Raw genomic sequence first — 61756 nt, 5'->3', positions numbered from 1 at the left:
TTTTCCTATTATCTACCTCCTTGGTCCGGCAAGTAGCATTAAGGCGAGTTCTAACGTTGGCCATCCGTTAAAAAGACTTCTAAGCGAAAGAATTATTAATACATGCAAGACACTATTCTAGAATTGTTATTTTCGTTAGGTTTTATCTCATTATTTGCCTATCGTTCCCAAAACCCTAGTTATGGAGTTTAGTTTCCCATAGTCATAATCACAATATTAAAATATATCATATAAGAATTCATGTACTTACTTCAATGAGAAAGAGTAATATCCGAAAGTTTTCTTGATTAATCACCAACAATCACTTTCAAGAATCTCAAAGTAATAAAGAATCTCACAAAAAGTCTAATGATAATCCAAAGTCTAACACTAATACACAGAGTCTAATAATGATCCAGAGTCTAACAATACGGAGTCTAACTAATAATACCGAGTCTCACCAATACTACAGAGTCTAACTAATAATCCACCGTCCAACAATACGGAGTCTAACAATGGTCTCGAGTCTAACCTCAAAAACGAGGTTTTTCGAACTATTTATAGAAAATAAAAACCTAATTAAACAAGGACTCTATTTGCTGGAAATCTGTCAAAACGTGGCTGGGTCGACGGACCTCGCGACGAATCGTCGTGGTCACGACGGACCGCCATGGACTCCATCGTCCCATACTTGATGAAATTTCTTCTGCTGCTCTCTTCATTACCCTCGACGGCAAGTATGACGGACCGTCATAGGCACAACGGTCCGTCGAGGGTCTTCGTTCCAAAATACTTAAACTCTTGGAATATGGGTACTGGGATTACTTCTCTGAACTTCATGACGAACCTGCAGGATGGACCGTCGTAGGCACGACGGACCGTCATGGACTCCGTAACCCCACACTTGGTCAGACTTCCCCATCTTCCTTCAGCAGCTGCACTACGCTGCCACCTACGGACCGTCACAAGCATGACGGACCGTCACAAGCTCCGTAGGTGGTCTCTTCTGCATTTCTTCGCTCAAAAACCTCCGCTTTCATCTTTGGACAAATTTCCTGCAAATAAAGAGAAACTTATATAAAAATTAGCACAAAAAGGCTTTTGGACACACTAAACTTAAGGAAAAGTATTAATAATACCGTGAAACCACGGTATATCACTATACCCATTCAATATGATGTAATTAGAAGGCTAATCTGGGTAGAAGGTTAGACGCTCAAGAAACCATGACCATATATACTATCAACCCTATGGCTCAACAAGTTAGTAGATATCTTAAATCAATTTAACAATGATGAACAAATATGATGACCAAAAGCACCATAGACCTAGGATTTAATAACTTTGTGAACAACTTCTATAATTTCATTCTCATTTACTCTATTACTTTAGTTATAGTTAGTACTTTAAACAAACAAATAACTCTTTCTTGAACTACATAACACTGGTTATCATAACAATAATATTAAATTAGTACCTTGTTAACAACTAAGTCCTTGTGGGATCGATAATATGATTGTTTACACAATCACTTTTGAGACCACATATACTTACATGTACGGATGATCACATCTACCTTATGAGATATCCTACCACATTAACTCAATACCTCTTTCAGATTGATATGCTATGTGTTACAACAAATGAAAATATTTTGATAGTGTAAAAATCATCTTTACTATGATACACATTACTTTGAACTTTTTTTTGTAAGTTCTGTGGGGTCCATCCCCATGTACCAAACTTTGAATAACTTTGTGCCAATTTCAAAGTTTGGTAGAGTTGGTAAGGTATGAAGAAGAAAAAATTATTTTCTGCCAATTTCAAAAAGTTTGGCAGAGTAGGTAAGCTATGAAGAAGAAAAAATTGGTTTTCTTCTGTAGCACATTTGGAGGGTAGTGTATTTGTTCTCTATAAAAGGGAGGACAATTCTTCATTCTATATGCACCAAAAAGAATTACAAAGGAGAGAAAGAAGAGTGAGGCATCACAGAGGAAAATAATCTGTGAGGAAAAAATAGAGAGTGTGAGCGATATTGTAGTGAGGTGGAAAATTCAAAAGAGTGTTATTTCTTTTGAATGTGTAGAGGTCTTTGGAGTTTTACTCAGACATACAAGTGTAAAATCCTTACTATAGTGATATTCGTTGCTCCTCTTAGGTCGTGGTTTTTCCCTTATTTAGGAGGGTTTCCACGTAAAATCTTGGTGTCATTATTTCTCTTTTGTTCTCGTTGATTAACCGTATTGTTGTGTTCCGCATTTATTGCCTTTATTACCGCAAATATTATTTCTATTACGGATTTATTCCCAACAATTGGTATCAAAGCACAGGTTTTTCTCATTTACAGAAATATTTTTTGCAGCTTATTGTACTATACTCAATAAAAAAATGTCTGGAGTAAAGTACGAGGTAGCAAAATTTAACGGTGATAGCGGTTTCTCAACGTGGCGGAGAAGGATGAAAGACTTGCTCATCCAACAGGGTTTGCACAAGGCACTAGGCGGCAAATCCAAAAAGCCCAAATCCATGAAACTTGAGGATTGGAAAGAAATGGATGAAAAGGCTGCTAGTGCAATCAGATTGCACTTAACAGATGATGTAGTTAATAACATCATCGATGAAGAGAGTGCATGTGGCATTTGGACAAAGTTAGAAAATCTATACATGTCCAAAACGCTGACAAATAAATTGTACCTAAAGAAGCAGTTATGTGCTACATATGGGTGAAGGTACAATTTTTTGTCTCATTTAAATGTACTTAATGGACTAATCAGCAGCTAGCAAACCTCGGAGTAAAGATCGAGGATGAAGATAAAGCCATAGTGCTCCTAAACTCGCTGCCATCTTCCTACGATACTTTAGCAACAACTATTTTACATGGTAAGGACTCTATTGAGTTGAAGGATGTCACATCAGCCCTTTTGCTTAATGAGAAGATGAGAAAAAGGCCTGAAAATCACGGACAGGCTCTCATCACGGAAAGTAGAGGCAGAAGTTACCAATGGAGCTCAAGTAACTATGGTAGATCCGGAGCTCGTGGAAAGTCCAAGGTCCGATCAAAATCGAAGGCCAGAAATTGCTACAATTGCGATCAACCAGGGCATTTCAAAAGAGATTGTCCAAATCTAAAAAGGGGCAAAGGGGAAAGCAGCGGCCAAAAGAATGATGACGACACAGCTGCCATGGTGCAAATCAATGACAATGTTGTTCTCCTCATAAATGAGGAAGAAGAATGCATGCACTTGGCAGGTATAGAGTCAGAATGGGTGGTCGACACAGCAGCATCTTATCATGCCACACCGGTAAGAGATCTTTTTTGCAGAGATGTAGCCGGTGATTATGACAATGTGAAAATGGGTAACACAAGTTACTCAAAGATTGCGGGGATCGGAGATATTTGCTTAAAAATAAATGTTGGATGCACATTAGTGTTGAAAGATGTGTGCCACGTACCTGATTTGCGGATGAACTTGATCTCGGGAGTTGCTTTGGACCGAGATAGATATGAGAACTACTTTGCAAATAAAAAATGGAGACTCACCAAAGGGGCATTGGTGATTGCAAAAGGAGTTGCTCGTGGCACGTTATACAGGACAAATGCAGAAATATGCCAAGGTGAATTAAATGCGGCTCACGAAGAAAATTCTGCAGATTTATGGCATAAAAGAATGGGTCATATGAGCGAGAAAAGATTGCAAATTCTTTCCAAAAAGTCACTCATCTCTTTTGCCAAAGGTACAACAATAAAATCGTGTAACTACTACTTATTTGGTAATTAACATAGAGTCTCATTTAAGACATCATCCGAAAGAAAGTCGAATATACTTGATTTGGTATATTTTGATGTTTGTGGTCCAATGGAGATAGAATCGATAGGTGGTAATAAATACTTTGTTACCTTTATTGATGACGCTTCTCGAAAACTGTGGGTTTATATCTTGAGAACCAAAGATCAGGTGTTTCAAGTATTTCAAAAGTTTCACGCTTTTGATAGGAAGAGAGACAGGTCGAAAGCTAAAACGTCTCCGAACTGACAATGGAGGTCAGTACACTTCAAGAGAATTTGAAGAGTACTGTTCAAACCATGGAATCAGACATGAAAAGACAGTTCCTGGAACCCCACAACACAATGGTGTAGCTGAGAGAATGAATCGCACCATTGTTGAGAAGGTGAGAAGCATGATCAGAATGGCTAAATTACCCAAGACATTCTGGGGTGAAGCAGTTCGGACAGAGTGTTATCTTATCAATCGCAGTCCATCAGTTCCGTTGGAGTTTGACATTCCGGAGAGAGTTTGGACCAACAAAGAGATGTCTTACTCACACCTAAAGGTGTTCGGTTGGAAAGCTTTTGCACATGTACCGAAGGAGCAAAGAACTAAGCTAGATGATAAATCAGTTCCTTGCATATTCATCGGATATGGAGATGAAGAGTTCGGGTACAGACTATGGATCTTGTAAAGAAGAAGGTTATCAGAAGTAGAGATGTAATCTTTCGAGAAAGTGAAGTTGGAACTGCTGATGATCTATCCAAGAAGGCCAAGAAAAAGAATGGTATAGTCCCTAATCTTGTTACCATTCCTTCTTATTCTAACCATCCCATAAGTGCAGAAAGTATGATTGATGAAGTTGCTGAGCATGAAGAGCAACCTGATGAGATTGTTGAGCAGAGGGAGAAACTTGGTGATAATACCGAGCAAATGGAGTACCCAGAAGAAGAACAATCTCAACCTCTGAGGAGATCAGAAAGACAAAGGGTGAAATCAACCAAATACCCTTCCTCAGAGTATGTCCTTATCAATGATGAAGGTGAGCCAGAAAGTCTTAAGGAGGTGTTGTCTCATCCAGAAAAGAGCCAATGAATGAAAGCCATGCACGAAGAGATGAGATCTCTACAGAAAAATGGCACATACCAGCTAGTTGAACTTCCAAAAGGAAAAAGACCACTTAAGTGAAAGTGGGTATTTAAACTCAAGAAAGATGGAAATGGCAAGTTGGTGAGGTACAAAGCTCGATTGGTTGTAAAAGGCTTCGAACAAAAGAAAGGTATTGATTTTGATGAAATTTTTTCACCTGTTGTCAAAATGACTTCTATTCGAACTATTTTGAGCATAGCAGCTAGTCTAGATCTTGAAGTGGAGCAATTGGACGTGAAAACTACATTTCTTCACGGAGATTTGGAAGAAGAGATTTATATGGAGCAACCAGAGGGATTTGAAGTATCTGGAAAGAAATACATGGTGTGCAAATTGAATAAGAGTCTTTATGGGTTGAAACAGGCCCCAAGGCAATGGTACAAAAAGTTTGACTCTTTCATGAAAAGTCAAAAGTACACAAAGACCAATTCTGATCCATGTGTATACTTCAAAAGATTTTCTGACAACAATTTTATTATTTTATTGTTATATGTGGATGACATGTTAATTGTAGGACAAGACAAAGAGCTGATTGCAAAGTTGAAGAAAGATTTGTCCAAGTCATTTGACATGAAAGACTTGGGCCCAACACAACAAATTCTAGGAATGAAGATTGTTCGAGAGTGAACAAAAAGAAAGTTGTGGCTATCTCAAGAGAAGTACATTGAACGTGTACTAGAATGCTTCAACATGAAAAGTGCTAAACCTGTTAGCACGCCTCTTGCGAGTCATCTGAAGTTGAGCAAACAAATGTGTCCTACAACAAAAGAGGAGAAAAAGGGAATGGCTAAAGTTCCTTATTCTTCAGCAGTGGGGAGTTTGATGTATGCGATGGTGTGTACAAGACCTGATATTGCTCATGCAGTTGGTGTTGTTAGCAGATTCCTTGAAAATCCTGGAAAAGAACACTGGGAGGCAGTTAAGTGGACACTCAGATATCTAAGAGGTACCACAAGAGATTGCTTGTGTTTTAAAGGATCTGATCCAGTCTTGAAGGGCTATACTGATGCTGATATGGCAGGTGATCTCGATAATAGAAAATCCACTACTAGATATTTGTTTACATTTTCAGGGGGAGCTATATCATGGCAGTCAAAGTTGCAGAAGTGTGTCGCACTCTCTACAATTGAGGCAGAATATATTGCAGCTACTGAAGTTGGCAAAGAGATGGTATGGCTGAAACGATTTCTTCAAGAACTTGGATTGCATCAGAAGGAGTATGTCGTCTATTGTGATAGTCAGAATGCAATAGACTTGAGCAAGAACACCATGTATCATGCAAGGACGAAGCATATCGACGTGAGATATCACTGGATTCATGAAAAGATAGAGGACGGATCTATGCAAGTCATGAAGATCCCTACTACTGAAAACCCTTCAGATATGCTGACCAAGGTGGTATCAAAAGACAAGTTTGAGCTATGCAAAGAACTTGTCGACATGCACTCAAGCTAGAAACCTAGAGCTACCTCCTTCAGGTGAATGGGTCTGGAGGGGGGAGATTGTGGGATCCATCCCCATGTACCAAACTTTGAATAACTTTGTGCCAATTTCAAAGTTTGGTAGAGTTGGTAAGGTATGAAGAAGAAAAAATTGTTTTCTGCCAATTTCAAAGTTTGGCAGAGTAGGTAAGCTATGAAGAAGAAAAAATTGGTTTTCTTCTATAGCACATTTGGAGGGTAGTGTATTTGTTCTCTATAAAAGGGAGGACAATTCTTCATTCTATATGCACCAAAAAGAATTACAAAGGAGAGAAAGAAGAGTGAGGCATCACAGAGGAAAATAATCTGTGAGGAAAAAATAGAGAGTGTGAGCGGTATTGTAGTAAGGTGGAAAATTCAAAAGAGTGTTATTTCTTTTGAATGTGTAGAGGTCTTTGGAGTTTTACTCAGACATACAAGTGTAAAATCCTTACTATAGTGATATTCGTTGCTCCTCTCGGGTCATGGTTTTTCCCTTATTTTTGAGGGTTTCCACGTAAAATCTTGGTGTCATTATTTCTCTTTTGTTCTCGTTTTTGATTAACCGTATTGTTGTGTTCCGCATTTAGTGCCTTTATTACCGCAAATATTATTTCTGTTACGGATTTATTCCCATCAAGTTCCCGTTTAGCCATTAATATTTTTCACTTTTTCTTGAATATTATTTTGGAAAGGTTTTGCTTAAATAAAGTCCTAAAACTATCTAGAAATTGCTTTTTCTTTTTCAAAAACTAACTTCAATGTTGAAAAATATAACTCTAATTTATAGTATTATATATATATATATATATATATATATATATATATGTCTTGTATAAACTTAAGTGAAAAAACAAAGTAAAGGTTTAGAAATATGAGAATAAATAAGATGGTGCCACGGTGAGTGTGAGTAGTAGCAGCAAGTTAAGACTGGGAATGCTATAGTAGTACGTATACTTGAGCATAGTGCAAATAACATTGCTGGTCGTGCCATATTTGATTCACCTATTCATATCCCCTCTCTCTCTCTCCAGACTCTCTCTCCCCCTTTTCATATATACACATAAATGTACATGCATATGCATCTGTATGAAAAATTAGCTATTTTTTAACAATGAGAAACAAGAAGAGTGTTGAATGCTTGCAGATTAAAAGGTGTGTGAGCCTTTTTTTTTTTTTTTTTTGTGGTGGTGGTTTCCCATCTTGTTTACATTATAGCATGAATTATTTGAGAAATTATTTTGATGGTTGCTTCTACGATTGCAAAATTTTGCTTCTATTAAGCTATCTAAGCTTGTTGGGGGGTCTTTTTCTTCTGTTTTTGTCCCACCTCTTGCTTTGATGTTTCATTGTCTCAGTGTTCTGCAAATGGCTTATAGACACTAATTAGAAAATCTCTTCTTTTTCGGTTATTTAGCATTTTACTCTTATTTTTTTTAATCATTGATGTCTGAGGAAGAAAAACTACATTATACTGGAAGTGCTCTAGAATTGGGATTAAGGGTTTTTCTTGCTTGTAAATGTGATGTTTTTTGCTGTTCTATTGTCAGAAAAAAAATGATAGTGGAAGTGCTACTAAATTGGGCCTTGAGGTTTGGTTTACATAGTTCTGTGATGTGATTCTGTAGCTTTCTTGTATGGGTATATCTTAGTCTTGCATTTTGGTGAAGTTACAAAATGTGTGTATGGGTGTTGTGTATTCAGGGATATTTTTGTTTAGACTTGAATGCAAGTAAGGTTTGTTTTTCATAATTTTGTAAGAAACTACTCCTAATGTTTGTTTGGGGGATTTTGTCACTTGTTTAAAGGGTTTTGATTTTCTTGTTCTCTAAACCACTCCATATGTGTTATTTGAATAAAAATCGTAAGTTATCATATTAGAAAGTTCTAATTCTTGTTTCTCTGTAGTTCACTGAAAATGGAAAGTGACAACTCAAAAGGAATAAGACCTGGCGCTATGGATATGTACAGTCTGGTAAAGTTTGGGTTAACTTCCTTGAGAAAAGAAGAATCAAATGATATATTTGTCATTGGAGACCTTGTTTGGGGAAAGGTAATGTCTCATCCCTGGTGGCCAGGACAAATATACGACGAGAGTCTAATACCTTCTCCAGTATGCGATGCCAAGAGAGATGGTTCAGTTCTCGTTGCCTTTTATGGTGATTATAGTTACGCATGGCTTGATCATAATCAAATTATCCCTTTTGAACCTCATTTTGAGGAGAAGTCAAACAATTCAAAAATTCAAACTTTCTTTGTGGCTGTTGAAGAAGCTATTGATGAGCTGAAAAAGAGAGCCGTACTTGGCTTGACTTGCTCTTGCCTGGGTAATTTTCAGCCTACAAGAAATGAAGGACTTTATAAAGTTGATTTGAGCGGGTATACACCTGGGACCATTTATTCATCAAAGCAAATTAAAAAATGTAGAGATGGTTTTCATCCACATGGGATGTTTTCATTTGTAAAGAAGTTGGCCATGTCTCCAAGATCTTTGCCAAATAATGTTCATGGGATAATTAACATTGCAAAGGTTACTTCTTACAGAAAAGCGATTTTTGAAGAGAATGATTACACTTATGATCAGGCATTTGATGAATTTGAAAAAGGTGTTGACACCTATGTTCAAACATTTGGAGTGAAAGCCTCAAGCTCAGTGGATCCTGTAGAATTTTCGAAAAAAGAGGGGAATCAATGTACAGGTAATATTTCATAATGCATGATTTGTCTTCTAGACCATTGTAGTTCTGTGCTTTTTTTTTGTTTATGCCAGGAACAAATCCTCTTTTTAGTTGCATCACCTGAGAAGATTCAGATGACTAAGTAGGTCACCTACAGGCTGCATCTAGAGTATATAGTTGTATAGATTTAATCAAGCTTGGGTGGGCGTTGCACTTTGTTGTCCTTACAAACAGAATTATTCTAAAGTATAATGTGAATGTTAAAAGGAGGAGACCTATGTATAACAGCGATTGCATTTTACCGTCCTTACACTTAGAACTTTTTTGAAGCATAAAGTGGATGTTAAAAGGAGTCGACCTACGTATGATGGCGAGCTATAAACTTTGATGTGCTTGTTCTGCCAGTCATTTAAAAGTAAGACCAATATCTAGCCATAAACCAACAAATGTTGCAGCCATTCTGTCACGAATAATAATCTAATTGTGGATTAACATGTCTTTCCTAGCCCTTAGGTGTCTTGAATACAATACTTCACAAGGTAAAATAGTGTGCATACGCCATACCTGTTTGTGCTCTCAGCTTTTCCATTAGTGCATCGTCCAAATTTTATTCTCATGGTCAGTTTCTTTTGGTTGTCTCCTCCTAAGTGCTTTCTCAATTGGACAAATGTTTGTTTCTACAGATTTATCATGCATTCTATTGCCTATTTCTTATCCTAGATAAACACTAGTATTTCATTTTTAAATAGAGAAAACACTGATTTATTTGTTTGTTGTACCTTTCCTTTTAATACATTTGTATCAAAAGATGGGGACAAATCGTTTGAATATCAAGGGGATTGCTCCAAGAAGTCATGTAAAAGAGAAACTAAAAGGAAGAGGAGGGAAGAGTCTCCACCAGATGACCAGGATCGTAAAGGCAAGTTCCAAACGGATGCACTCTTTGACCATCTAGTAGCAAAATCAGGTGAAGAAACTGAGAAACATAACGAGCTTAATGACTATGGAGCAGAACTAGGAAATGTTACTGATGCATTCAAGCATTTAAAGCAATCCCCATTAACTTTTTACAAAGAGAGTCATTGTCCAGATGAACATGAGAAGACTAACAAAAAGCTGACACTCTTGAATTGCCAAGACGAAGAAGAGTTGAGGGGCTTCAAGTCCTTGCATATCCAATCAACATTGTCAGTGGAGTCTGAAAAGAAGTTCACTGAGGAGCTTGAATGGAAAGCTGAACCAACAATGCTGGTAATAAAGTTCTCTCCTCAAACTATGCTTCCAACTGCTTCAGAATTAAAAGCCAAGTTTGGATTTTTTGGGCCATTCGATGAATCAGCACTCCGTATTTCGTGGGGTTCAGCAACATGTCAGATTGTATTTTTGAACAAGTGTAATGCTCAGGCTGCATATGACTATGCAGTCCAAAGTAGAACCTTGTTCAACTCTGATGTGAACTACCACTTAGTAGACTTTGATGGTTCAGAAAAGTTAATGGGAGAATGTTTTGATGACATTCAATCGTTTAAAAGTGAACCACCTCATATGTCATTCCAAGAGTTGCCTTTGCAGTTCGATACTGAGATGAAGCCATTACCCAAGGAAACTCCAAAGTGGAGGTCTGATGTAGAAGAAAAGGCATTTCTCAAAGGTATCAAAGATACTAAATCCAGAGTTTGTGACTATCCAGAGGTTGATGTAAAAGTCAATATTGATTCTGAAAGCTGTCCACTGGTCCTTTCTGATATCTTGTGTCCTTCAAGTCCTGTTTCTTCTAGCATTCAGTATAAACACAAAGTTGGTTGTCTGGATGAGACTGTTGTGTCTATTAATTCGAAATATTCCATAGATGAGGGATGGAAGAGTCATTATCAACAAAATCTCAGTGCCATTAGCACTTCAGATTTGTCACTTCAACTGGCTGACCTTTTCCAAAAGTGCAATGAAATTTTGGGTGGAATTGATGAGTCACAGAACCAGTTCAGCAACCAGAGTGAACTTAAATGAATGATAAGATATATTGTATGTATGCTGATGGGAAGGATGAATGCGGAGAAGAAGAAAAGAAAACTTATTATATAAAGCATTATATATACTATGTTTATGGCTAGTTCTTATTTACCTTTATCTGTAAGTGATTTTCCCCAGACGTTATTATATAAAGCATTATATATACTATGTTTATGGCTAGTTTTTTTACCTTAATCTGTAAGTGATTTTCCCCAGACCTTTTAGTAGTTTATGCTGATTTCAGATTCTTGAACCAGGCTTCTTGACCCCCTATTATTTGCGATATCTTCATTACTTATGTTCTCTCCTTATAAATCTACTTTGGTATGTGTTGTCTAAGCCTTTTGGAAACATCTCCTCTACTTTCATGATGTAGGATAAAGTCTGCGTACACTCTACACTCCCGACCCCACCTATGATTTCACTAGTTGAAACTAGGCTTCTTCTTGACAGAAAATTGTGTGAAGAGAAGTGTTTTTGCTCTTCTATGCTTGAAAATGGGTTAGAGCTAGTTGTGGCTTCTATAAGGGCATCTCCAACCCTACACTCTATTTTACTCTCCAAATATAGAGTTCCCTATTTTTTTAGGCAACCAACTCCAACTCAATTCTCTATTTTACTTTTTTTAAAAAAATATTTTTCTCTCTCCTTAATATTGTATTATTATTTCTATTTCATTCTTATTTTCTTATTTCATATAAATCATTTATTTCTTTTTTCTAATGATTAATTTATATGATTCTCATGTGATAAAAATATTTATTTATTCAATTTTTTTACTCAATATAAATTATATTTTATTCTAAATTTTTAAATATCATAAAACGAAAATATTATATAATATATAAATTAATGAACAAATTCAAATAAACGTAAAATACGAATACATAAACATTACATAGACACTCAATTTTTGAAATTATTATGTTGTGAGCATTTTTGTCCTTAATTTTATTATGTCTAGCTAAAAATTGTTCAAATCGGAGATTTTCATCTACCAACATTTCTGTCATTGCAGTTGGAGCCTCTACGACATCTTAAATTGGTGCATTAAGATTACGCCCTCAATTATCATGTTGTGTAGTATAATACATGTAGTCATTATATAATGTAGCACTTCCTTTCTCCAAAAACGTGACGGTCTTGCAATAATTGCAAAACTCCGAATGCACGTTCCACATCTTTCCGACATGATTCTTGTTTCATTGCGAATTAATTATTATGTTATATATTGTATTTTTATCTTGTATTAAAATTATTATGTTATGTTTGTATTGTTATTTGTATTCAAATTAATTTTTTCATCTTACCATTTTAATTTTGTGTATTCTTTATAAGGAAAATTAATAATAAAATAAAGGTGAAAATTATTTAAAATATATTAATTGAAATTAAAGTAGTATATATTAGATAATATATTTTTAAAAATAGTATATTACATTTAAAAAGAATCATGAATATTAAATATTTAATTAATGGAATTATTTACAAAATAATATGTTAGAAAAGTAATGAAAATAATAATAAAATATTGAAAAAGTGAAATAGAGAGTGTGAATAGTCAATGGGGTATACAGAATAATATGGAGAGGAGTTGAAGAGGACCTTCTCTATTTTACTATCCAAATATAGAGAACGGAGAATAAAATAAAGGTGAGTTGGGGATGGTCTAAGCAATTTAAACTCTATTGATTGCTGAGAAAATCTAGTATTCATCAAACATTTTACAGTACTTGTTTTCTTCAACTTTGATTTTTTGATTTGGTTCTCAATTTTTGGTATCCTACAATTAAAATACTTTAAGAACTTAAACGATTAACTAAAATAACAAAAAAGAAAAAAAAACGTAACCAATTCTAGCTAGGAAAGGATTCAACTTAGTTTTTTCTTATTTCCAATTCTAGCTAAGACAGGATTACAATATTTGCATTCTATAAATAGAATAGAATTCCATAGAATCTGTATCAGATTGCATTGTCTGTGTGCGTCATTCACAAAATACTCTCTTATCTTAATTTTCAAGAAGCTTCCAAGTTGAGCCTTGTCTCGAAAACATGGCTACACGCTTGGTTAGCTCATCCCAACTTGGAATTCGCCTTCCCTTATGGTCTAGGCCATGATAAAATAGTGGATCAAGTCATGAAGAGATATTCCCATACAAAAACCTCTATTGAGAAGTTTCAACTTTCTATTTCAATTCCAGTGTTTCATCGTCGTATTGTTTTCCCTCATATAGATAAGTGGCTCCGCGTTCCTCTTCAGAATGGTGTAAAAGATTTAAGTGAGGTTTATGAACCCTCATACCCCTTCCCTATTTTCACATTCTTGACAACAAATTCTTTAACACAATTGGTTCTCTTGGGATGTAATCTCATGGTTCATTCATTATCTACTCTTACTACTACTCAACTTGCAAGCTCTCGTTCTTTGAGAAAGCTTTCTCTAACTCAGGTTCAATTAGACGACAACATGCTTCGAGCTCTGCTCAACCGCTGTCCTTTGATTGATGATTTCATCATTGAGCATTGTCATTCATTGACAAATGTTGAGCTGCAGAATCTTCCAAATATCAAGTCAGTCTCTATTAGTTGCAACGAGAACCAGAGTAATAAAATCGAAGCACCAACTCTACAATACTTGTTTTATTTTGGGTGTTCTTGGAAAAAATCCCCTGTATTGAATATTGTTGAATTTCGAAATCTAAAATTTTTATAGCTAACAGATTTGTGGATATCTGAAGAATTTCTCCAACACCTTATTTCTACATCTCATTTCCTTGAGAGTTAGATACTAGCTAACCTTTCTACAAAGTTGGAAAGGTTCAAAATTTGTGGGAGTCAGTCCCTAAAGCTCTTGACTATTGACAATTGTAATGGATTACGGGATATTGGTGCTCCGAATTTGGTATCACTCGAGTATGACGGAGATCTGATTCCTCAGCTTAAACTTGCAAAAGAGTCTCACCAATTGAAAAATTCACGAATAAGTCTTGATAGGTTGAAAAATCTGAATGCTGCATGGTTTGGTGAGTTGAGGGAAATGCTATCAAAGTCGAGCTCTTGGTCTCGAGTTTCCCTTTAGATTTTGGGAATGCAATGAGATCAATATGAACGATTGGTACTGCAGCATACAGTTGCAACCCCCAAAGTGAAGGATTTAACTGTATATATAGAGTTGTCCAGCGGGAAATACCCAACACTTGTGGATTGCTTTGCTATGGAGTTGTCATCCTAAGAGACTCACCTTAAAATCAAATATTGAAACAGTATCTTGTTTCATGGATCGTTTAATGTATATGAAAAATTCGAGGCATTCTGGAAGCAAGTGTTTCAATAATCCATTAGAAGAAGTAAAAGCCTATAAATATGACTAGGAACATCAGTATGTGGAACTCAAAAGCAAAGAGCTGGCAATGAGGACCCTTAAAGAAAAGGAGACAGTTTCGTTTGAATTATATTGGTGAAGTAGATTATTCTAGTGCAAACTGAATGCACTTATTCATTCACTTCAATTGGCATTCTGGGTGAAATTGAAGAGTCACATAACCAGTTCAGCAAGCACAGTGAACTCAAATGAATGATAAGATATACTGAATGCTGAGAAGAAGAAAAGAGTGTAAAACTTATTTTTGTTTCTGGCTAGTTCTTATTTACCTTTATCTGCAACTGATTTTAGCCGGACCTTTTAGAGCCTGTTTGGCTAAGCTTAAAAGCTGGTCAAACTGACTTAAAAGCTGGTTTTTGACTTATTTAGCTGTTTGACAATCCTCAAAAAAACTTATTTTAAGTTAAAAAAAACTTATGTTAAGCCAAAAGTTAAAAGCTGGGGTAGGGGTGCTTTTTTTTTTCCAGCTTATAAGCTGTTTTAAGTTGACCACATTTTTACCTTTTTGCCCTTAATATTTTTATACAATCTCCAAATTACCCACATAACCCTAACATCTCTTTCTTCTATTTTTCCCTTTTCACGTGTGGATGATAGACAATTACTATTACTAATGAATGAAAATAAAATAAATCTTAAATCTTTCAAGTGATCTATTCAAATTATATATTATTAAAATGTAAAATAAGTTGCACATATAACTTAAATAAAAATTTATATTCCTCTTATAAATAATTTGTGATAATAAAGAATTATGTGAATGATAGGCTATTATTATTATCTATGGATGAAACTAAAATAAAATCTTAAATCGTTCTTTGATCTATTCAAATTATATATCTTTAAAATCTATAATAAGTTTATATTCCTCTTATAAATAATTTGTGATGAGAAAGAAATATGTGAATGATAACAAAATATAATTATTTATGGCTGTAAAATATAAATTAACTTTTATTATGTTAACAGCTTTTAAGGGTATTTCAGACATTTTGATTTAAAAAGCTGTTTATCAGCACTTATTTGCCAAACACATCAACAATTTTTTTTTTAACTTCAACACTTTTATCCAAACGCATAAGTGCTTATTTTAAAAATAAATTTCAGCACTTTCAAAAGTATTTTTTTAAAGCTGCTTTTATTAAGCCCATCCAAACGGGCCCTTAGTAGACTTTTGAACCAGGCTTCTTGACTCTTATTATTTGCGATATCTTCATGTATCTACTTTTGATATGTGTTGTCTGAGCCTTTCGGAACCATCTCCCCTCTATCTCCATGAGGTAGGTAAAGTTTGCGTACACTTTTCACTCCCTGACCCCTCGTGTGGAATTTCACTGATTATGTTGTTGAAACTAGACTTCTTGACAGAAAATTGTATGAAGAGAAGTTTGTTCTTGCTCTTCTATGCTTGATAATGGATTAGAGCTAGCTGGCTTCTATAAGCAATTTGAACTCTTTTGATTGCTGATGCAAAAATTAGGAAAAATTACATAAATTAGTACATTTTAATAAATAATTACTGATCTTAGTAATACGTTTTATTTATTACCATTTATAACAATACTATGTTAAATCTGCAATATGAATTAAAAGTGAATTATGTATACAATATATATGAATTATAATTGTTTTTTGAAATATATTATGTTTGTTTGGTAAAAATTTGACACATTGTTTATAAGTGTATTAAAATGTGTGATAAATGTATTATCCATCATTAAAACTTGTATTATATATGAATAATAAATTGTTCTTTGTAATATGCATTATAAATGAATTAAAAGTGATCAAGTGAAAAAAAGATATTATTGCTATAAATGGTAAATATTTTTTTATTTTAGTATATTTATGTAAGTTTTCCTAAAAATTACTCTTTCTTTTAGAGCCGTCAACACGGGCTTAGCCCAAGGGACCGGCCGAACCCAACCCGTTATTAGGGTAGATTGAGATAATTTTTTCAAGACAATTTAAAATAAGCAACTTTCACATATAACAAACATAAAATCATATTTGTATGCTATAACAAAGTTTGCATATTACGCTCCATATCAAACATAAATATGTATATTTCGCTATACGTATACAAAAAAAAACAGTTGTATAATTCGCTATACATATACAAAGAGACCAATTGTATAATTCGCTATACATATACAAAAGAAAGCAATTGTATACAAATCAATTGTCTAATTTGTGTATGTATAAAACGAGAAAGAGAGAAAGACAAAAAAAAGTTGGGATGGGGAATATTTATATTGTATAATTATAAGTGTATAGGACGAAGATATATGTATTTGCATTTGTATATACAATTTTTGATCGTTTTATACAAACAGAAACACAACTTATACATTTCGTTTTTGTTTGTATAAGCGAAAGGAGCGAGGATGGCGAGTGAGATCGGGGAGAGTAGCGAGCAAGATCGATGAGAGAGGGGAACGAAAATATATGTATATATACAATTTTTTCTCGTTTATACAAACACAAACACATTTTATACATTTGTGTTTGTATAAAAGTGAAAGGGAGCGAGCGAGAGAGGGAGATTGGCGAGCGAGAGAGGGAGATTGACGAGCGAGAGTTTGAGAGAGAGAGGCGACTGACAAACAGTTTGCTACAGAGCACAATTAAATCAAAGTGTGGTTTTAACATTTAATTTGATTTATTAGTTTGTCATTATATATAATTTTTCCAATTTAAAATTAAGGCTTATAAGCCAGAACATATAAGCCATTGTCCCTTCAGACTTGATTGGGGTCGGGCCAAGGTCAATCCGTGGGCCAAACTTTTTATATAATGGCAACTTACAATTGTCTCACTAATATATAATCAAATTATTTAATTAAATACATACTATGTTGAAATATTATGAATTTTATTAGATTTTGGTTCGTCCAGATACAAGTATCTCGAAATATATGGACTCAAAATTAAGTTAGCTTGTTTTAGATACACCCTATCCAAGTAAATTTGCATGTATTTAGGATACATAGGCAAATCTCGCACCCTCACTTCACTCACATTTTGTTTGTCACTCTTTTATCGCGCTCGCGTATCTGTTATTTGAGATACATGCTAATTATACTAGATTTTTTGCGACTGTTATTGAAACAATACCTTTGTCATATTTGATTTGAAAATCATTTCATTTTCTTGATGTTATCGAATTATTAGTTTGAAAAGAAAAAAAAACTTAAAAAAGAAGGGTTTGCCCGGCCCAACCCTCGGCCCTTCTAGGGTTGGACTAAGTTGAGAATTTTCAAGGTTTTCCAAAATGAAGGGTCGACCCGCCCTAGCCCTTTAAATTCCTTGGAGCTCGAGGCTTAAGCCGGGTAGGAATAGGCTGGGCCAGCCTGACCCCTTTTTGATAGCTCTATTTGCTTTATTTCTTGAGCCGGGTGGGACTGGGCTGAACCGACCTTTTTTGACAGTTCTATCTGCTTTATTTGGACTTTACTCAATTGGAGAAAATATAATTTTTACCAAAGATTTTTCAATAATTGTTTTCTTCAACTTTGAATTTTTGATTTGATTCTCAATTTTAAAATCCTAATATTTCGATGCACCGAAGAACTGAAGTTCAATAACATACATACAGAAAAACAATTTCACCTTTATTTGTGTAGCCATTGCAAATTTTTAGCTATTGTCAATAATTTTAGCTGAAGAAAAGAATAAATTATAGTATATGTTTCACTTCGTACCAGTAATCCATGAAATTAAAACAGATCACCTAATATGGTATCTTTACTAAAAATTGAAAACCTAAAACCCTGTCTCACTTCATTGAAAGGGTTAAAGCTCAGGCTCAGCTAAAACCTCTCTTTCTTACCGGGCAACAACATCAATGGCGCATGAATCAGAATTAGTGTCACTTCTTCCTCCAGAAATTATATCTGAAATACTGGTAAGGCTACCCGTCAAATCCTTGTTGAGAATGAGGTCCGTTTCTAAATCTTGGCTTTCTCTAATCTCAACTCGTCAATTCATCAAAACCCATCTAAAATTTTCAACCAACAAACAAGACTTTGCCATGCTTCTTCTTAGTACCTCTTATTATGAGTATAGCCTAAAATTTTACACTTGCTCTCTTAATGCAATTATGTATCAAGAATCTCCCCATGTACCTGATGACCTTAATTTTCCTTATAAAGACCCACTTGTTGATTATAACTTTGTGGGTTCTTGTGATGGGTTGCTCTGTTTTTCTAGTGGTGTTCGCGATTTATTTCTATGGAATCCGTCTATAAGAAAGTCGAAGAAACTTCCAATTTTAGGAAGTAACGTGGATTGTAGTTCGTATCTGGCTTATGGTATTGGTTATAATGAGTGTCAAGATGATTACAAAGTTGTACAAGTTGTGGGTAGTTCACATAGTGAGTATGGGTTTCAGAATGAGTTTAGGGTTTATAGTCTAAGAACTAATTCTTGGAAAATGATTCAAGAGTACCCCGGTGTTATATTTTGCAACGATCCTGCTAAATTTGTGAATGGAAGACTTCATTGGATCGCTACCCGTGTTAGTGATAAGAACGACTCATGGTTTGTTTTTTCATTAAATCTGGTCGATGAGACGTATGAAAATGTAGCATTGCCTGATCTTGTTTATGGTAATTTTGATTGGGAATTAGGGATTTTAGGTGGTAATCTATGTGTATTTTGTGACTATTATAAGGTTCGGATGGATGTGTGGGTAATGAAGGCATATGGACTTGTGGAGTCGTGGACTAAGGTGGCTTCAATCCCTTATTTTAGAGCTATTGTGCACTCGCCTTTTCCAGTTTTCATCTCCCATAATGATGAAATTTTGCTGCAAGATGGTTCAAGTTTATTGATATATAATTCAACAGACAACACTTTTAAGCATCCTCACGTTCAGATCCATCGTGGTTATGAAATTCAATTTAGTTTGTACACGAGAAGTCTTGTTTCGCCACATTTTGTAGAGGAAGGTTGAAAAGCTATGGATCGATGAATGACTGATGAATATTTGTGCTATTGTTTCTTTTGTGGTCTTGTGCATAATGATAAATCTTACTCGATGATTCCAGATTTTGGCAAAAAGAAGTAAGAGCGAAATTTTGGCTCTTAGGCAGACAATTGTATCATCAAAGGGAATAAAGTCCTTTGTATGATACTTATGGCTGGAATTGGTTCTTTCAAAATTTCATTCTTTACAAAAGTAGGTGACACGAACAAAATTGGCTTTTTTGAATCTTAAAGTCATCTTAGAAGTTCCTCCAAAGTTTATTTATCCTCCACTTTCTCTGACTCAATGGTTCGAATGTAGTGCAACCGCAGTTTGCAACATACCCCCAGGGTGGACGAGTTGGTTGAGCAAGGGATATTTCAAATAGGTGGTCACAAGTTTGCAACCCCCTGCATGGTTTTTCGGTTGCACGGGGCTTGTCTAGTGTAGTTTACCTCTCCTGTGTGCACCCAAAGGGTACGACTGGGGGTTCCTTTGTCATCAAAAAAGACAAAGCACAGTGCCAACATGTTATTGTGGGAAAGGAACTACTGGTTTTTGAATACTACCTTCTGCAGGGCAACACAAGATTGAGAGTTGGAGTTCCATATCATTTTGCCTATTAACTCAAGCTGACAAAATCAGACAGGGATGAGTTTATACAGTAATGCTACCCGGAATCAATCTTTTATCCGTTCTAAGCACCATCATAGTCGATCTGTTACGAAGTGAGTTACATTACATTCTGCTGATGAGTAAAAGCTCTAAGAACTAAGAAGGGGGTACTGTTTTAAGTTGACAATATATATGGGAGGCGAAAAGCTGCACTCTCGGCATGAAATCAGAGGAGACTCTCAACCATAGTGCATTAGCTCTTTTTTTTTTTTTTTTAAAGATCTTAGATTCTTTGCTTTTGTTGTTTGTTTGTTTAATTCTTGGTTGCTTCAGCTTGATAAAGTTTCAAATAAAGTTTTCTATATTTTTGTATAATCCTTGAATTTACAGATGCATCAAAAGGAAAGGTGTACAACAAGCAAATAAATCAGTGTGTTCCTCTACTTAAATATGGAATACTGGTGTTTATCTATGATAAGAAATAGGCAAGAATGCACGATAAATATGTAGAAACAAACATTTGTCCAATTGAGTGAACACTAGTGGTGACAAGTGGGCGGGTTGGGTTAAATTTGGGCGGGTTGAAAATGGGTAATAATTCAAGGGAAAATTGTATATAATGGTAAATTAATAAATCAAATTAAATGCTATAACTACACTTTGATTTAATTGTGCCCTGTAGCAAACTGTTTGTCAGTTACATCTCTCTCTTAAACTCTCGCTCGCCACTCTCCCTATCTCGTTCGCTCCCTCTCACTTTATACAAAACAAATGTATAAAATGTGTTTGTGTTTTGTATAAAGCGAGAAAAAATTGTATATATACATATATTTTTGTTCTGCTCTCGCCACTCTCCCATATGTCGCTCGCCATCCTTGCGTCTATCGCTTATACAAATAGAAATGAAATGTATAACTTGTGTTTCTGTTTATATAAAGCGAGAGAAAATAGTATATACACCTGCAAATACATATATCTTCGTCCTATACACTTATAATTATATAATATAAATATTCCCCTGCCCAATTTTCTTTTGTCTTTCTCTCTTTCTCGTTTTTTACATACACAAATTATACAATTGATTTGTATACAACTGCTTTCTTTTGTATATGTATAGTGAATTATACAATTGATTTCTTTGTATATGTATAGCGAATTATGCATATTCATGTTTGCTATAGAATGCAATTATGCAAAATTTGCTTTAACATACAAATATGAATTTTATGTTTGTTATATGTGAAAGTTGTCATGATTCAATCCGTCCATATTTGATATGGGTAGGTTGGATAAAATACTAGTTTAACCATATTTTCATGAGTAAATAATACTCTACTTAATAATTCAACATAGAGAAAATAAAGTTTTTTAAGAAGAAATATATGGAAAATGCTTCATTTAGTTTTATTGTATCATAAAAGTAAAAAATAACTTAATTTTTTTTCAAGGTTGCCTTAACCCTAAACCCTCATTTTCTTATTATCTTCTCTCACATAGAGTTATTATTTCTACTAAATATATAAAAAGACAATTGTATATTCCTTACATAAAAATTCTGGACAAAATTAATGCTAAAAAATAGGCAAAATTTTGGGGGAGGACTAAAAGTGCACCAATATTGAAAACATGAAGGACTATTTGTACTCTATATGAAAACTCAAGGATGACTTTAAGCCTTAATCCAAAGATATGGGACTATTTTGAGTCTTTCCTCAATTTAAAAAGGAGGGAGTACTAGATGATTCATCGTTTCCAATGCAGTTAATTATTAGGCTTTTTAGGAAAGGTTCCCTCTCCATGCAGTTAGCTTGACTCCATACATTGTTTCTTGACGTTCTTTGGGATTCTTTCAAATATTCATTTATTATTTATCAAACTAAATTTAGAGGTTTTTTGTGTATATGTTTTTGATACGTTTTTCTTTTTAAATATTTGTTAATTTTCTTTTAAAAAGAATCTTCTTATTTTCTTTATCTCGTATATTTAATCTAAGTGGATATATATATATATATATATATATATATATATATTTTAAAAATCATTTACCTAATATGTAAACCTTTTTTTTCTTCATTTTTTACCTTCATACATTGTTTTATCCCTCTTTTTTTTCCATTGATTTTATTTAATATTTTTTATTTTCTTTGCCTTTCCTTTTATTTTGATTACAATTTAGTATTTTATTTGTATTTATATTTATTATTCCTTAAACATAGACTAATTTTATACATTAAAATGTTGAAAAATAGATAATTTTAACTATTTAATGTTTAGATCTTAATACAACATTTTAAATATTCAAATGCGCATTTAGATTTAAAGCTAAATCTTGAAACACATCTAAATATTTAGATGTGCATTCTGATTCAAAGATGTCATCTTTATGAAAACAAAAGCACAACTTTAGTGAAAAAGGTGTAGTTAAAGAATGTATATCAAACTAAGGGGTCGTTTGGTAGGCCGTATTAAAATAAATAATTCATGTATTATGTATGATATTATTTAATACTATATTTGGTAGAATTTGAGCCCATGGATTAGTTATACATTCTACATGGTATTATAGGATGTATTACTAATACCTTCCATTTGGAGGTATTAGTAATCCATAGCCATGGAATAAGTCTATGTAAAGATAAAAATATCCCTCAAATCATTTTAATTATTTTGTTTATTTTCTTGATTTTATATTTATATTTGCGTTAGTAAATTTATTTAAATAAATTAGCTTACAAATTATTTAGAGAGACTTGTTTGTTACTAAATAAATTCAATACAAATTAATACAAATTTGGAATGTGAGCTATTTAACATTTACTAATTAAAAAGACAAATATATCACTACATGACGTTTGAGATCTTAAATTTGTGCTGTGTATGTGTGTGGTTTTTTTTTTCTAATTATTTGTATTTTGAACAATTTTAAAAATTACATACATATATTAGAACTATAATTTGCAATTTTTATGTGTAACTTTAAATTATTTATTCAATTTTACCATATTTGACCATCTTTTCAATTTTAAAAGTAGATGATTTATCTTTTTTAAATTGAAAATTGACATTTTGTCAATGATCAATTTATTAAGATGAGAGTTATTTATCCTCAAATAATGCAAGTGAAAGAAAATAGGAAACATGACAACAAAATAATTTCTCTGGCCATAAAAAAATAATATCATCCGATAATTATCTAGCTTGACCCAATTACATAATAATTTTAGGGTATAATTGAAAAGAAGATTTTTAAAGAGTTTTAATCCATACACAAGATGGGGTTGAAAACAATGAATCAAAATACTTGATAAAAATAAGCTCTGCATTTTCAGTCCCTGAATTACTAATCCCTACAATACTAATCTCTACGTTATTAATTTTTTATACCAAACGATCCCAATTGTATAAACGAAATAACTATAAATTAAATGACATGAAAACATGTAAACCAAGTAGATAAATCAATATAAAATTTTTTGCTTTAGATGAAAAAGAAAAAAACAGTTATACCTAAAAAAAAAAAAACAAGTTACTATTTATTTCTTGGACCCTTTTAGAGGAAATTTGTTTCCAATTTATTTTTGCTATACTGTTACTTATTTTCTGTTTAATTTTGTTAATTCATTAACCAGCCACTTATCGGCTGGTCAGACCTTTTTTTTTGTTTTTGAACAATTTTAGTAGTTTACATATTTGGGTCCAAATTCAATTAAAAAAAGGAAAAACTTTAAGTTATAATACGCACATAAAATAAACCCTCTCAAAGCATAAACCCAAAAAAAAAAAAAACTATTTTTGGAAACCACAATTTTCTTAATTATAAGATACTTAACGAAAAAGGAAAAACTTAACCAACTTTGTCTAGGAAAAGGTTTCTCAAGACTTACACAATTTGCATTCTATAAATACTACTCAAGAATTCCATACACTCTCTATGAAATTCCATTCATGACTAGTATGGACGTATTGTCTGAATGCCTTATTCACAAAATACTCTCTTACCTTAGTTTTGAAGAAGCAGCCAAGTTGAGCCTCGTCTCGAAAACATGGCTACACGCTTGGTTAGCTCATCCCAACTTGGAATTCACCTTAGTGTCTTCAGAACATGGCCACAATATTCATGATAGGAACATTGTGGATCAAATAATGGAGCGATATAGGCAAACAAAAATCCCTATTGAAAATTTTCACCTTTCGTTTACAATTTTTGCTCATCCTTTTGCGTTCCCTCAGATGGATAAGTGGCTCGACATTGCTCTTCAGAATGGTGTAAAATATTTGTCTTGTGAGGTTTCTCTCCCTTCATACCCTTTCCCTATTTTCAAATTCTTGGCACCAAATTCCTTAAGAGAATTGGTTCTGTCCGGATGTAATCTCATGGATCATTCATTATCTATTACCAAAATCTGTGTTTCTTTGAGAAAGCTTTCTCTAAGTGAGGTTGGATTAGACGATAACATGCTTCGAGCTCTGCTCAATTGCTGTCCTTTGATTGATGATTTCATCATTCAGCATTGTCGTTTATTGAGAAAGATTGAGCTGCGGAATCTTCAAAATATCAAGTCAGTGTCTATTAGTTGCTGCAGGAACCAGAGTGTTAAAATCCAGACGCCGACTCTACAACACTTGTCTTATATTGGGTGTTTTCGAGAAGATTCCCCTGTATTTGATATTGTTGAATGTCGAAATCTAAAATCTTTAGAGCTAACAGATATGAGGATATCTGAAGGATTTCTGCAGCGCCTTATTTCTACATCTCAATTCCTTGAGAGTTTGGCATTAGATAACGTTTCTACAAGGTTGGAAAGGTTCAAAATCAGCGGGAGTCCATCTCTAAGGTTCGTGGCGATTGAGAATTGTAAGGGATTACAGGAGATTGATGCACCAAATTTGGTATCACTCGAGTATGATGGCGATCAGATTCCTGAGCTTAAAATTGCAAAAATGTCTCGCCAGTTGAAGAAATCAGAAATATATCTTGATAACTTGAAAAAATTGAATGCTGCATGGTTTGGTGAGTTGAGGAAATTTCTATCAAAGTCGAGCTCTTGGTCTCTAGTTTCCCTTAGTTTTGAGGAATGCAGTGAGATCAACATGAAAGATTTGGTACTGAATTCTATAGTTGCAACACCCAAAGTGCACGATTTAGTTGTACGTATAGAATCGTCTAACAAGTACCCGACATTACTTGTGGATGCTTTGCTATGGAGTTGTCATCCTACGAGACTTGTCCTAAAATCAACCATTCAAATGATATCTTGTTTCATGGATCGTTTAATGTATATGAGGAGTTCGAGGCGTTCTACTTGTCAGGAAAGCAAGCGTCGCAAATCTAGTCAATTAAAAGACGTAAAAGTCTGTAAATTTGAGACGGAGCATCCGTGTGTGGAACTCGAAAGTGGAGAGCTGGCAATGAGGGACCTTACAGAGATGGAAACAGTTTCGTTTGAATTATATTGGTGATGTAGTTTAGCTTGTACTGAACGTATTAGACGTAGTTGTAGATTTATCACAACTCTTTTTTTTTTTTTTTGAATTATATATATATGAGACCTCTCTTTTCAACACAGTTTCGTTTCATGATTTACAACTCATTTTGTTGAATGTACTTTTGAAACTATATATTCCATTAAAACAAGAGAGTGAAAGGAAGGAAAATACGAATTTAGTGAACAGAAAAAAACTAATTGGATGTGAAACAAAATAATGTTTCTGATTCGCTGGCTGGACAAATTCCAGTCTTTCAATAAACATATATTCTATGAAAAAATAATTGATTTATATTTATTAAATTAATATATTTTAATTGAATTGATCATAAAAATTATAAGTATGAAATTTCTATGAACATCATGAGATGTCTGCGTGAAAGATAATCTATCGAGTCTAATTCAAAATAACGTGTAATGTAAATTTAAAATTACTAAAATAAATGAAACTGGAAATATTACATAAGTTATAAATTCAAAACAAAAAATTTAACATAATACTCTTATAGCAAATTTCAACAATAGCATACATAAATATGATTTTAACTTTTTTTTAAAAAAGAAACATAAGTCTATAGCCTTACTTAACATAAATTCTATTTTAATTTTAAAAATCAGAATACTAATAAAATTATGCTAATGAGAAAATGCGAGTGACATAAAGAAATAGATAATACGAAAAAATTGCATAAAAATAGATAATACGAAAAAATTGCATAGAAACATGTAAAGTAAGGTTAAGAATAAGAAGAAATTTAAATATAATAATATAAAATAAGAAAATGAACTTTTAGAATAAAAAAAACTTTAAAAAATAATAGTGGTAAAAATTAAAACAAAAAAATCAAAATAGAAATTAAAAATTAAAATTAAAAATAATCCATTGGTAATTAAATCATGTAATTACACAATGTAATTACCAGCAATTCACAATTTTTCTGTCTCTCTCTCTCNTCTCCCCGGTATCGTCCCACACAGAAAGAAAGAGCGCAGAGCCCCGGCCCGACCTGTAGGTCCGCTAACGTAAAGCGAGGAGTTGAGCCTGAACTGGCGAACCGAAGTCACTTTCGGAACCATACTTCCTACAGCTAACATGTGTCCAGTCCAGCGGGAACGCGCAGCGCAAACGAACCTGAGCTGCTATACCGAATCCCCGCTGGCCATCGGGGACCGAGTGGTAAGGCCATGATCCGCAGGGGAACAGATCACTCATTCTTCCATTGGGGACAGGTGCACGAACGACAACTCCAAACGTCACACATCCGCCGCCTACCTACCGTTTAGGTGGCCACCAGCGAGATCCAGTAAGGAAGTGTCGCGGCTGCTCCACTCCGCTGCGCTGCGGTCTCATGAACTGAACTTCGTTGCCTTCCCGCGCGCGAAGCGAATGGGCGCTGTGCCGTGGGTCAGTTTCGGGGTGGGACAAATCAATAAGCTTTTTGATTGATTCAGGGCGCAGCGAAGCCAAATTCAATCAAGGAAAGGGGGCTTACTTTTCCTGAGGCTGATTCATCCTATTCAAATTTAGCTATGCTAATGGAAGAGGAAAAGTTTTCAGATGAGATGGACCCCCAAGAGATGAGCGAGAACCCCCAATTGCTTAGGGGTCGCACTCTGTCCCGCTTGGTGGACGAAATCTTCTCTCCTTTTTGAATTCTTTCTCCCACACACCCTTTTTGCCCTCTTTCGCCGAGGAGGAAAGAATAATCTTCCAAGCGGACAGAGACCTAAATTTCCATTAGATTCATTCCTAAGCTTGCTTTGTTGCAGCAAGATGATCAGTCCGAGAGTGCTGGAGAGAAGAGAAAGCGGTAAAAACCTCTCTTATTCGGTCACCGAGAAGTCGGACGACTCTTCAGTAACCCAGGGTGATCCGACCCCTTCGACGCTTTTTTCGCTGTATACCCCCTCCATCCTTCGGAGGTGGAAGAAAGGGTACTCACATTTTAATACATAGTAGGGCCCCAGAACGCTAAAAGGTGGGGGAACAAGAGTTGTCACGATAGAAAAGAGAAAAAAAGAAATGACTATAAGGAACCAACGGCTCTCTCTTCTTAAACAACCTATATCCTCCACACTTAATCAGCATTTGATAGATTATCCAACCCCGAGCAATCTTAGTTATTGGTGGGGGTTCGGTTCGTTAGCGGGTATTTGTTTAGTCATTCAGATAGTGACTGGCGTTTTTTTAGCTATGCATTACACACCTCATGTGGATCTAGCTTTCAACAGCGTAGAACACATTATGAGAGATGTTGAAGGGGGCTGGTTGCTCCGTTATATGCATGCTAATGGGGCAAGTATGTTTTTCATTGTGGTTCACCTGCATATTTTTCGTGGTCTATATCATGCCAGTTATAGCAGTCCTAGGGAATTTGTTCGGTGTCTCGGAGTTGTAATCTTCCTATTAATGATTGTGACAGCTTTTATAGGATATGTACTACCTTGGGGGCAGATGAGCTTTTGGGGAGCTACAGTAATCACAAGCTTAGCTAGCGCCATACCTGTAGTAGGAGATACCATAGTGACTTGGCTTTGGGGTGGGTTCTCCGTGGACAATGCCACCTTAAATCGTTTTTTTAGTCTTCATCATTTACTCCCCTTTATTTTAGTAGGCGCCAGTCTTCTTCATCTGGCCGCATTGCATCAATATGGATCCAATAATCCATTGGGTGTACATTCAGAGATGGATAAAATTGCTTCTTACCCTTATTTTTATGTAAAGGATCTAGTAGGTTGGGTAGCTTTTGCTATCTTTTTTTCCATTTGGATTTTTTATGCTCCTAATGTTTTGGGGCATCCCGACAATTATATACCTGCTAATCCGATGTCCACCCCGCCTCATATTGTGCCAGAATGGTATTTCCTACCGATCCATGCCATTCTTCGTAGTATACCTGACAAATCGGGAGGTGTAGCCGCAATAGCACCAGTTTTTATATGTCTGTTGGCTTTACCCTTTTTTAAAAGTATGTATGTACGTAGTTCAAGTTTTCGCCCGATTCACCAAGGAATATTTTGGTTGCTTTTGGCGGATTGCTTACTACTAGGTTGGATCGGATGTCAACCTGTGGAGGCACCCTTTGTTACTATTGGACAAATTTCTCCTTTAGTTTTCTTCTTGTTCTTTGCCATAACGCCCATTCTGGGACGAGTTGGAAGAGGAATTCCTAATTCTTACACGGATGAGACTGATCACACCTGATTAGTGAGAAATTCTTACACCAATCATTTACGAGTGGGTATTACACCAAGAATTTACAAGCGGATCGAGGAATGAAGGGAGAGGAATTTGAATAGAAAGAAAGAGACGTATTTCGAATTAGAGTAAGGGCANATTACTGTAATTACTCGTGCCAATTACACCAATTACTTACTAACTAAGTAATTACTTATCCAATCGGACAAAATAGACAACGTAATTACACCCAATTACATAAATTCAATTTTCAACTTCGAAACAACCCTTATTTGATTTGGGGTTTTGGACATAATTATTAGAAAAGAAAATTGAAAAAAAGTTGTTAATTAAGGTAAAAGAATTAGGTTATATTATTAGGTGGATCGAATCGAGTTAAAATTGTTAAGTAAAATCAGATTATTATTTTTGATTTAGGATTTTTCATCCAGTTGAGAGATATGGATCACAAGTTCGTAGACGGCGATGCTAATAACAACTTTATTTTAACCTTTTTTATGTTTTGTAAGTTTAAAATAATTAGTTAATATTATTATTATTATTATTATTATTATTATTATTATTATAATTTTTATATATAATTAATTATAAAAAAAGAAATTAAACTTTAACTCTCCACTCCCCACACCCACTACCCTTATCCCACTACCCCAACCATTTTCCACTCCACGTACAGCCCCCTTACATTATATACATACTACTCATACATACACAACACAGAGCAACACACTTTCAACGCATACAAACGTTTATTACAAAGAAAAAGCAAAAAAAAAAACACTGCAAATTATAATCGAGGTTCGATCAAAATTTTACGATATTTATTCTCTTTATTTCAGATTAAACTTTATCTCAGTACTTTAATTTATTCAGGGAATTTGATGTAATTAGTATGATACATTTCTTATACTTTTGTTTTATTCATAATTTGAATGAAATGAAAGAATATTTTAAGTGTTATATCTCTTTTTAAATATTTTTTTGGTGAAAAGAGATTGTTGTTGTTTGTTTTATCCAATAAAGATTGAGATTTATTTTTAACAATTCGTTATTATTTTGTTTGAATAGAAAATGTATACTTAATTATGTTGACGTTAGTTTTAAGAGTAATAAAATATAAAATATTGAAATATAAAATGAAAAGATATAGAAATGATGACAAAATTATATGTTGTATCATCAACATTTAGCTTTGTTTTATTTTATTTGGTTTTATGTATAAAACAAAAAATTTAATTTTTAATAACTAAATGAGTTTGAGGCATGCTAAAAAAATATTTGTTTCAATTAAGAATGTGGTTAATATCTTTTTGAGACACTAAAAGACACTCAAGGTGCGGTTATGCACCTTGGCCAAATTTTTTTAATAATTAACTTTCATTAATTTAAATCAAGAGGTGTAAATAAAAATTATTAGGTGTGAGATACTCGAGAGGAAAGACAATCGAGATGCATCCGACTTAAGATCAATAAGATTCAACAATAAAAATGCGAACAAGTCATGATCTGAAAATAATATTAAAAAAATAGTAAAAAATAAGTATAAGTCAATAAAAGCGACCGTGGTAGAATTACGAGACTCAAGGGATGCGTAATACTTTTTCTTCGTTTAACAAAATTCCTTATTCGAATTTCTGATTCACAAATCAAAATAAGAATCATTTCCTCTTGGACTCAATTTTAAAATGACGACTCTAAAAAAATAAAATTATCCCTAATTTAATAACGTCATTTATATTGGAGAAAATCCTTTTATCGCTGTTGTGATGTAATCTCATTCATTGTCTATTACAAAAAAAAAAAAAGCTGTCATCTTTGAGAAAGCTTTCTCTAACTGAGGTTGGATTAGACGATAACATGCTTCGAGATCTGCTCAATTACTGTATGATTTCATCATTCAGCATTGTCCGTTATTGACAAAGATTGAGCTGCGAAATCTTCAAAATATATGAAGATTGAGTCCGTTAATGTATATGAAGAATTCGAGGCATTCTCCTTGTCACGTGGAACTCGAAAATGGAGAGCAGGCAATGAAGGACCTTACAGAGATGGAGGCAGTTTTGGTTTCAATTGTACGTAGTTTATTCATTTAACTTATTACACCTAGTTGTAGACTTCTTTTCGATATGGATTTTTGTCACAACTCTGTTTTCTTTTTTGAATTATATACACAGATTAGTTTCATAATTCTTTACATACTCTTTTCATTACAACTCATTTTGTTCTTCTTTTGAATTATTGCTTCCTCCTTTTCTTTCAATTTGTTTGTCCTACTTTTTCACTCTAGAATGTTTCTTTTCTTTTTTAACGTCTCTAATTTCCACATAGCATATTTAAGACCAAATAACTTTTATACTATTGAAGTAGGTTCTAATATTATAGAGGACTAATATGACTCCACTAAACAACTTGTAACTAACTAAAAAACTCTAAACTTTTAAACTGGACCAATATTAATATTATTAGCAATGCAAAAGCTCTGGCATGTGTAGTTTCAATAGAAACACAACTCACTAATTTGTCTATATACACAAACACAACAAGCCTCATTTAGGATCTCTCTGTAATTTACAAAATATAATTATAGAATCAATGTGTAGTAAATCATTGAATTCCTTAACTGAATACTTCAATTTAATTCTCTCTACTTGTTCACCAGCTTTTAGTAATCTTCAAACTATTTTGGGAATATCTCCACCAAATATGACTTATCGACAGGCTACAATATTATTTATAATACTCGCACGGAAAATTTTTTTAGAAAAAGAGAAATAATTTTATAATATATTTATGGACAAAACAGAAGATAATAGTAGTAAGAAAAAGATTTCTTTTAATAATATATTTATGACAAGATAATATATTTTTATGATTGTGGTATTATTATTTTTTATGAAATATTAATTATCTAAATTATAATTAAAATCTTATTTTTATTCAATTAAATCTTAACCATTAGTTTTTACCTATGTCATGTGTCTCACATTGAAGCAAGAACTTGGAAAAAATGAAGGAAAAAAAAATCAAGAACTTGAAAAAAATGAAGAAAAGGAAAATGGAGAGGAGCCGAATCCGTAATTTTCATAGTAAGTTTTCTTTAACTTCTCGAAAACCAATTTGAAATTCAAACTCATACCTAAGTTTCGAACTCCAAGTTGACATCAACTTTTTATACCATGACTTTGCCATTTAACACCTAAAATACTTTCAAATACTAATAAATAACACCCAAAAATGAAAATTCCTTGTAATCCCACAAAGCTTGAACAAGTCCAAACTGACGACTTCATAAAGTAGACGCCATTGACTTAAATAATCAATGGTCATTTTCCTATTGATGAATTTCTGTTATTAATCCACACAACAAAAAAAAATTAGACTTAGCAACACATCCACACTACCAAACCACAAAACAAAAAATGTCTTCTACTCATTTTATTTCATTCCTTTTCCTTTCTCTTTTAATTTCCGGTATCTTTTCGGACCTTAACGCGGATAGAGCCGCTCTACTCCACCTGAGTGCGGCCTTCAGAGGCCGCACTCTTAGGTGGAACGCAACCAATTCAACCCCATGCTCATGGGAAGGTGTCAAATGTGATACTACAATCAACCGTGTTATTGAACTCCGTCTCCCCGGATATGGTCTATCCGGTGAGATGCCCTTAAATTCCATCGGAAACTTAACTGAACTCCGTACTCTCAGCCTTCGGAGTAACTCTTTATCCGGTCTTCTTCCTCCTGACATAGGTTCATGCACCGAGCTACGCATACTTAATTTGGAAAACAACAACTTCTCTGGTTCAATTCCAACTACTTTTTTCAATCTGAACAATCTCATACGCGTGAGTCTTTCAGGGAACAGATTCTCCGGTGAGATATCAGACGCGTTTAACAATCTGACTAGGATGAGAACTCTGTATTTGGAGAATAACAACTTCTCTGGCTCACTTCCTGATTTGAAAAACCTCTCACAGCTCAATGAATTCAATGTGTCTTTCAATAGATTAACCGGTTCAATCCCTTCGAGTTTAAATCAATTCTTAGCTTCTTCATTTCTCGGAAATTCACTCTGTTGCTCTCTTAGTCCTTGTCCTGAAAACAATAACATCACCAATCAATCAGATAAACTTTCAAGTGTAGCAATAGCTGGAATAGTAATTGGCTCGATTATCGGATTCTGCATACTACTATTAGTTTTGTTTATGTCAGTGAGATCATTTTATAGGAGCAAAAAAAGTTTCCGTCAAGTGAACGTGTCTCCTACACCGAATCAAGTAGTTTCGAGTCCTCATGATTCAATAGTGACAGAGAATCATGATATCGAAACTGTTTATTCGGATAGAAAAGATAGCAAGAGTAGAGTTTGTGATGATAGGACAAAAGGTATGGTATATTTTGGGGAAAGTTTTGAGCTTTTTGGTTTGGAGGATTTATTGATGGCGTCCGCGGAGGTATTGGGGAAAGGGTTAACTGGAACTACTTATAAAGCATATTTGGATAGAGATGTTGAAGTTGTTGTGAAGAGGTTGAGAAATGTTTGTGTTTCAGAGGAGGAATTTAGGGCGAAAATGGAGGTATGTGGAGGAATTGGTCATGGGAATTTGGTGCCTCTTAGAGCATATTATTATGGAAGAGAGGAAAAGCTTGTTGTTTATGATTCTATGCCTACAAGCTTGTATGCTGTTTTGCATGGTAAGTATCTTATTATTTCTAATTAACTTTGCCTTGTTGTTGTTTTAATAATAATATTTGCTACTTACTTCTTTATGATAGTTCTAATTAGTTTGTTTTCTCTTAATTAAATTTCTTAGATAAGATTAAATTATGAGCAACTTTCACATATAGTAAATATAAAATTTATATTTATATGTTATAGTAAAGTTTGCATAATTTCGTTTCATAGCAAATATAAATATATATAATTCCTTATGCATATACAAAAGAAACCAATTGTATAATTCGCTATACATATACAAAAGAAAGCAGTTGTATACAAATCAATTGTATAATTTGTGTATGTATAAAATGAGAAAAAGAGAAAGAAAAAGAAAATTGGACAGAGAAATATTTGTATTGTATAATAATAAGTGTATAGGACGAAGATATAATATTGCAGGTGTATATACAATTTCCTCTTGCTTTATACAAACAGAAACACAATTTATACATTTCGTTTCTGTTTGTATAAGTGACAGAGGCGAGGGTGGCAAGCTAGATCTAGGAGAGTGGCGAGCGAGATCTGGGAGAGGGGAACGAAAATCTATGTATATATACAATTGTTTCTCGTTTTATACAAATACAAACACATTTTATACATTTTGTGTTTGTATAAAAGCGAGAGGGAGCGGGCGAGAGATGGAGCGAGAAAGGGAGAGCAGCGAGCGAAAGTTTGAGGGAGAGAGGCGACTGACAAAGAGTTTGTTACAGGGCACAATTAAATCAAAATGTGATTATAACATTTAATTTGATTTATTAATTTGTCAGTATATACAATTTCCCCTTAAATTATCTTCTACTTAATTGATTTTTAGCTTTAGCTATGAAAACTGAATTTATGCGGAAGAGATGGTATGAAAACAGGGGAAAGGAAGAAGACCATTTGGTAGTTCTCTTTTACATTAGTTACTTATCATCAAATCCACTGTCGCTATAGGCTAAGCGGCATTTACAAAGAGTGTTAAAATGTAATTATTATTGGTAATTGCCTCTAAAAAGTATACTTAGCGGCAATTAAGCTATTACGACTAAAGATCATTTGTGATATACTTAGCAACAATTAAACTCATGTTCACATCAGAACTAATGAAGGACCCATGTAATATTATACTATAGAGAAAGGAACATACAACAAGAACTTTACAGCCATTTCTGTGTAGAGGGACAACCTCTTTAATCAGTTGATAGGTTTCATATCAACTTACATTCTATTAAATGTTTGGAAAACGAACTATCATTTTTACTATAGTATTATTTGGTATTCTTGCCGATTACTATTACTATTTTAACCTTTTCGATTTTGTTAGGCGGCGGAGTTTCAAAAGAAGCATTGACATGGGTGATACGGAGCAGAATTGCTTTAGGAGTTGCCAATGGTATGGAATATCTCCATTCATTAGGCCCTAAAGTCACTCATGGCAACATCAAGTCATCTAACATCCTCCTCACACACTACTACGATGCATATGTATCCGAATTTGGCATAACACAGTTGATTTCCTCCACATCGAACTCCAAAATGACTGGATACTACGCGCCTGAGGTGACAAATATTCGAAATGTTTCTCAGAAAGCTGATGTCTATAGCTTTGGCACTGTTCTGTTGGAGCTCTTAACGGGTAAAAATCCTAGTAGTGTCATCAACGACGAGGGAATTGACCTGCCTAAATGGGTGAAATGTATAGTTCAAGAGAGGGGGACAACACAAGTGTTTGATCCTGAGTTGATTAGATTTCAGAATTGTGATGAAGAGCAAATGGTTTCATTGCTGCATCTTGCTATTTCTTGTACATCCCAGCACCCGGAAAGGCGGCCGCCTATGGCTGACACTACCAGGAGGATTAAAGAAATTGTTATGTGAGTTTTGTTAATGTTTGATCTTTTTTGTCCAAATAAAGGTTAAGATCATAGTTTTATTCATATCTCGATTCAGCGGCAGGGCGAATTTATAGCTTAAAAATGAGCACCTGAATCGATAGTCTCTCTGTAAAACTAGATATTTTATGTAAATATATATTTTTAAGTAGTTATCGCCATGTTCTCGAAATCCTAAATTTGCCTCATGAAACCCATTACTTTATTGAAAAAACAAAGTAATGGGTTTCACTTGGCAAAATAAGATGTCTGATTTGAAATCTTGAAGTTGTTGTTTGAAAATGAAAAGAAAGGGCTTTAAAGAGCATCTGTATATATCAAGAGCCTCTTTTAAGCCCTTCCTTTTCATTTTGAAACAACAGCTTCAAGATTTCAAATCATATATCTTATTTTTCAACTATGGTTAGATAATTTGAATCCCATAAGTGAAAACAAACAGAGTAACTGCCAGTAGTTTCTTTCTTTGTTTTTTCCTAGCGATTATTCATGTTTTCAAAGCTCATGGTTGTATTATTGTGCGTCTGTGTGGTAACTTTGTCGATTGGAATGTCGTGATAATTAGTCGATTTGTACAATGTATGATCACCATTTCTAAAATAGCCCAAGAGTCGAGTACAACTCACTTAGGCCCAATTGCCATTTTTGTCTAAAACAACTTCGACAGCTCAATTTCACATATAAGATGATGAACCCGGATCCTTAACCACCTGATCCACCACGTGTAACACTCGGGCATGTCGACCCACACCTTGTACATAGATATTCACATTTCAAACCATTGCAGTCACACACACCCGGTGTACACAGAGATGCACATCTCTCTGCGTGCACGCATGCAAGGTTGATCATGCTTGAGGGCAAGTGTGTTCAACAAACAACATAATGATGCATAACCCTAGTTCCTGGCAGAGTCGAATCAAATCTATTAAGGCTCGTGGAGGCACCATGCCACATGCAAGCTTCCACGATACTCTTATGTATATATATATACAACATGTATAAACATAACAAACGGGCCACCCAAAGAACCAAAGTGTAATCATTTAAAATTTATTAAATATAAATTTATAAAATGATTCGGATTATATTGAATTCATAAATATATTAATCCAAATAAATATTGAGGATTGATATAATTGACTTAAATACTTAAATCCAATAAATATGGATTTAATTAAAGTCTAAATTAATTGATTTGGGTTACATTGAATGAACCCAATCTCATCTCATTTGAGAGCCCATCTTGGCGCCACGTGTCCAGATGATGTGGCATGCCAAGTCAAATAAGAAAACCAATAGAATCATGACATGTGTCAAAGATGATAAGCCCGCTCCATAAAGCCCAAATGTCATGTCACTTCAATCTGATTGGCTGAACGGAATCCTATATCAATCGCAACTCCTCTATTCTAAAACTATAAATAGGGGTCTTCATAATTCAGAAAAGAGACAAAAAATTCTAAACAAGAAGCTAGAGAAACTCTGTGGTACAAACGTCATTTAATTCTCTACAAAGCTACAAGTTTAAGAATTCAAGCATTCAAGTTCAAGAATGATCAAGATCAAGACCACCGAATTCAAGAACAAGCTCGAAGCCCTTGAGTTCAAATAAAAGTCAAGATCAAGATAAAGTTCAAGTTCATCATAGATTCAAGGACAAGCTTTAAAGCCGTTGAATTTATATTTGAAAAGGCGAATTCAGAGGAATTATAGAGATTGTAACACTCGCATTTGAAATAATAAAATTGATTGTTGCTATAATTTTCCGTTCTTGATTATTGTTTTCTCGACGCGAATTTTATTGTCTACAAATTCTGGCACGCCCAGTGGGACAATCTCTACCTCTCATCTCAACTTTTCAAGCATCAAAGAATATCAAAATGTCTTCCACTATAGAAGAACGATTAGCAAGCTTAACTAAAGCAATTGAAGGGCTGACAAAGTGTGCACACGAACAAGATGCTAAATTTTCAAAGCTAACAAATAAGATGGATAACATGATTGAAAGATGATCAAGTCAATCACCTCTGCAGCTTTCTAAAATTCAACACAAAGAAGTGTCTTGCTCAAAGCAAACAAAGATCAAAGAGATTCATATCTCAGACGAAGGTTTGATTCCAATTGATTAGTTAAAGAACTTTATCATAGAGACAATCGAAGACAAATCTGAGTCTTCATCCAAATTTTATCCCCTATATGCAAAGCCATATACACAAAGGGTTGATAACTTGAAAATGTTTGAGGGTTATCAACCTCCCAAGTTTCAACAATTTGATGGCAAAGGAAATCCCAAACAACATAAAACACACTTTATCGATACTTGCAATACTGTTGGGACGTATCGTGATTATCTTGTTAAAGAGTTCGTTCGATCTCTCAGAGAAAATGCATTTGATTTGCACACAGATCTTGAACCTAATTCTATAGATAGTTGGGAGCGATTAGAACAAGAGTTTCTTAATCGTTTTTATAGCACAAGATGTGTCATTAGTATGAAGGAACTAACAAAGGCTCGTCAAAGTAAAGATGAGTTAGTTGTTGACTTTATCAATCGTTGGAGAAGTCTGAGCCTCAACTGCAAAGATCGCCTTAGTGAAATTTCTAGCATTGAAATGTGCATTCAAGGTATGAATTGGGGTCTTCACTACATTTTGCAAGGATTAAAGCCCAATATATTTGAAGAGTTGGCAAATCATGCACATGACATAGAATTAAGCATGACTTTAAGAGAAGATCAACAATCTCCTGTCTATGGACCTCATGAAGATGAAAATACAGAAGAACTCCAAAGTGGGGGCAAATCTGCATCCGAAGATGACTTTGAAGAGTCAATGTATATCAACACGCTCCAACTCATTAACTTAAACAGCAAGTTACAATGCTCCTTGAAACACGAGCTTAAACTGTATCTCACTTAAATCTTCAAGTTGAAATGCTCCATAAAAACACGAGCTTAAACTGTATGTCACTTAATTCTTCAAGTTAGAATTAAATCTTCAAGTTGAAATGCTCCTTGAAACACGAGCTTAAACTATATGTCACTTAAATCTTCAAGTTAGAGTTAAATCTTCAAGTTGAAATGCTCCTTGAAACACGAGCTTAAAATGTGTGTCACTTAAATTTTCAAGTTTGAGTTAAATCTTCAAGTTGAAATACTCCTTGAAACACGAGCTTAAACTATATGTCCCTTAAATCTTCAAGTTTGAGTTAAATAATCAAGTTGAAATGCTCATTGAGACACGAGTCTAAACTGTATATCATAAAGCTCTTTAAATTTTGAGCTAAATCTTCAAGTTAAAATGCTCCCTAAACTGCATGTCACTCCTGGCCCGCAACAGTATAAACTGTGTATGACACAACAAAAAAGTCACTCACTCCTTCAAAACTACGTTGCGACTTGATCTTCTTCATTGAGGTACGTAGGCACTTAGAATCATATTCTAAGTTCAGTTGCATGAGTGTCAAAAAATCAAATGTTCCCACTTGATCTGTTACATGAGTTAAAGCTATGAGTAAGCTTTCATAAAACCTCAGACTTGCACCAAATGGTGGTGACTCAATGGGGGCGAACCCTTATGAATAAAATTGTTTCAAGATGAAGCTTTAAAATCTCCAAGTATGCAAGTTGAAGTCTTCAAATTCTTCAAGCCTAGTCTTTGAAAGAAAAAATATCTCGACAAGACTTGAATAAGAGGGCATTTGTATTCAATTAAAATTTATTAAATATAAATTTATATAATTGTTCGGATTATATTAAATTAATGAATATATTAGTCCAAATAAATATTATGAATTAATATATTTGATTTAATTATTTAAATTCAGATAAATATAAATTTAATTAAAGCCCGCTCCATAAAGCCCATATGATATTTCACTTAAATCTGATTGGCCGAAGGGAGTCCTGTTCCAACCGCAACTCCTCTATTCTAAAACTATAAATAGGGGTCCTCATAATTCAGAAAAGAGACAGAAAATTCTAAACAAGAAGTTAGAGAAACTCTGTGGTACAAAAGCCATTTAATTCTCTACAAAGCTACAAGTTTAAGAATTCAAGCATTCAAGTTCAAGAACGATCAAGACCAGCGAATTCAAGAACAAGCTCGAAGCCCTTGAGTTCAAATAAAAGTCAAGATCAAGATAAAGTTCAAGTTCAAGTTCAAGTTCATCATAGATTCAAGAACAAGCTTTAAAGCCCTTGAATTTATATTTGAAAAGGCGAATTCAGAGGAATTATAGAGATTGTAACACTCGCATTTGAAATAATAAAATTGATTGTTGCTATAATTTTCCGTTCTTGATTATTGTTTTCTCGACGCGAAATTTATCGTCTACAAATTCTGGCGGCATTTCCTTTTAGAGAGCGGACAAACTGTTTGACAAGATAGTCTCCATATGTTCCAGCATTGTTACATGTCTCCACGAAGTGCGCGACATGTTGTTTCGGATTTCCTTTTCCCTCAAATTGTTGAAATTTGGGAGGTTGATAACCAGCAGGCATTTTAAAGTTATCAATCCTAGCAGCGTATGGCTTAGCATACATATGAGAAGACTTAGTGGAGACTTCATACTTATCTTTGATAGTGCCTTCAATAAACTCCTTCAAACGATCGAGTGGGATCAATCCTTCAGAAGAAACTGGCATCTCTTTAACAAACGGGGCTTTTTTACCAGGATCTTCGATTTCTTAAACTTCAAAGCCCTTTCCAGGTGCATGGCTCGCATCTCCATCTAAAAGTCCTTCTATCATGTCCATCAACTTGTCAATTCGAGATTCTTGGTTTTGTACATGCTTCGTCAATCCTTCAACCAACTTTGTCAGATTTGCGAGTTGTTCCTCATGAGAGGAAGCAGCAGTCACCATCGTTTGCATGATCATCGGAGATGCAGGAGAGTAACATGGATTGTCGCATAAGTTAATTTTCAGTGGACTCACGTTACGCGATAAACGTGGAGATGATTCATAAGTTGAATCACAGTTGTCCCTTGTGGTAGAGTACTTGGAACCAGATTGCTCAAGTAGAGCCAATGTCTTCTTGATCTTTTTAGCAACACTACTTCCTCCTTCTAGAGCATTTGTGGAGGAACTTGCTCCTTTTGGAGTCAAAGACCCAAAAACAGGAGTTAATGCAGACGACACTTGAAGCATTTGTTGTCCTAGTGTAGCAGTCTTGCTTCTCGTAACAGCTCCAAAACTTCCAAAGGTAACACCATGGATGTCTTCAACTTCAGTAGAGAACTTGGCCATTTGACGCTTGGGGACTGGATATTGTTGGATCATTACCAAAGTCTTCTGGTGGACACTTGCATATCTTGGCTGCAACTGATTACTTTTCAAAATGGGCTAAAGCTGTCGCTCTTAAAGAGGTGAAGAAAGAGAATGTTGCAAATTTTATCCGAGTAAATATTATCTATCGCTTTGGCATCCCTCGCTATATAATAACAGACAATGGCAAACCATTTGATAACAAGTTAATGAACAAGATTTGTGATCTTTTTGACTTTAAGCAGCATAAATCTTCTATGTACCATGCTGCCGCTAATGGTCTTGCTGAAGCATTCAATAAGACTCTATGCAACCTGCTCAAGAAAGTTATCTCCAAATCCAAACGGGATTGGTATGAAAGAATGGAAGAAGCTTTGTGGGCATATAGGACAACATATCGCACACCAACTCAAGCAACACCATATTCACTTGCTTTTGGAGTTGAAGCAGTCCTGCCACTCGAGCGTCAAATACCCTCCTTAAGACTTGCAATTCAAGAAGGGCTCACTGAGGAAGAAAATGCTCGATTGCGTCTTGCTGAGTTAGAAGCACTTGATGAAATGAGGTTAGAAGCCCAACAAAACCTTGAATGTTATCAAGCTCGTCTATCTCGTGCTGTTAATAAGAAGGTTCGCTTGAGGTGCTTTCAAGTTGGAGATCAAGTTCTCGCGGTAAGAAGACCAATCATTACTTCGCACAAGTCTGGGGGCAAATTTACCTCAAAGTGGGATGGACCATATGTCGTACAAGAAGCATATTCAAATGGTGCTTACAAGCTTGTTGATGTTGATGGCTTAAGAATCGGTCCTATTAATGCCAAATTCCTAAAGAGATACTATCCTTGAAGTAAGATGATATTCCTTAAGGTACGAGCCTAAACTACATGTCACTCCTGGCCGCAAGAGTATAAATTGTGTACGACACAACCAAAAAAAAAATAATCACTCAAATCCCCAGAACTACGTTGTGACTTGATCCTCTTTATTGAGGTACGTAGGCGCTTAGAACCATATTCTAAGTTAGTTGCATGAGTGTCAAAAATTAAAATGTTCCCACTTAAATTCAAAGAAAAGTCAAAGCGATATGTATTTTATCTTATGTCTCATTAAACTTTAGACTTGTACGAAGTATTGATGGGTCTATGGAAGGGGCAAACCCTTATAAAATATGAATCTCTTATTAGTACAGTGGAAGTGTTTAAATTAGATCAAGTATGCAAATTGAAGTCTTTATATTCTTCGAGTTTATTATTTAAAGTATCCAAATTCTCTAAGTATACAGGTTGAAGTATTCAAATACTCTAAGTATGAAGGTAAGACTTTGAGTATGTAAGTAGAACTCTCCAAATGTGTATGTAATTGAATTACATGCCTAAAGGTGCGCGAGTTTTGTCCCTTTGCACCTTAAGCTAACTTTGTTGAGGATTATCCCTCAATAGATCTTTGAATTTCTATGTTTTAAGGTGGACAAACTTGTCCCTTTGCACCTTAAGCTAGAAATTTTCACGGATGTATACCTAAAAGAATCTTTTTAAATTTTCATGTCTTAAGGTGGACAATATTTGTCCCTTTGCACCTTAAGTTGACCTTTTCACTGGTGTATATTTAAAAGGATCTTTAAATTTTTCATGCCTTAAGGTGGACGATATTTGTCCCTTTGCACCTTAATCTAGCTTTGTTGCGAATTTACCCTTCAAAGAATCTTTAAATTTCTATGCCTTAAGGTGAAAAAACTTGTCCCTTTGCACCTTAAGCTAGAGTTCCGACGGATTTATCTTTAAAAAGATCTTGAAATTTTCATGTCTTAAGGTGGACAATATTTGTCCCTTTGCACCTTAAACTGGTCTTTTCACTGGTGTATATTTAAAAGGATCTTTAAATTTTTCATGCCTTAAGGTGGACAATATTCGTCCCTTTGCACCTTATTCTAGCTTTGTTGCGAATTTATCCTTCAACGAATCTTTAAATTTCTATGCCTCTAGGTAGACAAACTTGTCCCTTTGCACCTTAAGCTAGAGTTTCGACGGATTTATCTTTAAAAGGATCTTTAAATTTCCATGCCTTAAGGTGGACAATATTTGTCCCTTTGACCCTTTGCACCTTAAACTGGTCTTTTCACGGGTTTATCCTGTCTCAAGTTGGTTAAGCATTCAGGACCTTGTAACACCTTGAGTTTATTTTCAAGGCGAGAGCGTTACACGGTATCCTATTAAAGCTTCAAGTTGGTCAAGCATTCGGGACCTTGTAACACCTTGAGTTTATTTTAACGCGGGAGCGTTACACGGTATTCTATTAAAGCTTCAAGATGGTTAAGCATTCAGGACCTTGTAACACCTTGAGTTTATCTTCAAGGCGGGAGCGTTACACGGTATCCTATTAATGCTTCAAGTTGATTAAACATTCAGAACCTTGTAACACCTTGAGTTTATTTTCAAGGGGGGAGCGTTACACGGTATCCTATTAAAGCTTCAAGTTGGTCAAGCATTCGGGACCTTGTAACACCTTGAGTTTATTTTAACGCGGGAGCGTTACACGGTATTCTATTAAAGCTTCAAGATGGTTAAGCATTCAGGACCTTGTAACACCTTGAGTTTATCTTCAAGGCGGGAGCGTTACACGGTATCCTATTAAAGCTTCAAGTTGGTTAAACATTCGGAACCTTGTAACACCTTGAGTTTATTTTCAAGGGGGGAGCGTTACACGGTATCCTATTAAAGCTTCAAGTTGGTCAAGCATTCGGGACCTTGTAACACCTTGAGTTTATCTTCAAGGCGGGAGCATTACAGGGTATCCTATTAAAGCTTCAAGTTGGTTAAACATTCGGAACCTTGTAACACCTTGAGTTTATTTTCAAGGGGGAGCGTTACACGGTATTCTAGTAAAGCTTCAAGTTGGTTAAGCATTCGGGACCTTGTAACACCTTGAGTTTGTTTTCAAGGCGGGAGCGTTACACGGTATTCTAGTAAAGCTTCAAGTTGGATAAATATTCGAGATCTTGTAACACCTTGAGTTTATTTTCAAGGCGAGAGCGTTACACGGTATTCTAGAAAATCTTCAAGTTGGTTAAACATTCGGAACCTTGTAACACCTTGAGTTTATTTTCAAGGGGGGAGCGTTACACGGTATTCTAGTAAAACTTCAACTTGGTTAAGCATTCGGGACCTTGTAACACCATGAGTTTGTTTTCAAGGCGTGAGCGTTACACGGTATTCTAGTAAAGCTTCAAGTTGGATAAGCATTCGAGATATTGTAACACCTTGATTTTATTTTCAAGGCGGGAGCGTTACATGACATTCTAGTAAAGCTTCAAATTGGTTAAGCATTCGGGGCCATGGAACACATTGAGAGTATTATTTATTTATTTGTTAATACATGGACGTTAAACACATTTTCATGTGATAAATTCTTCCATTATGTAGCTTCCGTAAAATATAAATTTCTTTTGTTGATCTAAAAAAAAGAAGAAGGAGGAAAATACAAGTGAAGGAGAGATTGTTACCCGTCAAGATGTTTGAGACCCGGAAGGTATTAAATCTTGAATCTTGAATGCGTTGTAGACCTTTATGTCTAGATTCAGAATCATCAAGCGGATTGTGATTTCGTCGTTCCTACGTCAAGACACGAGATTTTTAGTAAGTCACACAAATCTAAAATTTTTTAGCATGGCAGAATCTAGAGTTAACTTCAAAAAATTATCCCGCTGGCTGTGCCAGAATTTGTAGACAGTAAAATTCGCGTCGAGAAAACAATAATCAAGAACGGAAAATTATAGCAACAATCAATTTTATCATTTCAAATGCGAGTGTTATAATCTCTATAATTTCTTTGAATTCGCCTGTTCAAATATAAATTCAAGGGCTTTAAAGCTTGTTCTTGAATCTATGATGAACTTGAACTTGAACTTTATCTTGATCTTGACTTTTATTTGAATTCAAGGGCTTCGAGCTTGTTCTTGAATTCACTGGTTTTGATCTTGATCGTTCTTGAACTTGAATGCTTGAATTCTTAAACTTGTAGCTTTGTAGAGAATTAAATGGCATTTGTACCACAGAGTTTCTCTAGCTTATTGTTTAGAATTTTCTGTCTCTTTTCTGAATTATGAGGACCCCTATTTATAGTTTTAGAATAGAGGAGTTGCGATTGAAATAGGATTCCGTTCAGCCAATCAGACTGAAGTGACATGGCATTTAGGCTTTATGGAGCGGGCTTATCATCTTTGACACATGTCATGTTTATATTGGTTTTCTTATTTGACTTGGCATGCCACATCATCTGCACACGTAGCGCCAAGATGGGCTCTCAAATGAGATGAGATTGGGTTCATCCAATGTAGCCAAAATCAATTAATTTAGACTTTAATTAAATCCATATTTATTGGATTTAAATATTTAAGTCAATTATATCAATCCACAATATTTATTTGGATTAATATATTTATGATTTCAATATAATCCGAATCATTTTATAAATTTATATTTCATAAATTTTAAATGATTACAAATGCCCCCTGTTTCAAGTCTTGTCGCGATATTTTATCTTTTAGAGACTAGGCTTGAAGCATTAACTGGATACTAAATCACCTTAGTTAAAAATGGATTATAATTGAATTAACAATTGTAATCCTACTCAATTTCATATTCCCATATATGGTTTATTGCCTAAACCAAAAGAAATCATAATTCAATTAGGAATTGTAATCCTACTCAATTTCATATTCATATATATGTTTTATTGCCCAAGCCAAAAAGAAATTGTAATTGAACTGGGAGAAGGATTTTATCCCACCACATGACATCTACAAATAGATACATTGTCTCCATAATTTTATCTTCAATTACAGATTGTGAGCCTACGACGAAAAGGGCATACTCAAGGTAATTTTCCTCTTTCTTTATTTTCGTCACATTTTTACAGCTTGACATGTCTGTCGTAGAAAATTCATATCATTGTAAAAAATTAAAATCATGAACCGTTTAATTTTTCAGAAACTAGACTTTTTGATCTCTAACATACCCGAGATTCAAAATTTAATACCTTCAGAATCTTTCTAGATGATTTTTTGAAGTTAGCTCTAGATTCTGTCATGCTAAAAATTCGTCACTTTTTTTACAGCATGACATGTTTGTCGTAGAAAATTCATATCTCATGGTAGAAAGATCAAAATCACGAACCCTTTGATTTTTCAGAAATTAGACTTTTCGATCTCTAACATATCCAAAATTCAAAATTTAATACCTTCAGAATCTTTCTAGATGATTTTTTGAAGTTAGCTCTAGATTCTGTCATGCTAAAATTTTTTATTTTTTTTTACAGCCTGACATGTTCGTAGTAGAAAATTCATATCTCATTGTATGAAAATCAAAATCATGAACCGTTTGATTTTTCGAAAACTAGACTTTTTGATCTCTAACATATCCAAAATTCAAAATTTAATACCTTCAGAATTTAATCTAGAAAGATTCTGAAGGTATTAAATTTTGAATTTTGGATATGTTAAAGATCGAAAAGTCTAATTTCTGAAAAATCAAACGGTTCATGATTTTGATCTTTCTACAATGAGATATGAATTTTCTACAACGAACATGTCAGGCTGAAAAAAAAGTGACGAACTTTTAGCATGACAGAATTTAGAGCTAACTTCAAAAAATCATCTAGAAAGATTCTGAAGGTATTAAATTTTGAATTTCGGGTATGTTAGAGATCTAAAAGTCTAGATTCTGAAAAATCAAACGTTTCATGATTTCGATTTTTCTACAATGATATGAATTTTCTACGACAGACATGTCAAGCTATAAAAAAGTGACGAAAATAAATTAAAAAAACAGAAAAATTACCTTGAGTATGCCCTTTTCGTCGTAGGCTCACAATCTATAATTGAAGATAAAATTATGGAGACAATTTATCTATTTATAGATGTCATGTGGTGGGATAAAATCCTTCTCCCAGTTCAACTACAATTTCTTTTTGGCTTGGGCAATAAAACATATATATGAATATGAAATTGAGTAGGATTATAATTCCTAATTCAATTACAATTTCTTTTTGGCTTGGGCAATAAAACATATATATGAATATGAAATTGTGTAGGATTACAATTCCTAATTGAATTATGATTTCTTTTGGTTTGGGCAATAAACCATATATAGGAATATGAAATTGAGTAGGATTACAATTGTTAATTCAATTATAATCCATTTTTAACTAAGGTGAATTTAGTAACCAGTTAATGCTTCAAAGCCTAGTCTCTAAAAGATAAAATATCTCGACAAGACTTGAAGCAGGGGGCATTTGTAATCATTTAAAATTTATGAAATATAAATTTATAAAATAATTCAGATTATATTGAATTCATAAATATATTAATCCAAATAAATATTGTGAATTAATATAATTGACTTAAATATTTAAATCCAATAAATATGGATTTAATTAAAGTCTAAATTAATTAATTTGGGCTACATTGGATGAACTCAATCTCATCTCATTTGAGAGCCCATCTTGGCGCCACGTGTGCAGATGATGTGGCATGTCAAGTCAAATAAGAAAACCAATAGAATCATGACATGTGTCAAAGATGATAAACCCGCTCCATAAAGCCCAAATGTCATGTCACTTCAATCTGATTGGCCGAACGGAATCCTATTTCAATCGCAACTCCTCTATTCTAAAACTATAAATAGGGGTCCTCAAAATTCAGAAAAGAGACAAAAAAATTCTAAACAAGAAGCTAGAAAAACTCTGTGGTACAAAGGCCATTTAATTCTCTACAAAGCTACAAGTTTAAGAATTCAAGCATTCAAGTTCAAGAATGATCAAGATCAAGACTAGCGAATTCAAGAACAAGCTCGAAGCCCTTGAATTCAAATAAAAGTCAAGATCAAGATAAAGTTCAAGTTCAAGTTCATCATAGATTCGAGAACAAGCTTTAAAGCCCTTGAATTTATATTTGAAAAGGCGAATTCAGAGGAATTATAGAGATTGTAACACTTGCATTTGAAATAATAAAATTGATTGTTGTTATAATTTTCCGTTCTTGATTATTGTTTTCTCGACGCGAATTTTATTGTCTACACCAAAGTACTCTGTTGTACCAGTGTCAAAAGGACTTGGATATCAAGTATAATGAACCTAAAACCACTTGACCAAATTAGTGTCTATTATAACAATCTATCCACAACTCAATCATGTCCCTTTTGGTTAGTTATTCAACACTTACCAAAATGAACATAATCACTCTAGTGATGAAGCTCATGAGAATATGATCTACGTACATTTTTTAATATGCATTCAACCAACTGTTCATCACCCAAATCTCGTCTATTCGACATTGATGATCTTTAGTGGATTCAAGGATTGTGTAACAACATGATGCAAGATATGAGTTGTATACAAACATAGAACTCCAATTGAACATGACATTTATAGCACCTGTACAAGATAAGAAAATATACAAAAAGGCAATGACATAACACAAATTATCAACAAATTCGAAAACAGAGCACCAGGCTATCAGGGAGATCATTTACCATCAGGTCACTAAATATGAGGTGAAGCAAGGCTCTCCATGTAGGTAGTCACTTGAACTTGAAGAAAATCATCCGTAGACACATAATCGGCAATTCGCTTGAATGATGCATTCCTTGAATTATACAGTGTCACCTCTGTGCCAAGCTTCACCAGAACCTCATCACCATTCTCTGCCACAAACAACGGCGAGATGTTAACTCTACGATCATCCGGTGATGAAATGGTAACCACTTTAGTCCATGTTTTCTCTACACCATATTCCTTCAACACCCACATATCTGCCTTATTTGATTCATAATTGCAACAAGCAACTAAACGCCCTCTCGATTCACCTAATGTCCAAGTAATACCTCCACCTTCATACCTAGGCAGAGCTATCCTCCCATATATCTCTTTAGCCAAATCCAATGTAACAATCTCCGACGAAACACCACCCGAAACATAATCATAACATCCTTCCCAATGAAGAACCCCATTGGCAAACACACCAACATTTCCATTTACATGACCACTGTCAAAACCCTGAATACTTGACCAAGAACTTCCCTTTAAGCTATAAACACTAACCATATTAACATGTCTTCCCTCATTATCGATTCGAGGAAAACTAAACATCTTCACAACCTTATAATCATCCGTAGATGCATCATAACCAAACCCATATCGAATATGCACACCACCATCACCAACTTCATACTCAATCATCAAATCAGGAAATAAACTAAACTTTCCAGTACACGGGTTCAATAACATTAAATTAAAGCAATCAGAAGTTAAGCAAATTAACCCATTACAAGAACCCAAAATCCAAGCCGAGAGAGACAGTGTCTTAGAAGGACACCCATGTTTAGACAGAATAACAGATGAATTATCAGAGCTTATAGTGTAGACATGACAAATTTTGCCCAAACCAGAAACAGTGGGTATAGCAGCAAGGGTGCAGTCGGTAAATTTGGGATTGTTCATAGAAAAACTGATATGGGTTTTATGGAATTGTGCATCTGAGAGTAAATAAAGCCATGATTTGGAAACAGACCTGAATTTCAAGAGAGTTTTGAGAGGTAACCTGATGAGAATTTCAATGATGATGTCTTGAGGAAGAGTTGGTATTTCTTTCATCTTCATTCAATTGTTATGTTTTTATTTTTTTTGAAAAATATATGTATTGCAACTGAAAAAGTAGCTTTTAGAAAGAAGAAGACAGTGAGAGTTAAGAGAGAATATGTGAAGGTAAAATGAGTTTTTGATGTCATCTCAATTGTGATTTGTATCCAACCTTACACGCTACTCTTTATTTTTGCGTGTTACGTTTTGTTTCAGTTTGTCTTGTACCTAAATAAGCCGCCTGAATATTGGCATTGTTTCTGCCAACACTAGATGGATAAACTTCATGTGAGTATTATTTTCTGATAATAATAATAATAATTAAAAAAGAGAGACATTAGAACTAACGATTTACTTTATGTAAATTTGTTTGTCTCAATTTATCTATTTGTATAGAAAAAATATATAAAAAATAATTAAATTTTGTTTTTTCAGTTTTAATCTTTACAAAAACCTTTCTAATTTATATAAAGTCACTTTAAAATTATTTTTATATATATCAAAACTTAAAACACTTCTTTTATATTTGGCATAGTATATAAATATGCCCTTTAACTTGACTACAAATTATATTTATGCTCTTCAATTTTGGGTGTGCACAAGTATACACTTAACTTGTATAAAGTTGAACAAATAAACACATATGTCCTACGTGTCATATTTTGTCCTACGTGTATTGTGTCATGTAAGACTCATGTGTTTATTTGTTTAAAAATTGAATAATTCTCTTAAAATATCTATTTATACATTTAAAAAATTGAAGATTAAAATTAAAATTTAAAATTAAATTTAAATCTAATATATGTATTATTTTGAAGTGAGAGTATAGAGAACCTTATCATGTGTATTCCTGTGGCTTATTTTTATTTGAATGACACGCGGTGCATTTGCAGTCTCTTTTAGGTTTTGCTTGTGCGGGTTCCACGTTAGGTGTCAAAATAGATTTTGAGGCTACCATACTAGTAGTAGTAGAATACAATACAATATTGAACTTGTTTTCGTAGCCCACAGATTTGAGCAAAAAAGCTCCTAAAAATCGTTATGTTCAACAAATCTTCTTTTCTTTACGTTCACGTTGACTGATCCCTAAAATCATGCAGATTGCACAGGAACAATTTATTAATAAAAATAAATAGTAATAGGGTCTAAAATATTTTTTGAAGTATTGAAAATGGTATAAAATTATCCTTCATTCACCTATTAGTTTCAAAATGTCCTTCTCATTCACCTATTGGCTTCAAAATATTCTTGTCATCCACTTTTGGATTCAAAATTGACCACTTATTTAACGGTTTTCAAATTAAATTGTTTAAATATTTATTAAAATATTTGGCGCTCAACTATTGGTTATAATTTAATTTATTAATATAATTTTTAATCTAACCTACTACCCAGCTCATTGCTAACTAAACCGCACCCATTAATAAACCAACTATAATATCAAAATCGCCATAAACACTATTAAAACACGACAAAATTATAGATTCCTGAAAATGATATCCAAAATTATTCGAGTCTGAATCGAAGCCACAATTAAATTTAAGTTGGGCAGCTTATTTAGGGGGACACTTTCAATAGGATTCTTTTCAAGTTTGAATTCAAAATTTATGATTAAAAGGTAAAGAAGTAGTACATTTTGAATTAATTCATGCATTTTTTAATATAATTTTATAAATATTTTTGATTTGTTTTAAAACCTTTAGTATATTATTTAAAAAAAAGTTATCTATGAAGTAACATCACATAATGGAGATGGGAGAATAATTACGATGAACATAGTCAGACTTTTAAGTTTGTCGATAATTTTTATTTAAACACTTGAATGTATGAGAATTTACTTCTATAGATATTTTCACCTCAATTTTTTAAAAACACTCATTGGGAGTAGCTTTCTTATTGTTGCGTTAGTAATGTGACGGGTTTATTAATTTTGTGGGGTTTAATTAGTAACATGTGGACAGTGGATTAATTTATAAATTATACTAATAAGTTAAACTATAACAAATAGTTGAGTGTCATGTATTTTAAAAATTATATAAATAGTTTAAATTTAAAATCATTCAACATGTGGTCAATTTTGAACCCAAAAGTTAGATGACAACGATATTTTGGAGCCAATAGGTGGGTGGGAAGGGTATTTTGGAATCAATAGGTGGATGGAAGGTAATTTTGTACATTTTCAATACTTTAAGGATATTTTACGCCGTTTTTCATAAAATAAATTTAAAAAATGTATGAATTGAGGAATAAAGTCTATTTTCCTTGATTTGTTTGATCGATACAATTTCTCTTAGGTCAATTTTGAGATGTTTCTAGTAATGAATATAAATTTCAAAGGAAAGAATAATGTTTTGATTTCAGCCATTAATTAATTGATTATGTCGTATCAAATTAATAGTTCAAACATATGAAAAATGACTATTCAATCTTAATGTCCAAAGGCAAGGTTATTTTATGAGTCCGGAGCTAAAAGGGTAATTTTTTTCTTTCAGAAAACATAAAAGGCATATCAATTTTTTTTTAAATTAAAAGGGCAAAATTGCTCGATTTCCTTCTGACAATTATTGACGTTGTTACTCTAAAAAAAAGTTTTGTAAAATCGTTGTCGTGGCAGCGATTTTATCTAAAAAAATTTTGCTTTTCAAATATCGTTGCCCTTGCAGCGTTTTGCTTGATTTTTTTTTTTAGAAAAATAAATATCTCTGCTATAACCAGGATTCTCTTTAAGAAACTAAAAAAAATTCTAAAATTGCTAGTCAATGAGCAATTTTTCTGAATTTTTTTTAAAAAAATTGCTGCCAATATTTTATTAAATTTTTTTTTTAAAAAGAAAGAATCAATTGACAGCCATGGTTAAAAAAAAAAGAGTTTAAAGCAAATCGCTGCCAATGTAGCGATATCAATTTTAATTTTTATTTTATAAAAGGCTGTCACATTTTAGTTTTTTAAAAAGAAATTTTTTTGAGAAAAACGCTGCACAGACAGCGATCTTTGAAAAAAAAAATTTAACAGCATCAATATTTGTCGGAAAGAAATCGCTCCGTCAAAAGCGATTTTGCCCTTTTGATAAAATAAAATTTTGATGTGTCGTTTATGTTTTTCGAAAGAAAAAAATTACCCTTTTGATGTCGAACTCGTTATTTTACGCTAATTAACAACATATTTAGTCAAGCGGTTGGGAGGTCAAAAACATGATTAATTTGTTTGTAATATATATATATATATTATTTTTTTTTGGTAATAGAGACATTTTATATACCAAAGCAGAAAATATGTTTGGTTGTTGGACATAGTCCTAGTATATCAGCAACTTAACTAAGCAACTGCACAATATCTATAATTTTTTAGGATAGTAAATAAGTTTCACGAATTAGCTAACTTGATCTTCATACTACATTGCATCCCCACCCTTTTAATAATTTTCCTTGAGAGAACCGTATAATTTTTCTTCATGATCTGAAAGACTCAATTGTTCCTTTCCTTCCATATCATATACATTGCACCAACTATAATGGTCCTAATTACACTAAAAAAGGAACCTCAATTACCAATAAAAAAATTCGTTGGTAAATTGATCAAATCGGTTGGCAAATTGAGTTACCAACCAAATGCCAACTTATATTAATCCGTTGCTAAAAAGCTCGTCGGTAAATATTACCAACTGATTTTGATTTGTCGGGTGAACTTATCAACGAAAAATCAGTTGGTAAACACCGAGGATGTTGTTACAAAATTTTAAAATATGGCCTGAAATTTAAATACCACAATGTACTCTAAATAGTATTAATCACTATTTAAAAAGTATGGGCAAGAGCATAGGCATATATGACCTACCTCAAATACATCACAAATTGCTCGAAGTTGGTCCATCAGAATGTAGAGAAATTAATGAAGAACTATCCGTGAAAGTACCGACAAAAGATTTTGATACACAGTCACAATTAGATTCAGAACAAGAGCACGCTTTTATGCAAATACTGCAAACAATCGATAGTGAAGCCACTGCATTACTTTGTGGATGGACCCCGTGGAACAGGGAAAACATACATATATCGTGCATTGCTTGTCAATATTAGATCAAAAGGAATAATAGTTTTGGCCACAACAACTAGTGGCATAGCAGCTTCAATTTTATCAGGAGGACGTACAACATACTCGCGATTTGAAATCCCCCTCCAAACAAATGAGTCAACTATGACAAACATGTCAAAGCAAAGTACTGTTGTCAAACTGATTAGAAGAGCAAGACTAATTATATGGGATGAAGTGCCAATCGCAAAAGACAAATAATAGAAACAGTTGACATGGACATAATGGACATCAATAAACCATTTGGTGGAAAAGTCATGGTTTTTGGAGGAGATTTTCGACAGGTGCTACCAGTATTTTCAAAATCAACTAGAGCAGAAGTTGTAAATGCAAGCTTGGTAAAATCATATCTATGACTTTTGATGGAGAAGATTCAATTTACAAAAAATATGAGAGCAAGAACAGATTCAACATTCAGTGAATTCTTACTTCGCGTAGGTAACGGAGATGAACCAACAATAGGCAACAATTTAATTCTTCTTCTAGAACAATTGAATGTCAAGCATTGTAGGGATGGAATTGCAGAAGAATACAAAATAAAAGAGATATTTTCAAATCTACACGAAAATGTTGCTAGCGCAAACTATGTCACCGAACGAGCTATCTTAGCAAGCAGAAATGACCATGTGGATAATCTTAATGACAAGTTAATATCCATGTTCCCAGGAGAGCAAGATATCCAATAGTTTTAACTCAACAGAAGATGACACAAACAACTATTACCAAGAAGAATATCTAAATACTTTAACACCAAACGGTTTTCCGCTACATAGTATTAAAAAATATATATTACAAATTACAATCATAAAGAGGAGCTAACATAAATCAATATCCATATATTTTGACATGTCTTATCAAATACAGGAAAATGCACCGATCATGCTGCTAAGGAATTTAGACCCTTCAAATGGCTTATGCAATGACACCCGAATGATATGCCGAGGCTTTGCCAAAAATGTATTGCACGTAGAAATATCAAGTGGTCATTTTGCAACAATACACGTGTTCCTTCCAAGAATTCAACTTTCACCACCAGAAAATGAAGGTTATCCATTTAAATTTATTCGAAAGCAGTTTTTAGTACGACTTTGCTTTGCAATGACTATAAATAAAGCACAAGGTCAAACAATTTCAAATGTTGGTTTGATTTGACTCTACATGTTTTCTTACATGGTCAATTGTACGTGGCACTCTCAAGAGGGATATCTATGCCCACAACAAAAATACTTGTCCTAACCGAGCAACCGAAATGCCACAATGGGACATACACAAAGAACATCGTCTATAAGGAAGTTTTAGGTATGATATACATATATGTTCATTCTAACACAAATAATGAACTATTTACAAATCGTACAATACTAACGACATTACATTGCATGAAATCTCAGGTTTAGAAGACAGATTTATGCAAACATAATAGATTAAACCTCGACTCATACTCTTCAATGCATCACTCCATGGTCTATTCTATTGTCTCTTATATTGTTTCATAATGTTTTAATGTTGACGTTTCTTGTTTGTTCATATTGTATTTCATTCTAATATTTTAATATTATTATTATTCATAATTTACAGCACTTCCATGCTTCGTATATGATACTTCATATTAAGTTGATTATATCGTTCATGATTTACCACATAATATAATACATATTATTAAATGCATCAATTAACTCTTTAGCCTTTAACGACATCAATAGTAACTCATCCACTCATGATAAGACTTTTAAACACAATGCACACTACTACTACATCAATACTATTGCACATAATCATACACTGTTTTAAAAATCTCTATCGAGAGAATGAGACAACTTAGCATGGCTTACACGTGCAATGCACGTGTCCATGACTAGCGTGTGTGTATATATATATATATATTTTTTTTTAATTTATTTTTTATTTTATTTTTTTGATTGGTTAATTTTTTTGTATGTCTTGATTCAATTATTCAAAATTTAATTTACTATCACTTTCTGATTTTTCTTTTGTATACGCTTTAAATGTTTAACTTGTTTTTGTTGTTTATTATTTCAGGGATTGATAGGTGCTGTTGGTCAATTGCTTCCAAAAGCACACCATAGATGGTGTATAAGGTACATAAAAGTCAATTAGATCAAGATGCGGAAAATTTTAGTTCCTACTGTTGGATCAAAACAAATTGAGTTTAGGTAAACAAACGACTGTCATAAACATGTAAAAATTGATTCAAGCTCATTAGTGGCCCAAAGTCGAAAAAGATATGATACTTTAACTTTTAAAATTATTTTTAAAAAAAAGTCTATCTTTCTATCCCTTTGAAAAGTAAAGTTATTAATATATAACTTTTTTTTAATAATTGTTTCTTCTAATAATTCTTTTCACTTGAGAAAGTAACCAATTCATTGAATCTTGTGGAGACGTAATAGTCTAAATGTGTCTAACTTCTTCAAATAATTATTTCCTATTATCAAAAACTTTTACTTTTTCTATATATAATAATTATAATATTTTTTTGAAAAAAATATTCAAAAAGCTTTCCTTGAGTGTGTTGGGGCCCACAAATTTAAAAGTCCAAGAGCTCTCCTTTTTACTTAACCACTGTAAATCTATTTCTATGTTATAAAGTAGATTGTGTTAGTTTTAATCGATTATTGAGTTGATTTGTCGGTTAGAGTTACTCAATCGCTTTGTGATTGTTGAAGTTAGTATTAAGTAGAGTTATTTAATATAATGGCAATAGGGTTATTGATTTGTCTTGTAATAAAGGTGTTACAAGGTCTGTATGATTAAAAGTTTAATCTTCTGTGATTACTAAAGTATTGTACTCATAAGTTGCTTGAAATTAGAGGTATTCTTGAGAAATTCTATGCGACAGGTTATGATTTTTCTTTCCTTAAGCATGAAGATTTCTACAAACATTTATATTTTTTACTTTAAACATTTATCATTTTTCCTACTATTAATACAAAAGGGACTTAATCTGTTGACTCGCAATGAATTCATACAAGCTATCAAAATCACTAAATATATAAAGAACTCGCCACTTTTACTTTGTTATATAGTGGCCATCAAACAGTTTTAGTACTTAAAACTCTTTTAAATTTTTTTATTTTAAAGATGATTTGAAATATTAAAATTTAAGTAAAGCTAATATTTTGTTAGTGGTCTATTCAGTTAACTAACTTAGATTGTGTTTTTAAAAATAACTACCAGTTTGGTATTCTGCTGAAAGTGGGACAAAAGCATCTACCTCATCTTGCAAGTTGAACATGTGGCTAGAGAATTGGTCATTAATAACCCTAGTCCCTAGTGTTTGAGATTAAAAGCTTTTGAATAGTATTGGGAGATGGTTTCATCAATTTGCATTTAATTACAATTAAGAGGAGTAGTTGTAAGTAAGCTTATTCAGTATTGTTGGTTAAGAGGTTTTTTCGACTTATTAATTTTGATTTTTAATTAAAAGGTATTTACTTTGTTTCAAATTGAGTGACCTGATTTGATTTGACGACATATCCCGTGACAAATATGATCTCATGAAGAATTATGAATGAAGTAGAAAAATTGAAGGAAGGTTAAGAATTATTTAAGTTTACTCTTAAATGTTGCTTTAGAGAAGCAAATCAAGTTTTAGTTATTTTATTAATTTACCAAGTCCTGTAAAGGCTTTTTTACAATTGATAAATGGGGTCTCTGGCTATTCGCGCTTCTAAAAAGGAAACTTAGAAGTCACCTTTTAGCCTCTTTGAAAAATATAAAATCATTATATTTTCCATAAGTGCACATTTATAGATAATATTTTGAAGGTAATCCCATCCCATTGCACATAATGGACCTCATATACATACGCTATTTATTTTTTTGTTTTGCTAAAGTGTATTTATCTAGTCTTCTTTTGTACTTTCTTTCGTCCATCTTTATTTGTCTATAATACTGTTTTCATATTTTGGAATGTCCTATTTATAAAATCAATGAATGATTTAACATGTTGTGTCTATTAAATACTAGTACTAATTTTTTAATATTTAGATGACTTATATTTAATAAGAGTGATTTGGTAATATCATTTTCTTCTTCTTAATCATTATGTCAAGTCAATAGTGAATAACTATTGTTGGACATATGAAAATGTTAATTATAAGTGTTGGGAAAAAAATTAGAAATTAAGGATTGAAAAAATTATTATAGTTTGAGATGGTGTTAAAGATATTGTGCATAAGAATATTTCAATGATGTAAGTATATTCCGTAAAATTCAACAAACTTATTTAATACTATCTCCGTCTACTTTTATTTATTATAAGATTAGAGTCAAATTATAAAAAATTTGACTAACATTTTAGGGCGCAATTTTTCTCCAACTAAATGAATTGGCCTGGAGAGGTGAAACTTTTTTTTTTTATCAAAGCCTAATGGGAGGGATCATCTTAGCAGAGTTAACCAGCAGTTGATAGAGAAATAATGAAACAAGGCCCTAGACTGGAGTATCGACAATAATTGAGTTAATGTGTAGAGGTAAATGATCAAGAAATATGGGATGGGTTAAAAAGCATAGCAGATGACAAAGCTCCTTCAATAGATGGTTATACTGCATCCTTTTTCAAGAAAGCTTGGCAGGTGGAAAAAGAAGATATATGCTCAGCAGTAATGGAATTTTTCAAGACATGTACAATATGTAAGCTTATTATAAATTGGCATAATACATAAATGTGCTATTTAACTTGGCTTCGAATCACATTTATGCCCTTCAACTTTCGATGTGCATGAATAGACACTTAAACTTGTATAAAGTTGAACAAATAGACACACATGTCCTACATGTCATTTTTTGTCCTACGTGGTGTCCTACGTGTATTGTGTCATGTAGGACTCATGTGTTTATTTATTTAAAAGTTGAATACTTAAAGTGCCTATTTGTATATTATGAAAGTTGGAGGTCAAAATTAAAATTTGAAGCCAAATTTAAGGTCCAATATATGAATTATGCCTTATAAATTTTGCACTGCCATCACTATTGTACCTAAAATCCCTAACAGTGAAAGATTATATATAGGCCAATTGCTGACCATCATAAAATCATTGCAAAAGTAATGGCATCCATAATGCACAAGGTTATGCGGAGTATTACATGTGAGGGTTTATTCGTGGAAGTAGAATATGTGATAACATCGTACTAGCACAGGAGTTGGTTCAAGCTTACACTAGAAAGCATATCTCTGCAAGGTGTATGGTTAAAATTTATCTTCAAAAAGTCTATGAATCGGTAGAGTGGATATATTTAATTAGAACAAGTACTGGAGAGGTGTTATGTTTCCCTGCACAATTTAGAAGGTGGATAATGCAATGCGTGGCCACAATGTTGGTGAACGATTCTTTTGAAGCTGCGAGCCAAGGGATTGAGACATGGAGATCCAACCTATCCCTAGCTATTTGCAATAGTCATGGAAATCTCAACAATTTGAAGGATGAAAGTTAAAGCTCTTTTCATCCTAGATATGCAAAGCTAGGAATTACTCACCTGAGTTTTGCACATGATCAGGGGACCTTACCTCTGTTATTGTTATAGTAACCTGTATTTATAAGGTTAACTAATGAACAGAAACAGAAATAAGATGAAGCGAAAAATACATAAAATACAAGAAGTAATCCGAGTCCACAGAAATTACTGTGTGTCCTTAAGAAATTTAATCCCCTCACTGTACCCAAGGTTATGGATTAATTTCTCCCAAGATAAACGGATTAAACCTGTTAAAGAAATAGCGGTACCTCAAATTTCTTTAACTTCAGCGAACTTCAGAACAGCAACAAGTCACACAGACTTAGTCGATCGACACTTTGATTTTATTTGAGAGAAAAATAAATGCAGAGAAGGAAAATTTTCAGTGTTTGAAAAATCAAAAATTGACTTCCTTTTATAGCCATTTTCAGCAAGAAACGTGTCTGTTCAGAGAAATCTGTTCAGACCCGTTTTATCCAGAAAGTTGTGTCTTTTGGAAAAATAAACAACTTCTCGAAAAATATGTCTGTTAGGAAAATAACGACTTTTTGGAAAGTAACGACTTTTCGAAAAGTAACGACTTTTCGAAAAGTAACGACTTTTCGGAAAGAGTAATAACTTTTCAGAATATTACCGTTACCCGCAAATTTATAAGAGATAATATTAACAGGATTTATTTGATTTAACAAAAACTGATTAAATAAATTTTGTCCAAAAAATTTTATCAATCAATCACATCATTTGCCGAATCCGAAGCCGAAGCCGAGCAACGACGGCGCGAGGGGGCATCTTCTTCTTAGCTCTTTAAGAAGTAATGGAAGTGTTTCCTTATATAAGGACAACAATTTCCCTTTATTTTGCCGATATGGGAGAAATGACTTTTCATTTCTTTTGCCGATATGGGAGAAATGACTTTTCATTTGCACTTTGCAAATGACTTTTCATTTTCCCTCCAAAATAGTTCCCTCACTTTTCATATTCTCTCTTTTCTTTTCCCATTCACACTTGCTAAACCTCAACAATCCCCCACATGAATGGGGAAGGCTATTTTTAAAACATATGCATGAAAAAACTTGTGTGTCTTGTAGGTAAAGGTTAATTGCATCTGGATAAGTAGGTTTCCCTTTAAACTTCCGTAGTGAACATATATCGGATTTACTCGATCAATCGGTAGATTTGATATCTTTGAACTGTCGAGCTTTGGTGTATACCTAGACAACATATGTCACACAATCAACCCTTGAACTGTTCTTAGTTCTCATTGTTTTGTTCGTTTAAGCCATGAACACATCTATGATAGTAAGTGCTTAAAGAACTGGCCTTACCGAATTCTCCTTGAAGCGGCTTACACTTCACACTTACATAGGTGATTTCTAAATGTGTTATCCCGTAGATACACCATTTGATATTCCCTGTATCAAACTTAGAAACCATTAAAAAGTCCTTACGTCTTTATCCTGGTTACTAAACATTGTCTCATCATGAGAATGGACCATAAAATAATAATAATATTTTTTTTTCCTTTGACAATGTTGAACCGTCATCAATGACTTTGTTTTATCTCCTTGAACCTAGATCTTGGGATCTCCAGTCTTCTAGGTAGAGTTACCGCCACGATGACTTGTTCTCGGCCATAGTCCCATTCCCGTCGATGATTTCTCAACTCCCTCTCTATTTAGGCCTTTTGTAAGTGGATCCGACACATTATCTTTTGACTTCACATAGTCAATTGTGATAATTCCACTAGAGAGTAGTTGTCTCACAGAGTTATGTCTTCGTCTTATGTGACGAGACTTGCCGTTATACATAATGCTTCCAGCCCTTCCTATTGCAGCTTGACTATCACAGTGTATGCATATAGGGGCCATTGGTTTGGGCCAAAGGAATATCTTCTAAAAAATTCCGGAGCCATTCAACTTCTTCACCTGCCTTGTCTAAAGCAATGAATTCAGACTCCATTGTAGAGCGAGCTATACATGTTTGTTTGGATGATTTCCAAGATTTTGCTCCTCCACCAATAGTAAAAACGTATCCACTTGTGGATTTTGTTTCAGTTGACCCAGTAATCCAATTTGCATCACTATATCCTTTAAGAACGGCTGGATATTTGTTGTAATGTAAAGCATAGTTTTGATGTCATCTAAGTATCCCAAAACTCTCTTCATTGCCAACCAATGACTTTGATTAGGATTACTTGTGTATCGACTCAGTTTACTGATAGCGCAAGCTATGTCTGGTCGTGTACAATTCATGACATACATTGAGCTACCCAATACGCTAGCATAGTCGAATTGAGACTGACTTTCACCTTTATTTTTTGCAAGATGAAGGTTTACATCAATTGGAATCTTTGCCCTTTTAAAATTCAAAATTTTGAATTTTTCAAGTATCTTTTGAATATAATGAGTTTGAGACAATGCTAGACCGTTAGGAGTTTTAAGAATTTTAATTCCTAATATCACATCAGCAACTCCTAAATCTTTCATATCAAACTTACTAGCAAGCATACGCTTTGTAGCTTTTATATTAGCAATGTCTTTGCTCATTATAAGCATGTCATCTACATATAGGCACAAAATAACTTCCTGATTTGGAGCATCTTTAATGTAAACACATTTATCACATTCATTGATCTTAAATCCATTTGACAACGTGGTTTGATCAAACTTTGCATGTCATTGTTTTGGTGCTGTGTGTCCTTAAGAAATTTAATCCCTCACTGTACCCAAAGTTATGGATTAATTTCTCCCAAGATAAAACGGATTAAACCTGTTAAAGAAATAGCGGTACCTCAAATTTCTTTAACTTCAGCGAACTTCAAGAACAACAACAAGTCACACAGGCTTAGTCGATCGACACTTTGATTTTATTTGAGAGAAAAATAAATGCAGAGAAGGAAAATTTTCAGTGTTTGAAAAATCAAAAATTGACTTCCTTTTATATTTTCAGCAAGAAACGTGTATGTTCAGTGAAATCTGTTCAGACCCGTTTTATCCAGAAAGTTGT

General features: G+C 33.7%; 6 protein-coding genes across 7 annotated transcripts; 5 read left to right on the top strand and 1 right to left on the bottom strand.

The window, feature by feature from the left end:
* Nucleotides 1–7252: 7252 nt before the first annotated feature.
* On the top strand, nt 7253–11238 carry LOC107024257. Its single transcript, XM_015225199.2, has 3 exons — nt 7253–7510; nt 8264–9054; nt 9842–11238. The coding sequence occupies exons 1-3, from the start codon at nt 7470–7472 to the stop codon at nt 11038–11040; spliced, it is 2031 nt and encodes a 676-aa protein (XP_015080685.2). The 5' UTR covers nt 7253–7469; the 3' UTR covers nt 11041–11238.
* A 6885-nt stretch (nt 11239–18123) lies between these two features.
* LOC107015890 (F-box/kelch-repeat protein At3g23880) lies at nt 18124–20398 on the top strand. Its single transcript, XM_015216323.2, has one exon. It carries the CDS (start codon nt 18275–18277, stop codon nt 19382–19384), a length of 1110 nt encoding a protein of 369 aa, XP_015071809.1. The 5' UTR covers nt 18124–18274; the 3' UTR covers nt 19385–20398.
* Nucleotides 20399–23965: 3567 nt separating this feature from the next.
* LOC107024245 (putative F-box/LRR-repeat protein At5g02700) lies at nt 23966–27312 on the top strand. The gene is made up of 4 exons (XM_015225189.1): nt 23966–25452; nt 26601–26727; nt 26950–27123; nt 27268–27312. The coding sequence occupies exons 1-4, from the start codon at nt 23966–23968 to the stop codon at nt 27310–27312; spliced, it is 1833 nt and encodes a 610-aa protein (XP_015080675.1).
* Nucleotides 26918–28812, top strand: LOC107014482 (cytochrome b). The gene has a single exon (XM_015214412.2). The coding sequence runs from the start codon at nt 27521–27523 to the stop codon at nt 28700–28702; it is 1182 nt and encodes a 393-aa protein (XP_015069898.1). The 5' UTR covers nt 26918–27520; the 3' UTR covers nt 28703–28812.
* Nucleotides 28813–32049: 3237 nt separating this feature from the next.
* On the top strand, nt 32050–35459 carry LOC107008537 (probable inactive receptor kinase At1g48480). The gene is made up of 2 exons (XM_015207625.2): nt 32050–33388; nt 34720–35459. The coding sequence occupies exons 1-2, from the start codon at nt 32116–32118 to the stop codon at nt 35271–35273; spliced, it is 1827 nt and encodes a 608-aa protein (XP_015063111.1). The 5' UTR covers nt 32050–32115; the 3' UTR covers nt 35274–35459.
* On the bottom strand, nt 32651–49350 carry LOC107008548 (F-box/kelch-repeat protein At3g23880-like). 2 transcript variants are annotated; one of them, XR_001455279.2, is made up of 3 exons: nt 48079–49350; nt 44052–44160; nt 32651–32788 (listed from the first exon to the last, which is right to left on the bottom strand). XR_001455279.2 is itself a non-coding variant. In XM_015207641.2 (2 exons), the coding sequence occupies exon 1, from the start codon at nt 49202–49204 to the stop codon at nt 48089–48091; it is 1116 nt and encodes a 371-aa protein (XP_015063127.1). In that variant the 5' UTR covers nt 49205–49350; the 3' UTR covers nt 47919–47980; nt 48079–48088. The 2 variants fall into 2 exon arrangements, 1 of the variants encoding a protein (XP_015063127.1); XM_015207641.2 differs by lacking the exons at nt 32651–32788; nt 44052–44160 and adding an exon at nt 47919–47980.
* Nucleotides 49351–61756: the final 12406 nt, after the last annotated feature.

Source organism: Solanum pennellii, chromosome 1, assembly GCF_001406875.1.
Source record: "Solanum pennellii chromosome 1, SPENNV200".
Classification (NCBI taxonomy): Eukaryota; Viridiplantae; Streptophyta; class Magnoliopsida; order Solanales; family Solanaceae; genus Solanum; species Solanum pennellii.
Note: the sequence above shows the minus strand (reverse complement) of the source record. Positions and strands in the feature narration are given on the sequence as shown.

Excerpts from the sequence above, each read along its gene's own strand:
- LOC107024257 (XM_015225199.2), top strand. The coding sequence starts at position 7,470 with ATGAGAAACAAGAAGAGTGTTGAATGCTTGCAGATTAAAAG. Across the intron at positions 7,511-8,263 it reads GAATGCTTGCAGATTAAAAG|TTCACTGAAAATGGAAAGTG; the intron begins GTGTGTGAGCCT and ends GTTTCTCTGTAG. Across the intron at positions 9,055-9,841 it reads AGAGGGGAATCAATGTACAG|ATGGGGACAAATCGTTTGAA; the intron begins GTAATATTTCAT and ends TTGTATCAAAAG.
- LOC107015890 (XM_015216323.2), top strand. The coding sequence starts at position 18,275 with ATGGCGCATGAATCAGAATTAGTGTCACTTCTTCCTCCAGAAATTATA.
- LOC107024245 (XM_015225189.1), top strand. The coding sequence starts at position 23,966 with ATGGACGTATTGTCTGAATGCCTTATTCACAAAATACTCTCTTACCTT. Across the intron at positions 26,728-26,949 it reads CATTCTTCCATTGGGGACAG|GGCGCAGCGAAGCCAAATTC; the intron begins GTGCACGAACGA and ends TGATTGATTCAG. Across the intron at positions 27,124-27,267 it reads GTCGCACTCTGTCCCGCTTG|CAAGATGATCAGTCCGAGAG; the intron begins GTGGACGAAATC and ends GCTTTGTTGCAG.
- LOC107014482 (XM_015214412.2), top strand. The coding sequence starts at position 27,521 with ATGACTATAAGGAACCAACGGCTCTCTCTTCTTAAACAACCTATATCC.
- LOC107008537 (XM_015207625.2), top strand. The coding sequence starts at position 32,116 with ATGTCTTCTACTCATTTTATTTCATTCCTTTTCCTTTCTCTTTTAATT. Across the intron at positions 33,389-34,719 it reads CTTGTATGCTGTTTTGCATG|GCGGCGGAGTTTCAAAAGAA; the intron begins GTAAGTATCTTA and ends CGATTTTGTTAG.
- LOC107008548 (XM_015207641.2), bottom strand. The coding sequence starts at position 49,204 with ATGAAGATGAAAGAAATACCAACTCTTCCTCAAGACATCATCATTGAA.